Source organism: Fundulus heteroclitus, chromosome 24 (genome assembly GCF_011125445.2).
Source record: "Fundulus heteroclitus isolate FHET01 chromosome 24, MU-UCD_Fhet_4.1, whole genome shotgun sequence".
Classification (NCBI taxonomy): domain Eukaryota; kingdom Metazoa; phylum Chordata; class Actinopteri; order Cyprinodontiformes; family Fundulidae; genus Fundulus; species Fundulus heteroclitus.
Genome location: NC_046384.1, coordinates 23,795,397 through 23,856,344, shown reverse-complemented (window position 1 = coordinate 23,856,344; position 60,948 = coordinate 23,795,397). Strand labels below are relative to the sequence as shown.

The following is a 60,948-nucleotide window of genomic DNA, read 5'->3' as shown; positions in this document are numbered from 1 at the left end:
TGCCTCCCATTCTACTTTTAGAGACTCTAGGAGCCACCATTAGATCTGTTGATCTTCATCAGAACTCTTGCTGCAGCAATTTGGATCAGCTGAAGGCTTTGAACTGAATTCTGTGGACTTCTTAATAGTAAAGAATTACAATAGTTTTTGAAGGCCTACAATAGGCCTTGAAGTAACAAATGCATGGACTAGTTTTTCAGCGTCACTCCTGGACGGAATATTTCAAGACATGACTGCAGTCGAAGTAATTGATTGGATTGATCAGGATTTATGGATAAATATAGCTGAGTGTCAGCAGCAGTGGAAATGAATCTTATGGTGTCTGATAATTTTGCCAATCGGAAGCATACATAGTGAGAGAATTGGTCCAAGGACTGAACCCTTTGGTACTCCACAAGTGACCCTAGAGTTTTAAGATTTATTATTAACATTAACAAACTGGAATCTGTTAAGTCTTTCTAGGAGAATATTTTTATCAACTATATCACAGTTGATCACAATATGATGTATAGCGTGGATGCTAGGCAATTGTACCAGTTCCTTCATCATCCAGGAACTGCCTGCATACTCTTGCCATACTGAAAAGAGCAGGGTGCCAGTTGTGAACTTGCCAAATCTGTTGTTCTCTGGCAAATAGGCTCCACAGTGTCAGGCAGTGAGCAAAGGGCCTATAGGAGGACATCGGGCCCTCTGGCCACCCTCATGATGTGTTTCTAACGGTTTGGTCAGAGACATTCCCACCAATGGCCTGCTGGAGGTCTTGTAGGGCTCTGGCCACCCCATTCCTGTCCCTCCTCGCACAAAGGAGCAGATACCGGTCCTGCTGATGGATTAAGGACCTCCCTCGGCCCTGTCTAGGTCTCCTAGAGAGCCTGTCTCCTGGGATCCCCTCCATGCACTGGAGACTATCGCTGGGAGACTCAACAAACCTTCTGGGAACGGCACATATTGATATACAGGCATTCTACCATCCTGGTAGAGTTGGGCAAACTCTGTAGGGTCCAGGTATCACCTCGTGGTACCAGTAGTGACACTGACCCTGGTCAAATGCTAAACTGAAAAGCAGTCAGGGAGGTGGGAGTGTCTGTGGCCTCCACCTACAGAACCATTCCTGTTTTTGGGTCGTTTCATTGTTGCCCCTTTAGTGCATGTGTTGTTAACTTAACACCAGAACAGTTGACACTGATTAACAAACCCCTCTATTGCTGGACAGACCAGACCAAGATTACAGAAGTTTAACTGACTAGATGTTATATTCTGATTAAAAAGGGCTCCTTTATTTTTTTAGCAGTATATTTTGGGGCTATATGCCTGTCACAGACACTGGACCACTGATCGTCATAGTTGATGAGACTGCTGTTAGCAGCTGCACAGTGAATTCCAGGGTGGAGGGAAAACTGCTTTTATGCCCAAGTTTCAGTAAATGCCTCCAAATTCATTGGATGGGAGATTGAAACCAGATGTATAACCACCCCCAACCCCTTCTCCACCATCGTAGCTGAGTTCATCTAGCTTCCAAGACGTTCCTCCATCCTCAACCCATCAGAGTGTTTTCTCCCTTCAGTCTTCATCACTCCCTATCGCCTGTTATTGGTCCGGCAGAAGACCACCATGTTGGGCCCGGTTCTGCCAGAGGTTTCTTCCCAAAGGGGAGTTTTTCCTCTCCACAGTCGCTTCAAGCTTGCTCATCATGGACTGTTCATGCAACCTGTGTTTATCAAGTTGGACATTTATCTTAAACAGATCACCATATGGACTGAACAAACTTCTTCTATCTCCACTCCACCACCAGTTTCAGACCTGGGGGGGAACATACCTGTTCTCATACATCTACTTATGCATATTAAAGTATAATTCAGCATTAATGTTCCTGCCGAGGTCTGAGCGCCAAAGACTTAAAATATTGTATCAATAAAATCCTTCTAATTGCCATTTCTTTCTCTGTGAGTTTTTCAGATTGAAGTATACAATCGCTGTACAACTTTCTCCAGCACGTGTCCTTTTTAATAAGTATGCAACAATTACCTAAAGCTTTTATCCGTCACTCATTTTTTCTGCTTCAAAAGCGTCAGATGTTCTCACAATTTTAATTGAGCTGTAGTCATCAGCAGTTCTCCCGTGTTTTCTGAAGGTCTTTAATATGATTTCTTTCAGAAGCTTAGGAGAGCCACATTAGCTCTTTAAGTCCATCCATTTATTGTCCTTAAAAAGTTTCACATCACATGGTCATAATGACAAAGCATACTTTAAAAGCCCATTCTTAAGGCGATGGGGAAAATTGGTTTACCAGTCAGTAATAAGAGTCTTCCAATTTGCAGCCACTGTGAACTGAGCTGGTCATGAGAGGGAAACAATTTTTGATTGTCCTATAGCCACCAATAAAAGCACAGCAGTGGGTCTGTCATGCTTTAGGGCTGTAATTCAGCCACATTCATACATTTGTGAAATAACTGCTCAAATACTAACTCATCTATCCTGGCAGTGGAGGTAATATTATCTGGACCTGATTGGCTGCCACATGGATAATCTTAAGAGGAATAATGATTATAAAAAAAGCGGTGAAACAGAAACTTATCCAATTATACCCCCTGATCAAGAAAAACTGGTCAATGAAATTGACAAGACGACATTTTTACCTGGACTAAATGGCAAACCGTATTTTTAACGTGACCTTTTAAAAATCCCACCACTAGGTGGCGTCTGGAACCATTTATAAAACTTGATAATGAATTCATATATATATATATATATATATATATATATATAGATATATATATATATATATATATATATATATATATATATATATATATATATATATATATATATATATATATATATATATATATATATATTACAGCACTTTTTTCAGATAAAAAAAACACACATTTAGTAGTTTCCAAATATATTGAGTTTATTAAGTTTTAGTAAAATGCTTGCAGTTCACAGTAACAAAAACATGTGAAAATTGTGAAAGATGTGCCCTTTTAACAGCGATTAAAAAACACGAGTTAAACATAAACTGGAAGTGCTACATGAATCAAGTGTACAACTGTTAAATCTTAAAAAAAAAGTCATCAATGTAAATCTACCAGACCGAGTCTCAGAGTGCAAACATCAGTAAACAAAAACAGTGGTGGGATTTCTTCAAAGTGCAACAAGATCAGATTCTTTAAGTGTTAGTATGCACAAAGTTTGGTGACATCACGGTGAGACAGTTCTGCAATCACATTCCAGTATATCCATTTTGGTCAAATTACAGTTTTAATATTGCATCAATTAAATCAACAATATAAACACAGTTAAATGTGAACACAAATACATAATATTACTCTAAAAATTAGACCAGATGTGCCCAAACCAACAGGGATTTATTACACTTTAGCAGCAATTCTGGCATCTGTTGCCAAGGCAACTGCACCAGATTAGTCAAACCTGTTTATTTAAAATAAATATTTGGATAAAAACAGTATAAGAGCTTTATTTAGTAAAAACCGGCAGCCCTCTTCGCTGGTTAGTATTAACGGTAACCAACAGCCTACGGTTTATTGCACAAGCAGCCACAGGGAACGTCTCACTTTTGGCACGGATCAACCAAACTCGCAGTCAGACGTTTCACACAAATCCAGAAAACTTACCCGCCTTCTCCAGAGAAATTCTGCATAGAATCTGGGAGACTATTCATGTGAAGACAGCATCTGACTATTCTATGCAGGATCTCAGATTTGATGTCATCTGGGCCCCTTTTTGGTCTCAACTCCAGAACTCTTGGAAGGGGAACTAGACGTTGAGGTGCATCCATGTCGCCCCAGCCAGCAGGGTTTTAATGCACGTCTGAACATCAGTAGCAGCCATCTCTCCAGGTGCTGTCGCGAAGGGCACTGAAGGTGGACAAGCTCTTTGGAGGTGTCAGTAAACTAAAAAGGAAAACATGTTGACAATTTTAAACCAACTGAACATTAAAATACACGAATAAACAGGCTAAAAAGTATGGCAAGCCTTCATGTTGCAGGAACTGCAGACACACTCCAGCCACATGAGGTCTACCATTGTCTTGCATTAGGAGGAACCCAGGGCCAACCGCACCAGCATATGGTCTCACAATCAGTCTGAGGGTCTCATCTCTGTACCTAATGGCAGTCAGACTACCTCTGTTAAGCACATGAAGGGCTGTGCACCCCAAAGATCGTTTGAGCAGACAAATGCACATCTGTGGCCCGCTGGGGGTCATGTTGCAGGGCTCTGGCCTTGCTCCTGTTCCTCCTTGCACAAAGGCGGAGGTACTGGTCCTGCTGCAGGGTTGTTGTCCTCCTACAGCCTCCTCCACGTCTCCTGATGTACTGGCCTGTCTCCTGGTAGCGCCTCCATGCTCTGGACACCACACTGACGGACACAGCAAACCTTCTTGCCACAGCTCACATCCTGGATGAGCTGCACTACCTGAGCCGCTTGTGTAGGTTGTAGACTCCGTCTAATGCGTGAACGCACCACCAGCATTCAAGAGCGACCAAAACATCAGCCAAAAAGCATGGAAGTGAGAAGTGGTCTGTGGTCACCACCTGCAGAACCACTCCTTTATTGCTTTTAGACTATAATTTCCTCTAGTCTCCACCTGTTGTCTATAGCTAGCATTAGCACTAGAGCACAGCTAGCTGTTACCGGACGTTAAAACGTGTTTCAACAGCCATCAATCAGAAATAGAGATGCTAAGGAAAGTTTTAACTGGAGCACTGTTATAGAGTAGGACAATAATAATAATAATAATAAAAAAATCTTCTTCATAAAATTTGCTGTATAAAACATTTAAGGGCAAAAAAAGGCCTTCCAACAATGGAGGATTTATTACCCAGAAGCATTATGGACCCCCAAACATCCCCGCTTCTTGTAAGCAGTTTACCTGTAGCTCATATGTTGAGGCAGATGTTAAAGAACCCTGAATTTTTAAATATTAGCTTTATCAGTTAATTGCAGAAATGTCATATATAATTTACTGCTCTGATTGTGCGCCACTGGAAGAATGATATTCACATTCTATGAATGTCCAGTACGGTTTCTTGCTAATTGTGTACTTGCTCACATTTTGTTGCATTTTCTTTGGTTCTTTATAAAAAGCCATCATTACCTTCGCGATGATACAGCCAACTTGCTACGGGGGCTGGAGCTTGTGGGGCCCACGAAGGAGGCCGGGCGTGGCAGGCTGCTGCGGGGCATGGTCACGGTGGGGGCGGAGCCTCCTGCTGCAGGTTTACTGAGCAGGGGGATCCCTCTGTTATTCCCGCTGCTGCTCAGGGACGTGAGGCTGGTTGAGGTCGAGCCTTTAATAGTGGGGCTGACATAGGCGGTGGCCTTCAGTGGCTGCCGTGACAATGAGGAGAAGTTCCCTAGGCTTTGGACCCGGTTCTGAAGCTGGCCTGGAGAGGGGACTGAGGTGAAAGAGGTGCAATAAACCGACTTGTTTGTAAAGTCACAGGATAACAAAGATACCAAGGTGCTGGAGTCTTACTGGAGGACTGCAGGCGAGTCAAACCGCTGGAAGAATCAAAACTCTGGCTGTTACGAAGCAAAGAAGCAGAAGAAGCAGTGGGAACGGGTACACTAGGCATGCTGGGAGCTCTGACGAGGTTAGGCATGCTCCGCCGGAGCTTATCTGATAAAGACAAACAGAAATAACCCCTTTAAAATGTGCCTTACACCAGATTTTCATCTATAAATAAACCACCTGGAGGAGCTCTGAAACAAAAGGGTTTAAGGACGGAAAACAAAGTCAAACATCAAGCTGTAGATCATCTTTATCTCTTGAGCAGGCAAGAGATCTCCTTCCCTGCCAGCAGCCCCTCAGCTGGACTTAAAGACCCAACTCTAATCCCACCAAACCCTCCAAGTGGAAACACACGGCCGTCTGAGAGCTTAAAGAGTCCCTTTACAAGAAGCTTAGACAAGTTTTAATGAGCAGCGCGGGTCAGGCCCGGACATCGAAGTAGGTGAGAACGGCTCAGACGGAGAAAGGGCAGGGAACTGGATCAGCTCTACAAGGATTTACTGTACAGAGGTCCATGCTTTCCCACAAATCATCATTTCTAAAAGTAAAGTTCTCCAGGGATTTACTGCTGGTGATTCTGCCAAGAGGAGGACGGTTCAGATTAGCAACCTTCAAGCTGTGAGCGTGTAAATGAGAGCTGAAGGTGCCATTTGGGTCTCACCTGATCCTGGGCTGAAGCCCTGCTGCTCGCCGCCACACAGGCTGCCCAGTCCCAGCAGCTGCGTTGGCGGCTGAGCTTGGAAGGCGAAGCCAGCGGAAAGGTACGGCGGCGTGGAGGGCGTGGAAGGAGGGGTGCCCAGGGAGCTGGTGCTTCTTCGCCAGTCGCGGACGCTGGAGAAGGTGTGGGAGTGCGACAGGCGGGTGAGGCGCGGCTGCGGCGGCGGCAGGAGGCCGTAGTCTTCGTCGTCCTCCTCGTCTTCCTCCTCCAGGCCGGGGCCGGCGCTGAGCTGGCTGAGCTGGAAGGTGAAGCTCTGGCTGCGGCGGTTGGCCAGGACAGACGATGTGCTGGCGTAGTCCTGCCTTAGACCTGCGGGGGCAAGATATGAGGAGCGGCAGGCAAAAAAAAAAACCAAGCAAAAAAAAACAAACTCAAAAACACACAAAATTATCACCTCCGGGGGTTAATAAAGCTGAAGTAGCGATGGGCTCTGAGATCTGGATGTTAATTTATTAGAGGGGGGACAAGAGAGAAGATCAGCAGAGATAAAAGAAGGAACCAAGGAAATAAACTGACTGAAGCACAAAGATTACCATTAGCACCAAAGTCTGTTCCTGTCCTGATGCTCGGTCAGCTAAACTTCCCACAAACCCATACAAATGAAGAAGAGTGCTAAAACAACAAGCTCTGTTGGGAATTGTTTGTCATTAACTTTGGACCCTGGGCAAACAAGGTTTAGAAGTGTTGGTGTTGGTACATTTCAGTTATTCTTCCAGAGGAGCATTTCTGAGGTCAGACACTGACGTTCAGACTGGCTGACAGTCACATACACGCTAAAGGTGTCCTATCTAGTCCAAGTCAAGACAAACCAGCCATGTGCTTCCTCAGCAACATCGCTCATCCATGGCTTGATAAACCCTGCTTTGTGCATCACTGCATAATTATGTAGAGAAACGAAGAGAAGAGGAAGGAGCGATTGACAAACTCTTCCCAGAGACAACAGAAATAAAAGTGTCCAAATGTTCTGGTGTGCCTGAGCATTCACGGTTCCCCCAGAAAAGGGGAGAATCACCAAAACAAACAGTGCACTGCTTGTTTCTAACAATGCTGAGCTCAGCTTTGTTAGATTCAATTATTAACCACATTTCTCAGAAGGCTCTTTCTTATATTCACCCCCATATAATTTCATCAATCTCATCGGCTCTGATTAGAATGTAAACTGAGAATTAAGCAGGTGCCTTTACAGAAAAAAAAAAGAATACGCAGTCCTAAATTCTTAAACGGGAAACAGGAAAAGCTTTGAATGTGTAACTCTTGTTTCCAGGCCTCGTTTCAGAGTCCTAGCTTATAGCAGGTTCTAAACCCCTACTGGGTTTGGAAGGAGAAAGTTGAGCTTTGTCAGATTATTAGGCAGTCACCTGATGGAGCTCACAGCTCCGTTTTTCACCCTGCAGAACCCTTTAAACGCGGTCCACTTACTTTCCTCCTGCAGCCGGGCCATGACCTGCACGTCCGTCAGGTCTTGAAGTTTGTATCCGAGGTTGATGGAGTCGTCCTCCGCCTCAGACGTGCCCAGGTCACTGTCCACAGAGGATTGTGGGCTGAGGGTGGAGCGGCGGAGGCTGCGGCCTTTGAACAAAACCCAAACGGGTCAACCAAAAGAAGTTCAGACTGATTTGATTTCAGCATACCAGAGGACAAACCGGAGGAAGGGTTACAATGGCTGAGAATTTAATTCATTTGTGTGGATGGAGAGGTGCAACTCCACAAATGACTCCAACTCTGCATCATGGCAGGGTTTGGCCTTCCCTAATTCTTCATCAGCTGCATTTAGAAAGAGCTTTGGACCAGAACCAGAAGAGCTCTTAAAGAAAACCCAACATTTAGCAGAAAAAAAACTTAATCCTTAGAGGAGTAGGAACATGAAGTCTTCTTAAAACTGAAGGTTGGCATTTTCTCAAAGAACCAGAACATCCTAGAACAAAGCCTAAACATCCTGTGGAGACCACTCCTTTAAGACCACGGCAGTTTCTTTCGCCAGAAAAACCCATTCAGTGCCGTGTTAGGAATAACAGACTTTCTAAACAGTTTGTGCAACTATTATTTTTGAAGGGAGGCTAATTCATTTCCCCTAGCACCAATGATACATGCCTGCAGACTCCAGATCACTCCCCTGCCTGGTGGTCTTTGGTAAGAGCCATATGGGCACTAGCCCAGGGCAGCATTACAAACAAGGATGGATGAACACTAGTTAAAAAAAAAGATACAGCTTTGTGCATGCCAAAAACCCTTAGTGCCTCCAGTTCTTGCATGTAAAATGATTTATAACTCAATATCAGTTGTGTCTGTCTACAGTTTAGGTTATGAACTGATGAATTAGAGAACAGATGAAAACACAGGCCAATTAGACAAGGAGCTGATGGATGGCTAGATTACTGGACAAATGGGTGGAAGGTCTGACAGAAAGACTGACAGAAAGACAGAGAAGGGATGGATGGACCCGGCTCATTCTCAAACTTCATGAGATCTCCAACACAGCATAGCTAAAGACCCGACAAGGAAGCCTTAAACACGGTCTCCATGTCTTCGAACATGATAGAGTCCACAGCTGCAGTCTAGAATTAATCCAAAGTGACTTTATGTTCAACTACAGATCCAAGCAGACAGATAAAAAGAGAGCAGGCCTGCTTGTTCAGCTGCCATGGAAAACCGCCTCCAGGGAGCGCCGGTGGCTGCTGGTTTCTGACGCCCCTCAGGGCTCCCTCCGCCCTCAGCAGGATGACTTTTTCCATCACCGACCCGTCGCTCCCTCCCTCTATAAAGGCATTCATCTAACCAGCAGCACCACATATATTCTAACACTTCTGCGTCTCACATCAGAGGTAAAGCAACGTGCAAAAAGCCCCCGTGTGTGACCCAGTTTCTAGCACTTCTCCGCTGCAGTTTCATAAGGAGGGAGTCTTACTTCGGCTGGCGGGGTGAGGGAAGAAAGTGGGAGTCCTCTCGGCTACAGGGGACAGCTCCTTCCCTATGGGGCTCAGAGAGCGATGGAGGACAGGGTGCAGAGGGGAGGAGAGCAATGGAGCTGCTGAAGGGACGGAAAAACAGGACACAAAGGAGTTTCATTAATGCAAAGGAAAGAATGTCTCAATAAGGACGGGTGGTGCAAATCTGCTGATTCCCCTTCAACTTTTCCACGCCGTTACGTTACAACCTCAAACTTCAACGTAAATCATTGGGATTTTGTGGGATGAACACAATGTCTAGTCTAACCAAGGTGTGCTGCGCATTTCTATTCAGCTCCACCTGCTGCTTCAATGACAGCTGCTAGTCTTTTGAGGCGTGTCTAACCAGCGTTGCATGTTATACAGAACAATGTCACCTGTTCCCCCTCTGCAGAATAAGTCCAGCTCAGTCCGACTGAAAGGAAAGGGTTGCCGTATAACCGTTTGGTGGAGGTGGACTTCCTGGTGAACCATTTAACCCAAATGTGCTCAGGTTTATGGTCTCAAACTGACTACCAGATATTCTCCTAGGGCTAGAATTTAGATTATTTAGATTTAGATTATCATTTATTTTTGGTATTTTCTCCACTGTTGGTTTATTGACAGCATCAATAAATATCAATAACTTTCAAAATATAATTAAATGTAGTTACTGAGTGCAGTTTGGTAATAAAAATCACACTTATTTATCTAACTGGAGTCCTGATGAAACACATTTTCAATTTTGTTTTAACGCATGTTACATTTTTAAATGTTTAAGGTCAGTATTTGTGCTTATTGGGCATGCAGTCACACCCTCGCAGTTACCTGAAGAAGACTTCAAGAAGCTATAGTCTTTTATCATAACTTTTATGGTTATCACATAACAATATGTTGTGATCAAATTTAAAGTCCAGCCCTACATTCTCCAACAGATTTTTCTGCTAAAGAGCACAATTCATGGTTTCATCAATCAGGGTTAGTTGTCTCAGTACCAAGGAACTGAATCATGAACTGAGCCGAGTGGAGCCAGCAGTGCCTTAGATTTTGTTTCTTTTGTGTCCTCCTGGATGAGTCAATGGGCTCTGGGAGGCATTTTGGTAGGACGGCCACTCCTAGGAAGGTTTGCCACTGGGCTTTTCTTTAAAGCCTTAAAAATGTCTTTAGAATTTTTTCCAGCATTCAATGGTAAATACTTCGTTTCTCAGTCTTCATGTCACTCAAGTGTCACTTCTTTGTTTAGCAAAACAGTAGACAAGATATCTCTTATACTAAGTGTTAACAATCTTTATGGAAGTATGTACCGTTGATGCAATTAGTTTATTACAATTGCTTAACTTTAATGTGGCATTTTCTATTTGCATTCATTAGCATTCACTTATATTGTCTGGGGGGGGGGGGGGGGTAGGGGGTTACTATTTCCTTGTTGTAGATACAGAAGCTTTACTAACTTTTTTACGTTGCTTTTAAGCATCATTGTTGTAGCGTTAGCTTGGAGCATTAGTGCGGCTAATGTGGCATTTTTTGTCTGCCTTATAGGGAAAGCACCAAACTACATTTTTGTGTTTGCCTTTGTGGCTTAAGAGTGCTGCATGCTTCTAATTCAGGATGGATTTGACATGTTAACTACCAGCCGCTGCTCATTGCTTTGATCGTGTGTCTCCATTACTGCAGTGCTGCTGCTGGAAGCACTATTGCCAACCCCTCAGCAAGGAAAGTCGCTATTAGAAATACAAATGAACTTTATGAAATAATTTTTAACCTAAATCCACAGTGCAGACAAACATTTTTTTTTATTTTTTTTTACCAAAGGTTATCAGAGGCACACAAAATGAACAAAGAGAATAAGTAACTCAAGCTATGTGTGAATCAAACTCAGGGAATTATTCATACCGAACATGTTTTGAGCATCGGGGGAATCTGGTTTTCATGCAGTCTATGGTGGACGAGCATTTAGGAGTGCCGATGGGTCCTACGGCACGTTTTGGGATTTTCCAACGGCACGAAAGGACTATAAAAAACAGGGAAGTCCACAATGGAAGACAAACTCATTATCGTGTTTGTGCCCATCCTCTTATCTTTAGTCAGTGGCGCTATCACTGCAGAGACAGCAAAGGACCTTGTCTGAAAGAGGATCAGTGAGGGAGTTAGCATATCAGGTAAGTTATCAAAACCTTCAACAGTGAATATTACCCTGCATTTGAGGAAAAGAAGAGGGTCGCTGCTCCTAACACGCATCAGACCGGTCCACACTGTGCTCAGAGCGTCCAAGTTGAGACGCTGCACGCCTTTTTGATGCACAAATCACGTTCGGTCAGAACATATCATTTAAACATCTCCTTTCTGCTCTGACTGCATGGATGAGACGAGACAGATGCAGCTGTCTGTCTGTGGGACAACGCCTGGGAGAGCGGGGAGCGACGCATGGCAGCACTTGCTGCTGCCTCAAGACAGTAACGGCAGATCGACTGGTGCGTTCAGCTGAAGTCGCCATAAAGTCGGCAATCACACAAAAGTCACTAGATTTGTCGCTAGAAGGGGGTCTGAAAGTCGCTAAGTTGGCAACACCAACTGGAAGACGTGCAAAAAACTGGTAAATGATAATCGAACAGTTGATCTTGGTTTTGATGCAAATGAGTATTTGAATGATTTCCTTTTTTAGCATAAATTGTGTCAGGATCTCAATTATTTTGCCAACCCTAGTGCTCATAAATAAGATTTTGCTTTGACTAAACCCACGGCCCTCTGAAGCCATTTGAAAACCGTGTTTTCCTTCCACTTCCAAAGTGCTTTGTTCTGTTCCATCACACAAAATCCCAAATAAAATGCATAACGTAAGACACAACATCCATCAAAGTTGACGGTACAACTGTAAAGGTAACACGTAGTTTGGCTACCGTGTCTTTCTGTTGGCGGCGGGGTGCAGCAAGGTTTGGCCAAGGGGGAAGACATGGCTGTGGCTCGGGTCGGAGGGGGGCCGGGGGAGGTGGTGGGGGTGGACACGGAGCTACGCCACCTGGAGACTGAGGGATGAAAGTAAATAGGCAAAGGTTAATAAGAGTGTGCATTTGATTTAGCAATGTGGAAGAGGGGGGAAAATGTCCACGCCCCCACAGCCAGCTTCAGAACCAGAGCTGCAGTTACCTCACCAGCAGCGTCTGTCACTCTCTGTTCTATTCAGCAGCTCAGCGCTGAGGACAAAGCTGCCTTCAGCGCAGCCGTACCTGCCACTGGCTGCCTCACACACGCGCTCCCACCAAGGCGCCTCTGAGGAGGCTGGGCTTTTTTTAATTCTGCATTGACACAGAGACGATACCAGTCGCTGCGAAAATAAGCCGTGCAGCAGCGAAAAGAAAGGAAAAAAAAGTCCTTTCATGTAACCCGTTTCTATAGAAACAGCAAGCAGGGGAGAGATTACAGGCTGAGCTGGTGGGAGGCTTTCTCTGCAGCTTTAAGACGCGCACAGATGACTGATGCAACGACGCGCATGGCCGCTGCAACTTCAGGTTCTGGGGTCGACTCTGACCCGAATTCTGACGGCAGCAACCTTTGAGGGAGGTCGGCCTGGAAGGACGACTCCATTTAAAAAAAACAACACAAAAAACAACAACTTTCTGATGCACCGTTTGACGTAAGGCCACCGAAATTCACCACATTCACCACTGCTTTAATGCAACACACAAAGAAAGGAGATACGCGTTTGGGAGATTTTTTTGTCCTTGGTCATAACAATGCCCCTTAGCAATAAATCTTATACAGTTTATTTCCCTTTGTACCTTTAACAGCTCCTATAAAACAGGTCCAACTTTTTTGTCCCAACCTAAACTTTAAGCTGATCAGGTACTCTAGAAATGTTAAAGTAGATATTCACAACTTCTTGTTTCCCTGTTGAGAATCTGTGATGTTTCGTGCCCGTTCCTCAACCATAATCCCTCAGAATCTCGTTGTCATGCGTGACTTACGAACCTTGTGAGATTTGAGGACATTTTACAGAAACATCTGGTGGCATCTACCAGAAAGCTGCAATCGGGTGGTCACTGGATCTTTTAGCAGAACATCTATCCAAAACAGATTCCCACGTCATTACAAAGACCTTTGCTAAGTCCATGGACACTTACAGCAATGCAAGATCAACCGAGTCATGTTTCTGCAGAATTCATGTTTCCTGTGTAACTTCCTCAAGTCTGTTTCCTTCTGTTTGTGCTTCTCTGTCAGTTGAGGATTATGTAAGCAGATGCTACGTCAGGTTACCAGGGTCTGATCTGGTTAACGCTCCAGTGCGTGGACAGATTAAAGGCGCTCAGCTCCCTGGTCCTGCAGGGTCTGCTCTCAGATGAACGTGACTGTGCTTCCGGGTGCTTTTATTGGTCAGCTCCCTCTCAGAAGGAAGCAGCAGCTTAAACACCTAATTAATACAAAGCTGCTCCAAGTTTATTTTTAATCACAAATCATTTTCTCCAGATAATGTTTATGATAGATCAGAAGTTTATTATTTCACTGGTTTTTGCAGCACGTCTTCAGATCTGCCATCCACCTACAGTTTGGACCTCTTAAAAAATCTCAATAAATGTGTTTTTTTAAAACTAGATTAATCATTGGTATTTACAGTTTACAAAACAATAATCAAGCTTATTGTAGTGCAACTATAATAGTACAGGTATTACTCTCAGGTTGGGACAAAACTTTTGTTTAAAAAGAAGATGTGCACATGGTTTTATTGCCACAACAGAAAAAAGATCCAACATCTTCCACACCAAGGCAATGCAAGAAGGACAGAATCAGAAGTTTATAACTAATGCCTGCTGTGAGAAGTTAGCATTTTGTTTCAGAGGCACATGAAAACGATAATCTTCTGCTTAAAAATGCTTTCCAAGAATGATGCCAAGGGGCAGAGGCCCAAGACTCAAATCCTGAGGAAACCCACATGAGAATGGAGGATGCTTATGGCAAGCCATTTGTGTATTTTTTGTCCAAATCTTTGACATCAACTGTCTTTTAGTTTGCAGCTTACTGGTGGGACAAGAGCAATTAAAATCACTACGAACAAACTAGTATTCAAGCAGTGTCACAACATGCAAGTGAGTGTTTAACATTTTGCAGCTCGCTTATTTATCATAAAATTAGACCTACATTAATTGAATCTACTCTACCTCGGACAATTTTCTAATAATTGCCATTGGAATATGACAATAAATGGGTAAGATTCGTTTAAAAGTGGATGAATTATTATTCTTTTATTGTGGTTTTGGTTTAACACAGAAGGGCAGAAATCTGAACTGCTTCAAAGTGGGCAGTTACATCAATCAAGTGCAGAGAAAGTCTTTTCTCCAGCCAGTTACAAGGAGCACAATTTACAGATTTAGAAGACTTTTCCTGATATTAGAGGAACATAAAGAAACATGAACAACCATTTTAAAAGACAAGAAACAGTATTCCGTTTTTTTAAATAAAAGTAACAAAGCATAAGTATAAATACCACAGTGAAAGAATACTCAGGATAATTGTGTTTGCTGAACCAGTTCTGTATCGATTCTGACATGGATTCTGGTAATTCAGAGTTCAGGACGTATTGCAGATTAATGTGACTCCCAGGGAATTTGGAGGAGAAACAGACCCACAGCATCACAGATCCTCCTCTTTGCTTCACATTGAATAATGGGAAATCGTTTCCTCCTTATCTTCACGCCAAACACACTTTCTTCACATCAATACCCCACACATCATTACTAAACAGCATCATGTCCACCAGCTCTGAAGCAGCCAGAATGTAGAACAAACTATTTTGGATGCGGCCAAATTTAGTTCCTGGACAGATATTTAAAAAAAATATCGCCAAGTCAGCTTTACAATCAGCCAGAAAATAAATTGCAATAATCTCTAGTTAAGTCCTCTTAAATGTCCCTCACTTTTTCAGAACCCTCGCAGAACTTCCCTGATGCGAAGAAAGAAAACCAATGAGTAAACATGATTTGGAGTCTTTGCCAGTTTTGGAGCAAATCAGGAGGAAAGCACAACGGTCGACGGTTTCGCTGCCATTAAGAATCTCACCTGACATCTTTTAACTCGGCTCACCAGAGGTTCAGCTCATACCTTGTTCTAGTCGCAGTGACAACGACCTCCTGGCGGCCTCCACGTCCGACTTGGGGCTGTCCAGATTCTGCCGGCACCACTGCAGCGGGCTGAGCGACTCGGCTGAGCTCTCTCCTGCTTTGGATGCTGAGTATAACCTGGAAGCAGAGGGAAGGAGACATGTGGGGAGTCTGTGGACATGTTTTTGACAGCGTGTTCTTTATTGGGGTTCTCTTCAGGAGAACGTTAGGGTCACATGCTTGGATGCATTACACCTGTATTAATGTTCCTGCAGCACATTCTGCTCCTCTGCATGCAACGCGTTGAATTCCTTGGAAAGAAAAGTGGAACTCTGTTTTGGTCGGCAAAAGCCAGATTCTAATAAAAACGACCATTTCAATGAATAATTCTAGATAAACCAATGAACAGAAACATCCATGCAGGAGAAGCATCAGGAATTAATTTCCCTTCTTGCTTGGAAAGCTAAGAGTTTAAGACCAAACATAAATGGATGGTGAAGTTGAGCTTCTAATATCTGTCCATAACCTGAGAGAACAAGGCCTTTGATTGGTCGTTTCTTCTAATTCTTCAGACCAAGTTTTGAAAGTGCGCTGATAAATTAGGGAAGCTGCTGTTCAAACTTCCTCTTCCCCTTTTGGACCATTTCCTGTTGCACAAGCAGACCCAAACTTGGTCACAGTTCAATGCTTAAGAATGCAACTGCAGCTCAATGCAGAGCACAGAAAAACTGAAACCGCAAAGATATATCCTTTTGTCCCAGGAGCAATCTGTCCTTCCAAATCATAACCCAGTCTTCATTTAACAGATTTGATTCATTCAGACATTTCTGGAGTTTTCCAGACTCAGCTACCCATTCCTCAGTCGTTCTCCATTAATTTTATTAAAATAGTTCAATATAAAATGCAGATATTTTATTGGGATAGAACACACCAAGTGAAAGGAAAGAGACAATAGAAGGACACAAGGGAGGAATAAAGGAAGGAACAATGAGGAAGCAAAGAGAGAACACAAAGAAGGAAAGAAAGGAAAGAGAAGGAAAGGTAGAACATACAGAAGAAAAGACAGGGCAACTAAAAGAAAGAAAGATGGGTCAGAGACAAAGAACAGAAGGAATGGAAATAGGATGAACGGATACAGGGAGGACAAGGAGGGGAAGAACTAAAAGCACAAGGAAGAATGGAAAGAAGGATGACATGAGGAACTGAGGGAGGAAGCATTAGAATGAACAAAGGAAAAGCTGATGGGAGGAAGGACAAGGATGCTAGAACAAAAGTGAGAGTATGAGGAAAATAGATGGAATGAAAGACCTAAGGAAGAAAGGCAGGACACCAACAAGGAGAGACAGAAGGATGGAACATATTATCATCATCATCATCATCATCATCATCATCATCATCCAGACCTGAAGTCTGATCCCAGTCTTCTGTAGACTGCTTATGAACCCTGAAATCCTGACATCCCCTGAAATCCCCGCTCTGCAGGCAGCACGGGTCTGAATTATAGATTAAAACCTGCTGCTGACATCATCAGGTGAAGAGTCTGACCTGAAGGCGACTAAGCAGGCAAAAACACACCTACGCTTCTATTCCTAGACATGCCAAGAGAGGCTGCAGACTGCATCCTGCACATCCAGAACAAGCGCGGATGTCTTTGTTCAACACACATTTAAACCCAGGAGGCTCCCTTAATCCAACCAATTAAACATCATGAAGAATGAAAACTATAAGCCAATTTCCTAATAGGGCAGCACAACATTAGGAAGACGTGTAATTATAACATTACTGCTGAATATTCGGTTTAATTCACATTTATCCGTCTAATGCTCATAAATCTATAGAAAATGTGTGCAGCACGGCCAACCAGCCCATCATACCAACTAAAGATGTCACACACACTCATGCATGGTACTTGAAACTAAATTTTAATCTGCAACTGCTTTGACTAACATTTTTTTTCTATTTTGCAAAGAGGAAAATGTTTGTTTCCAGTTAAAAAAGGTTTTTTTCTATTGTAACACACACACACACACACACACACACACACACACACACACACACACACACACACACACACACACACACACACACACACACACACACACACACACACACACACACACACTTCAGTAGGTGAGATGGGAAGATTACAAGTATCCAATACAGAAAACGACAAATTAAAAACCTGACCAATGTAGCCAAAGTGTTGACTGCAGTACAGTTACAATTGGGAAAAAATACAGTAATTCTACTCCAATAAGAGAATAGATTTTGCAAATGTAACACTTTTTTTAAAACCATGATTTTGTTGTGAACACAATCATGATGCAAAATGTTCATTTCGTTAACATCCCTACTATTAGATAAGCCTGTGGTGTGTCTCTAACACAATTTTTCCTTCCACTCAACTTTCAATGAATGTGCTTGAAGACTCCGCTCTAAACATCCAGCTTCTTTGTAATTGACATTTTCGGCTAACCCTCCTTGTGGAGCTAAGCCATTTTGATTTACAAAGCAGTATGAAAACAGAAGGCTCCGACCAAAGTGCTGAAGAAAAACAATGATTAAAAAAAAATTATATTGCATTTGAATAAAAGAAAATTCAAATAGAAACAAAATCCAAGTAAATGTAGCAACCAGAAAATACAACGCGGGCAGGACAAAAGGAACAATAAACAAATATATATCGAGCCAAAGCCAAAGAGAAGTGATGGGTTTTAAGAGCAGATTTAAACCAGAGTATTATCTGCGTAACAATGAACAGGAATTCTTACGATTTCCGAAAATGGAGCCAGGGGCAGCAGATACAGGGAATATATGAGAGGCCCAAGAACCACACCATGCGGGACCCCAAACCACAATAGAACAAAGGAGGCTCTGTAATCCTTTGATGCAGCAGAAAAAGTTCTCTCAATAATCTGAACCACTCCAGTGCAGCCTAATCCATGCTCTAAGCAGGTCATCAGAATGTTATGTTCCACTGTGTTAAAGGCAACTCTGAAATCTAAGTGAACCATAATTATACGGTTTCTGGAATCTGTTACTAGGAAAAAGTCATTAAAAACCATCAACATTGCAGATTCTGTGCTTCGAAGACATTTAAAGTTAGACTGGGGGGGGGGGGAGATTTGAAGGCAAATTGGGATTAAGGGATTACATTTTATGATCAGTGGTTCTGCTGATGCCTGTTTAAACTTTTAGGAACCATACCTGAGGGCAGATGGATGTTGATAACAACCAGAACAGATGGAGTAAGAAAGGAAATCACCTCTTTAAACAGTCAAGGTAAAAAAATCAGAGAGATTCAGATGATGAAAAGCCCCATATAGAAAAGACAAAGTCACAGGCTCAAACTGGTGATAAGCAGCAGAGCAAGGGACAGAGACTGAAGAGTGAAAACCGGGGGATGATGTAGGAGCCCTCATATGATTCAGCTTTTCCACAAAGACAATCAGAAATGTCTCAAATGCCTTGGGGGAAGGCTGAGGAACCATTAGAACAGAACCAACAGCTTTAAGTAAACCACATGGTTTTTGACAGTGTGACAATAGGACATTTCATAACTTCTTTTTACTTGTTTCACAGTTGCCTGATAGCGATGCCTGCAGTCCTGCTATATTTGAAATTCCACCTGCAGCCTTTTCTTTATCCACTCAGGTTCAGCTTTTCCACACGTCTAACTATTCTGCCGCTGTGGTCTGGCCGGGCCTCGGCTTCAACTCTATGCTGTCAGGTTTTTGATGGAGCCACCGCATGGAACACAGGTCAGCAGCTCGGGGGAAACCAGGAGGGAAGTCCTTCTGTGTGCAATGACAGAAACTGGGGAATGACACGGTCCTGTGGAGGAAGTCTGCTGGACAACTGTCACATCACCAGGCTTCCCTGTGACTATGTAGACCACATCATAACGGTCCGGGATTAAAAAAAATAAAAATAAAATTTCTCATTCATCTTCAGTTGAGTTCTAAGTTTATAAGAAATAGGATTTTAGGTTTTATTAGGAGTAAGCCATGATCGCTAAACAATGCGACATAGCTTTAGTGAACAAGTATTCAAATCACACGGAACCTGACTGACAACATGAAGCAGGCTAAAGGTTCTCAAACAGCAACGTTAATCACAGCTTTGGTTCATTTTTACCAGCCAGACCTGTTGACTTATAACTTGCAGAGATGGAACCTCTCTGACAACAGGAAGTAGGCCAGAGAAAATCTCAAAAAGCAACCCCTTATCGCCCGATCTAAATAAATTCAAGAACAGATGAGAAAATAATTTGCAATGCTTTGGAACAGCAGTGGGAGCCGAAATCTACACACGGAGAAAACATGCAGCAGGAGAACCTTCCATGGGGCAGCCGACCTAGAAGACAATTACTCCACTGATCAGCCATCATTGAGATCACAGAGGACCCCAGACCACCATCTATAGATGTGCAGACCTCACTTGGTTTTATTAAGTTTGAAAGCAGGTGAAAACGGACATCCATGGCCGGGTTCCAAAGCTACAACCACTGCTGACCTTAAGGCTAAGAGCACTTAAGTTCTGCAGCAGGATAGCGATCAAAGCACATCTCCAAGTCTACCAGTGAAAGGCTTGAAAAGGGAGGCTTCGGAGTTATAGTTTCCTAACTTGTGTTTAACATTAATAATCAGGCACCAGTCGGACAGTCGTTACCGTGCTTCTTTATCTTCTCTCACCCGGGCGTCATCACGTCATCACGCATATATCCATGTTCCCAGGCGCTACAGGAGTCAAGTTGCCTAATCAAAGTATGTGCTTATTATCTGCATGCTGGTCATGCTCAAAAAAACCTCCAGTGTGGTTAACATGACAGCATCCCCAGAGATCCCAAACGTCTAAATCAGCAGGTCTCACAAACGCCGGTTGGCAGTTGTTGCGGCTAGGCTCATGGGCCAACAGAGGACCAGGTCGGTTGGGAGAACCTTTTTTCTCCCTAGACAGCATCCAGACAGCTTTTGATCAATTTGGAAGACATCTTATCTGTGATCCTCTGTGGGATGAAAGGCTATTTTAACCAGATCTAAAGTCGCCAGAGCCGTTTCCATAAGCCTTGGTGGAAGGAAATGTGTGTCAAAGGTCCACAAATGAATTCAGTAAATAGGCTGTTAGATTTTTTTTTGAGGTGCACCTGTAAGAGAGAAGCATTGTTTCAAACCAATTCCTGACCCTTTCAAATTATGCTTTTAAGTGAATTTAGAGTCTAAAGACAGGCCTAATGTAAAGGGATTCCCCTCATGCACAGAGGCAGCTTGCTGATATTGATGACTGGCCATTCCTGTTCGGCTAGTTGCAAAATTCATCTTCCAACATGTGTGGATTTGGGGAAACCAAACGTTGGAACACCTGAAAAGAAAAGCTTAAATGCTGCGAGAAAAGAGCTGCATGTGCTGCAGGATTCAGGACACGAGAAGCAACAAATGGCCGGTTTACTGGAACAAAGACCTGACATTTACCAGGTTTCATCCGATTCCTCTGAGCAGCTCAGAGATTCCAGATCCAGAAGCTCCAAGTCATCCAGAACCGACGGTTCCGATGCCTCATCCTCCTCATCCTCTCTCCCCGCGTGTGGGTGGAAATACTCAAACGGTTCTTCCGGAGGGGAAAAGGAGCCTAAGGACGCCTGGCAGAGCAGGGTGGGCAGCGGGCCGGGGAGGTGCGGGTAGCCCCCGGAGATGCAGCCTCCAGCCCGGCTCCGCAGCTGCTCGTTCTGCCGCTCCAGCTTCCGCACCAGCTCCTGCAGCTTCTTCACCTCCAGCTCGGCGTTCAGGCTGTTGCTGTTGCAGTCCACATCCGTCATGACAGCGTGGCCCAGCACGGCTGCCTCCATCGGACCCGAATCCAGACTGCGCCGGCACCACCTTCCAGACCTCCAGGCTGGCTCGGGGACAGGTGCGGCGCTCGGTCCTCTGTCTGGGGCTGGTTTCCGTCCCGGTTAGCGGTTGGAGACTAATCTGTCTAGTGCGCCTGTCTGGGGGACTTAAAGACTCCACCTCTCCACCCAACACACCCACACATCGCAGCCTCCACCTCCCAGAACAAAGAAGCAGATTACAGGTGAAAGCTGCACCTGTCAGTCCGGACTGAGGGCTAAATGTAAACCTTTATTCTGATTATTCTAATTTTAAAGGCTTACAGCAACAGAAACCAAATTATTTCCACCCATATGAGACCATTATCTTCACTGTAATCTGAAAATCTACTCTTTAGTGGATTTACTTGTAAATCAGTCATTTAATTGTTGACCTAATTGTTAAATCAGGATCCTGTGCTATAATTAGCCGGCGCGCCTCACGCGACATTTGTGGCTATTTGGTGACATCTAGTGGTAAGACGGTGGCATTGCGTTACAACCCCAATCTTCTATTTCACCGAGAACCCAAAGTAGGGTAATTTTAAAGTGAAAAGACTTGGGTTTGATTTTATTTCCAGACAAAGATCTGAAAAGTGCGGCATGCATTTGTATTCACAAGTCCTCCCAGGATCTACCTCCACTCCTGTTCCCTGACTCCCAGCAGCCTCTCCGTCGCAGCTGACGGGAGCCTTCCCACAGCATGAGGCTGCCACCACCGTGTTTCACAGTGCAGACGGTGCAGTCAGGGCGATGGGCAGTGTTCACCTCTAACATGTATGCCAAAATGTAGAACTTCAGTCTCACCTGATGGCAGCACCTTCCTCCATGTTTGCTGCACCTCCAACATGGACCCAACTGTGAACGCCTCTGACTGCTTTCTTCTCATCATTCTTCACTAAAGTCCAGATTTGTGGAGGGCACGGACAGCAGTCATCCTGTCGGCATATTATCCCAGAGAATCTCTGTAGTCCCTCTGAAGCTAAAGGCATTCAGTAACACTTAAAGTCCCAACTTTTCTACTTCCTACCATTTCTTTGGGATTTTTTTAGAACGTGATTAAGACAAACTACAAAAAATTATATCAAAATAACAGATTGAAATGACCTAAATTTAGTTGCTTTTTGCTATTTTTTTTAAGTTTTTAAATCAATAAAGCAAAAAAGAACAGATTTTCTGGAACAACTCCTTTACCATCAGTTTTGCATTATGGGTAATGTAGGCTTCTTTTGGCTTTTCCACAGCAAGTCATCCGCATCTTCTTCTCTCGCATCGTGTGATTTCATGAAAGAGTTGGATAAAATCTACTCTGTCTGGTTCTACCTAATCAATTTCTACCCCATCTCTTTTTTTTTTTTTTTTTAAGTTGACAAACGACTAAAAAGGGATTTTGGTAACATCATATAATTGTTGAACTTGATCAAATTGTTGTTAAATTGTTTTTGCTTAACATTGAAAACATTCTGGTATGTCCAGAGATGCTCATAGAGAGGATAACATAAACAAGCAACTTTAAACCACACATAGGCAGATTTTTTTATATGAAAATCTTTAATTTATTTATAATTGGAACAAGTTAATAGTTCATTTGTTACAATACATCTCCATCTAGTGGCCAAAGGATGTCACTGCAGCCTCAGAGACTGAGATGAACCCCTGATGCTGATCTGGCTCCACAGTTGTTGGGGTGAGTCCCTCGTCCTCAGCGTTTCTTCCAGGTGAACTTGCGTCGGGCTCCCTCCTGACCCGGCTTCTTCCTCTCCCTGACTCGCGGGTCAGGTGTCAACAGGCCAGCTGCAGAGAAAGAACACCAACCTGAAGTGGCAGCCGCTGAGGCGCTAAGGCGTTGAGGTGTTGCACTTCCTGCTCACCCTGCCGCATCGCCTCTCCTTCTCTCTCCGACACGAAGCTGAGCAGCGCCCTGGAGATGGCGAGCCGCAGCGCCCCCGCCTGGCTCGACCTGCCGCCGCCGCTCACCGTGCACTCCAGGTCGAAGCGGCCCAGCATGCCGGCGAACTGAAGCGGGAACATCAGCTGCTCTCTGAGCGAGGAGGAGAAACAAGGAGGAGATAACGGAGCGGGGGGTGAAAGGAGGAAGCGTGGCTATTTAACAGATAGTGGTCTCAACGGTGGAGGCTTAGCTAATTCAAGGTCTGCTTGGCTGACTGTTCAGACGGGCCTTTCCAATCTCAGAGGAAGCTCTGACTCAGCAGGACTGGGAGTGTCTGCGTTCTGGATGGAGCGTCGGCCTGAACGGCCTGAACGGCCTGAACGGCCAGCGGCTGCTGACAAAGTCAATTGTCACCTCTGCGCTCCAATTACAGCCCGTCGCCACACGGCGTGACAGCACCAGCACCGGACACTGGCGCACGCTCACTCAGCTGTGTAATTAACTCACTACAAGGAGATAAATAAATAAATAAGAACGCGTCGCTGTGAAGAGGGGGAAAAGCTGCTTTCCATCAGGGTTTTTTTTTTTAGGGTTGCGTGTGGAGGATAAAAGACGAGCCGTTTTCCATTTTAAAGGGAAACACTATCTGTGAACGGCCGGTGAAAAGGCTCAGCGGGCCGCTCCTACCTGTCTTGTAGCACGGGGAAGTAGTGGAGGTAGTCTTTGCCGTTGACGGTGATGCACCCCGAGCCGCAGTCACGGACGACCACTGATGACTTAGACGTCTTTCTCCTGCCTGAAAGAAAACACGGATGAGTTGAACTCGTCTTCCTAGAAGTCCTATAAACAGCCCCCACCGTGCTGCCGCCCAGAGGCCAGGATGCTCTGCTACCTGGTGTCTAAACGCTGAGCGACGCGCTGTAGCCGCCCTGAACTGACCTGCGATGCTCTGGAGCCGTTTTTAACAACTTCCTGTTACGCTGAACTTGTTTTAATGAAACTCCAGGGCAGCTTTTCCTTGTTGTTGGATCCTTTCACTGTTTCACTGATAGATGTTTAACGTCCTTAGAAATGTCGTACGACTACTCTCAGTATTTTGAGAATCCGGGCCTACAACCTTCTGAAAATGAACAACAAAACAGGCCAGCTAGACGACTGTAGCGACCGGCCGACGCTCTCATTACACAAACCAAAGCTAAGGAAGGCGTAGAAACGTATTCAGACTTTCTAGTTCTAAAATAACCGGTCCGATTGTTTGTTATTGTCTTCTTACAGAGTTAACATGCTGCTGATGGTTTGGCTTTTTTTTGTTTTTAACAGAAAATGTTCTATACACATTAGGTGCAAAATAAATGTGTACAACGTTGTGGTTTCTATCAGACCTTACTTACCGTAGACAGCAGAGGTGGAGATGGCCTCTGATCCACGTGAATCACCAACAACTCATGTAATATATCACTATATTTACAACGGCGCGCTCTCTCCTCTCCAGACATGTTCCTTTAAATCCGTGAGGTGGGCTGTGCTTATACGTCACGTCACGCAAAGGATTGTGGGATTCCTTATGGCTCCTTAGTGAGGATGAGGGACGTTGTGAGGTTCCTACGCTAAAGGAGCTGTGAGAGGAAGCATGAAGGCTCCTTTTCCTACCTCCTTCCTCACTGACTGCACTATTCAGACAGCTCTTATCATGGCGACCGCTGACGCACTTCTGCTTTGGCTAAAGAGTTCTTAGTCAATGCAGCCTTGAACTTTACAGCCGTTTTAACTGTGGAGCTGTTCCTAACAGCTGGTTTTGCTCCCTATTGTCTTGTAGACATCATCAGTCATTTCTGAAATCAGACCTTTTAAGTGTGTTTTACTTTTTGGCATCTTACAACACTTTTGTTAATAATAATGCAGTCAAGTTTTTGAATGCCATAAGTATTTCTGGAACTACCAGTATTTTTCATTTATTATGGCCATTTTTAGTTTAGTTTATGTCTCATTTGGTTGTTTAATATGATCTTTATGAGTTGTGCACCAGCTTTAAGGGTAACAATGCTGAAAGAAATGCTGAATAGGGAAATCTAAAAGTTGAGAAGATTCAGAAGACGAAAGATGGAGTAGAAAGCTTGGGTCTGGGTTTGGCCTCCATTGCTGGTGTAAAGTTTGCCCACCTTCTGCAGCGCTGAAGTCCACCCCTCTGTCGTCCTTCTGAAGCGGCGGCACCACCTGGTGCATGGACTGTGCCTCCAGCTGCTGGCGGTGGCGCAGGATGAACTCCTCCTCCAAGCTGCAGTAGGGCATGGACAGCATGCGCTCCATCAGCTGGATGAAACGCTGGTACTGAGGAGGAGAAAGCACCAACTCAGGCGTCCTTTCGGAACGTGCAAAGACGACCACAGATCACAACGTTTGCTCTTACATCCTGAGTGGAGATGGTCTCCACTAACGACGCTTCCAGCTCCTCCTTGGTCAGCCACCTGCTTGCTCCCAGGGAGCTGATGGGGACAGGAAATGGGTTTATTCTCAACTTATCTCAGACGTCTCTTGTCTTGGAGAAAGAGGGCCGCTCAAACTGACATCTGCTTGGGTTCGGCAGAGAAGAGTCCTTTTGCTCTCAGGCGATCTTGATGCTTTTCGATGTTCAGCACTTTGCCGTACAGCTCCTGAAACGCATCACAAACAGCAACGCGTTCAATCCCAGCGGTACCTCTACCCACATATTCTGCCGTGGCCTCACCTGGGCACCTGAACTGAAAGGCTTGTCACATAAATAAAGCAAAAAATAAAAATAAATAAAGGGAAGAGGACAGTAGCAGCTTTGCTCGCATGGAGGACGGCCTGAGGGGACCCTGTCATGGTGCTGAGCACAGACAGACAGACAGAGGAGGGGGGGGTGGGCATGCTGGTCACGTCCCCGAGGGCAGAGACCCCCCCCCTCCCCACCCCGCGCCTGGGTGAGAACTCATTTCCCCGTCAATTATTCACCAGATGTTTGTTTAATTCCTTCTTGATGGAGTGTGCCTAATCCTCTGCCACTCTGGCCAGCGATAGACGGGGGGAGCAAAACACGGAGCAGAAACCTATTTTCTTTGCAAAAAAAAAAGTGTAATAGGAGATCAGGGGGAAAAAAATGAAAGCAGGCGAAATAAACGTCTGCAAACACAGGCTCCTACATCGATGAGGAGTCACTCACATGGGTTGGTTGGCTGTGACGGAGAGCCTGAGCACCACGCTCTCTTTTCAATAAGTGCTCTTTATATGCACAAGGCCACCTTTAGGTTCATAGCGGGCGCATTAAAGCGCAAAGAAAGCTGCGTGTTTGCAGCTTTTTGTGACGTCTCGTGTGAAAGATGAAGGTTTTACTCCGGGTCTGTGGCCATAAAGAGCTCAGCGGAGCAGCGGGCGGGTTAATGTGGCACGCTGAGCCGAGCAGGAGGGCTGATTTACACGCCGCCGCCCCCTCCTGGCAACACCCCTGAGGATGTGCGTGTGACGGAGGAAGATTGTGGAATGAATTAGGAAACAAAGAAAAGGTGGAAGAGCTGCAAACCGGGCAGGAAAAGGGCCGAATGAGGCTGCAATCAGGCTCTCAGACGTGTCTGACACACCGATTTAGCCCAACAGCGGGGGGTGCAGACTGAGATGGCAGACAATAAGAGGTGTGTGCATAATATCATAATCCCTCAGTGTTTTAGTCACAGAGATTTGTATTTAAAACTTTTTTTTTTTTTTTTTTTTTATCTTTGGACTTTAGCTGCTGCTCTTCACCAAACCAGAAGAACATCCTTGATGGGATTCTGAGTCCAAACAAAAGCAGACATTAATTCCCCCCCCCCGAGCCACCATAAAAACATTTATGGTTTCTTCAATGATGTTTAACACTACTTCATGTTGGCATATAAACTAACATATTAGCAAAACATTCTAGCTAACATCCTGGAAAAAGTAATGTAGCAGCTAGCAACAGCTACCATTTCAATTGAATAAATCTTTTTATATAAAATGACCTAATAAGCTAGAATTAGCTACAATGCAAACATTAGTTTATATGCTAAAAACAATATTAGATTACCAGAACTACCCATAGATAGTTTCAACAAGTAATTTAATGTCCTTTTATTTGCTAAATTTGATTCTGCATAAAATTGTGCTCCACTTATCTGGAACAAACTTCCTGTAAGCGTGCTGAAACCTGAGTTCCTTTAAATCAAGGTTAAAAACCTTTTAGTTTAGAGTTGCCTTTAAATGTTAATGTTGAAGTTTGTAGTCCAATGTGTCTTATATCTTGACCTGCTGCTACAATTCCTCTGCAATGCTTTCTTTTCTAATATTCTGTTCATGCACTTTGAATGTACAAAATGTGCAATACAAATAAACTTGCCATGAACATTTATTTTTGTTGTTGTTAATTTGTCTTAATATACATGCTGGCTTCCCATTTATATGAGGCATATGGGCTACCAGTGTGGGCTTACAAAAGGGTACTTGTTTATTTATGTTTACAGGCAATTGTGCATCAATAAATTTAACATTTAGACATTTTAATTATCTCTTATTTTGTCCATATGTGAAACAGTTTAATAATGGTGAGTGCATTGAAAATGACACCGTGGAAAAGAATAAATGTTTGTAAGTTAAGACATATAAATTGTATATTTATAAATGACATAAACTGGCACTATAGTATTTGAAGTAGCATTCTGTATCTTTGCATATTGTTAGCTATTGCTAACATGCTAGTGAATGCTGTCAGTATACTACTTAAACCTTGCATTCAAATTGATACCAATACATTAGCTAACGTTAGCTTAGCCTATTTACAATGCTAAAATTAGCTATTAGCACATTTTGGGGACGCTAGAAAAAAAACATCACTGGATAGTTTTCCCATTTTGAATGTTCTTGGTGATTTTTAATTTGATATTTTCAGGTAACCTGTATTGTATGGACTGCTGTCTGTTTTGACAATATTAGCAGTTTGTGTAGCAGTTTAAAACATACCTCTGCTCTGAAAGGAGACTAAGCCTAAATGAGAGTTACTAAAATAATTAAAAGCAAAATAAAGCTACTAATACCGGATTTCAGCTACTATATCAGAAGTAAATAGTATAATATAATTAATATGCACATATTAGCTCTTGTATGACAAGTTTTTTTTACGATATGATGAATTTAAAAAAGGCACATCACTGAATGAAATTTTTTTCCCCACACATTATTAAAGTAAAATATACTTATTAAATATATTTAAGTAAGATAAATACAATAAAATATGTGAAACACTTATAATCCTCACAAAAGCCCTCACTATCAACCGGGCTTATTAGCATTTCTTTTTCTATCATACTTTTTTGTGCAAGCCCCTCCCTTTTTCTCTCATATAATCTTGCTTTCTGAGAGCATCAGTAAGTTGTGGTTGAGATGTTGAATCTGCTCCGCCATGCACCACGACTGAACGGCGCTATTTAGGAGACAACTTAACGAGCTTACAGAGTGTTTTAATTTAAAAACAGTCGCATTTTACATCCTTGTCGTCATATAAAAATATTAAATATAAAAATATAAAATATAAAAATATAAAATATAAAAATATTAAATTTTCTCTACACCAGACTCCATTTGGACCGCTTCATGTTCCTGTTTTGTCTGATTATTTCTCTTCAAACTGTCAAGTGTGGCTCCGCTTAATTTACAACTAATTATAATTCAATTGTTTGTATCCCTAACTAAGAGGTCACCCAAGATGGTCACATTAGTTTATAATAGCATGCTAATTAACGCCAATATATAACTACATAAAAAAACAGAATGATAGCTTACATGAGGTTATACATTAGTGCTAATGTTACATTATATCCAAGCAAAAGCACAATAGTTCTGAAGTTATCCTCTGTGTTTTTCTAGCTGTTTTATTCACAGCCTACATTCTAGCATTGCAAGTTAGCAATGCTTGCTAACATGCTTCATATTTTCCTTTACTTATTCATACAATTTAAAACTAGTCTAAATCAATATTTCTTCAGACTTTATAAAGATCTGTCTAAATGGTTTTTTTTTTCTGGACTTTGGCTACATCTATAAAACCTCTTCCAGTCTTGCAGCTGGAATAAGTTTTGTTGCCTTTGATGTAAAATCTGAAACAGTGTGCTGCCTAAAACTATCAGGCTTAAAATTGAAATGGCCACATGAACAGGATGAAGACTGACTCGTGGGTTGCACTTACGTGCATGAAGGAATAGTAGGACTGCTTGCCAGTGTAGAACAGGAAGTGGAAAGGTCGTCTGTCTGGTCCCCACTGCACCGCTATATGCAGAGGAAAACCAAAAAAAAAAAAAAAAAAAAAAATCAGCTGATAGTTGTATCTAAAGATACAAACTGATGCACCGGTGGAAACATCACATACCTTTCTGCTTTGGAAAGATCTCATCAGGATGCTGCAGGTGGAAAAAGACAGTAAAATATGAACCAGTGTGCATTCATCCACAAGAAAAAAACATTAATTTGACCATAACAAGAATCTCAACAAATAGGGCTGTTTGGAGGAAAAAAAAGCTAAATAAAAAAATAAGACAACAACCCTGTTTATGACATATCCGTACCACACCACCTGCCGATGAGTCCCGCTTATTGGCTTCAAGTCAAGCAGTGAAATATTTTTAAGACAACAAGAAGGTAGTAGTGTCTTAGTTTGGCTGTAAACCAAAAGAGCATGTTCATGTGGGCATTAAATCCAATCAGAAGTTCTGTTTAGATCCATCTGTGCAGAAAATCTCATTTAAGAATGCTTACTTCTATACAGAATTAAAATAATACCACCCCTGAGAGTTTAATATCACAAAAACAGACAATAAAAAAAAGAAACGCCATTAACCATTCTGAACAGCAATGCAACAAAAACTTGCACGAGGCTTGTAATAAAAGATAACAGAAATATTGATTTAAATATTTGACCGTATGCATTACAATGCAAATGGTTGTGAGTGACTCCTCAGAGACATTGAATTCAGGCTTTCCAATCCCTTTCATGGTCCCAGGTGGGTAAAATCATGCATAAAAAAAATCCCCCCCTCTACATACTGCTCCTGTTCCTCCGTTTCCCCGCAAAGTGTTTAGTTATATATGGTAGTTTGCTGTCAGTTTGTTTTTTACGAAGCAAATGTCTTAAACCGAAGTCACGTTCCCTGTTTGTACCCACAAACTTGGTGAATAAAGTCAATTCTCATTCTGGCCATGCAGACTGCTTCTACAAGCATTTGTAAAAAAAAATAAGAAGCTCAGTGAATTCCAGCGTGGTAGTGTGATAGGAAGCCACATGGCGCTGCAAGTGCTTTCATCGGAAAAAGCCAGTTGGCCCAGTGCTTTTCATTTTTCCTAAGTCATTTCATTGAGGCCATAAAACTGGATTAGTCCGTCAGTCTTTGTAAGTCAGGAAAGACCAATGAGAATAGAAAAAATCTAAATGTGTAAAAGTTATATACTCCACTAGACTCGCAATTACAAAATGTTCAGCCCCCCCAAAAAGAAAATCCCTACAACAGTATCAATGTTGAGGATAGCAAAGGACAAAACTGGCAAGACAACAACCTAGTCCTTCCCTCCCTATCAGAAGCCCCACCCCCAAAAAGAGGCGGTCCTTCAAACTGTGACAGCTGTGAACAAATTTGCTATTAGTGCTTTTTTGATGTGTTGAACAGAAACAATCAAATACTTTTTATCTTTCATTTGATTAGGGCTGAGCAATACATCGATTTAATCGATTAATTCAAATTTACAATTTACTATGGTTTAAATTTTGGAAAATCTGGATTTTATTTTGCAAATCTTCTTATTGGGCTTCCATGAAGAGAATTGCATGCAATGATGCCGAATCTATGTTTTGTAACATCTATTGTCAAAATATTGTAAAGACGAAAGATTTTTTATTATAAGACGAGATACTTTAATTCATTCATGTACTTCTTTTGAAGTTTGTTTGAAGTTACAGAAATGAAGTGAAGCCTGTTCTTATCTCATTGCATAATACTGCTAGCAGCAAACATTGCCAACGGCGGGACTGCCATCTTGTTTTACAAGCATGTCTCACAGCTTGTATTTAGTAGCACTTTGAATTCAGATCAACTCCCAGAGCAAATGCTTGACATGAAGGCAAGTTTTCAAAAGAATGTCTTTAATTTTTTTTTTGTTAAATGAAAAGGAGGAAAAGAAAATCAATTAATCTGATTTGGTATAATAAAATCTGAGATTTTATTTATAAGCCATATCTGCCAGCCCTACATTTGATGCAGTTTATTATCTTCTTTTTATTGTTGTTGTTCTAAATAAAATTATGTGAACCAAATGTCTATTTTTTACATCATAAAGGTGTTAAAGTGGAAGACAACATGTTTGTTAATGTAATTTAAATGAGCAGAAATATGCAGTTAGATTACAAAAAGCTGACAACTATTTTCTAGACGGTGATTAAAGAAGTCTCTAACCACATTGTTACACAACTCCTCAAATTTGTAGTTTTATCTCTGAGTTCTTGATAAAACAAGATTCAGAGCTGAAGAGACTAAATGATGCAGTTTCTGGGGGGAAACTGAGAAATGTAAACAGAAATAAGTATAAAGATTGACATTATTTTGAGTGCGTAACAAAGAAAACGTTCACATTATTTAATGAAACATGGATTAAAGTGAGATCTCACCTTCATTAGGGGCCGAGCTTTCTTCTCGAACAGGCCAGAGGGGAAAAGGTAGGCGATGCTCCTCTGCGGGGGAGAAAAAGAGAGCAAAAGAAAAAATAATGAATAAATAAACAGTTTGGGCGATGACGACCGACATGTCCGGAGAACGCGGGTCGATGAAAGTGACAGAAGACGAGGCGCGAGCTGCTTGCGGGTTCACGGAGAGGCGAGTGAGATTTGTGTTTGTTACTGTGAAGCTGAAGGAGAAAAGCAGCAGGAAAAGGCTCTCAGAGGACACGCTGGACGTCCAACGGTTCACTCCGAGTTCATCTGTGTGACTGTTATTAGCAGGGCTACAGATGGCGCGGAGAATGAGCGCGTTGGAAGCGCGTTGGCTTCCCCACATTCATCACGACAGCCTGTTCGCCCCTCTCTTCCTCCTCCTGTCGGCTCAATTAGTGAAGCGGCAGGTGCTGCTCGCAGGAAGCAGGTTGCTGCCTTTAAGGTTGTCACAACGACGGAGAGCGGGTAGAAAGGGAGGGAAAAACGAAGGCGTGAGAGGCTGGAAGACAAGGGAGCAAAAGTTAAAGGGTAAAAAAAAAGGAGAGAGAAAAGTGGGGAACAGATGAGGACACACCTGTGCCTCCCAAGAGGTCCGACACAATATGGGAGCGATCCCAAAGGAGCAAAGACGGAGTGACAGAGGGAGAGAGAGGGGAAGCTGTTGGATGCAGATCTGAGCAAAGCAAATCTCAGCCACATGGGGAAAGGATGGAGGTTATAGATGACAGCAAAAAAGCTCCAGAAGGACAGAAGATGTTTTTTAAAAAAGAAAAACAGATAAAAACTCAAACCAGGGAGAAGAAAAGTCTCTTTGGAAAAATGTATTCATTTCTAGTTGTGGCAATGTAGAAAAATGAAGCCTCTGAAATGTGAAAAAGCCTTTGCACAGTCTTACATAGTTTAGAATGAAAAAATGCCTTCTTAGGTTCATTAAACTGCAGCAAACATAGCTTTGAATGCCAGTTTTGCAAAAAGAAAGAAATCCATAACTGCCCATTTAGATTTCTCCTGCAGACCAACAATTATTTTATAAAAAAAAAAAAATCACAAATAGAGGAACAGCTGTGATTAGCTATAAGCAACTTAACCATAAAGCGTTCACAGCCAGAGATAAAAACTAACAACAAAACCAACAAGAAATCCCATTTTAAACCCATAAATGAACTTATTTAAACACGTTTTAGCTGCAAAGACAACGGCTAGCTGCGCTGATGATGACCCTTTACAAGTTTTGCGGGAGCATTCTGTTTGGAAAAACTACAACAACATGAGGAGGATTTTGTTTATCAGCTCTGTATCCAAATAAAGTTCTACCACACGTCCTCAAGAAGACGTCAGTCATCCTTTAATCTGACCGCCATGATGATAATGATGTCTCTGCAGGTAACTGATGCCCTGATGTTTTGGTTTTAATGAGAAATGAATGCTGTGGGGCCTTTCTGTGTCGTGCGGAAAGGTTCCCCCCCCCCCCCCCCATGATTGTGAACATCTTCTTGAATTTTCCTGCTTCGTTGTCTCCGTCACACCTGAGGCGCCTGGACTCCAAACCAGAGCCCCGGGATTCATCAAGAGTCCTCCCTGATTTTCCAGGTTTGGACCGCTGGCTGTCGCTTCGCTTTTCACAGCTCGACGCAGACAGCTCTATTGATTACTTAGGAGGGACGCGGGGGACGGACCAAGAGACAAGTGGAAAATTGGGCTAAATGTTTGCAAGTTTGGCCAAAATCCCAGCCGCAAACAAATGCGTGGAAATGGGCCTGAGGGTGTCACTAATGAGAATGATTCAGTGGATTAGAGGGAGGTGGCCACGCCCGCCTGCTGCCAAACCTGCTTAATAGTCAACAAAAAAATTAAATCCTGCAGCTTGGAAACTGTTCTACAAAAAAACATAAAGTTTAACTTTCACCTTACGTTGGTCCCTTGGATCCAGGTGTTTAAACATCTGTTAAGCTCTGAAAAATATCTGTATTAATAAACAATAAACACACAGAACTAGATGAATTAGTACTAATTCTGCACCTCATGTAGAAATTATAGATTTAAATGAAATAAAATACTAATTATTTCTAAAACACATGAAATTAAAAACTAACAATAGCAAACAGTGACAAGATTCAACGTTTTTCAAAGTTTTTGTTTTTTTTTCCCCATCAGCAGAGCTTTTTTCCCTGCGGCTCTCCCAGCGACGCCATTTTTGGACATTTCTGTCACAGGAACCCGTTTCAGGAACCAGGAAGGCTTTATTGGGGCAATTAGGACCCACCTGAGTCTCCAAATTCAGCCGGAACCAAAACAATCAGCAGCTAGACGTTGATCACAGAAAAAGACCTTGGCTGGGAGGCAGGACTTTCTCATTTCCCAGGAACTTCTAGATGGAGGGTTTCTGGGTTGGAGGGAGATTGCTGAGAAACTCCAACAGGTCAAAAGTTTCTAACACTGTCATTCAGTTCCATCTTACAACAAAAACTAAGAACTAATCCTGTCTGTCAAGCTCTGTTTGTAGCGGTCTGTTGAGAAAGAGGGAGCGTATCTCTCATTTAAAGCAATATTTGGCGTTTATAAAACTATTTTTACTCCAACAACCTCTGTGGATCACTACAACATTCTGGGGAGCAATGTCCTGGTGCAGCTGCCCATGTGATAAAAGCTCAGGCTTTATTTATGACACGTCTGAATTTTACAAACTTCCTCTGACTCGGGACTGATTGTAAGTCATTTTCAGAGCTTAAAGCGTGTAAATCAGTGAAAAAAATCAGAACGAGTTCTCCAAATAAGACAATAGCTGTGTTTCCATCCAATTCTCATTAAAAATTTCAAGCAAACTTTTAAAATATCGCAAAAAAGAAAATGCACAGACATGTTTCCAGCTACTAGTTTATAGCGAATGAACCAGGCGACGCACAGCGTAATGTCGTCATACGTTGACTGTAATAAACAGGAAGTAGCAGTTGCTAATGAGTAAATGTTTATTTTTTTTTTTTGCCATTTCCATCAACCTTTTCTAATGCAATATTTCAAAATGTGTATTAAAGAAAGTTGATGGAAACGTGACTAATAATGGCTTCGTTTCATCAGCCAAGCTGCAGTTTGTCTTATGCTAACACCCAGGGCCGATTCTCAAGATTTAGAACGGATTCTGTTTGACCCCAACTGATTTTAAATTGGATTGCTGGTATTACATTTTTTTTTTAGCTAAATTACACAAGTTATGCAACATATTCATACTAGCATTACATTAAAATTCAACAGCAAATGAAGAAAGGGTGGTTACTGGTGGCAAAGCCTCTCCCTGAAAGTTGAGACAATTACTTTCACAAAGCTGCCGTGTCCAAACAGATTCAGGGTAGAAAACTGAGGACGCCAGAGAAATCTTCAGCTGCTATATGGCATCTAACCTGGTGCATTATTAGAAATAGGACCTCCCAGAGTTTAGTTTGTGCTCCTCTTCCCTCCATTAAGGACATTTCATCTGAGCGCTGCGTGTCCTGAGCCCGTAACATCATCATGGACCCCTCACACCCCCACCATGGACTGTTCTCCCTGCTGCCCTCTGAGAAGAGGTTCTGCAGCATTCGCTGCAGGTCCACCAGGTTCTGAAACAGCTTTTTCCCTGTTGCCATCAGACTGTTGAACTGCTGAAGCTATAAACTGGACTCTGTACCACATTTGTCCTGCATTGTTTACATTTCAATTGCTGTACTGTGAAATCACTGTTACACTTTATCCTGTAACTTTATCCTGTAATTTACTTTATTCTGAAATCTACTGCAATTCACTGAAATTTTAAAGCTGTATGCAAACGAAATTTCATTCTGTACGCACTCTGTGCATACAAAATGACAAATAAAGTTGTCTAAGTCTAAGTCTAAATTCACAGGATGACAAAAAATGTTTAGTTTTTTTTACTTTTATTTATCTTTGGTTACATGAGTCGATCTTTAGGAATTTATACGAGAATTGATTCAGAATGGGAAAAACACAGCCTAACTAAAACCAACGAAAGAACTAAACTCCACGCTGAGGTAGGGGCGGCGCTCAGTTTGGGCTTTGGACATGATGGGTTGCTTTTTGAGAGCTTTTGGCCCATGCTGCCAAACATGCTCTGTTTAGGTGACTCTTAATTCTATCTCTCTGGCTGTAATCAGGCCTGGCAAATTCAACCAGGCCTTTCTATTTTATGTACAGATGTGGAATTTGGAAATTGCTATGAAGATTTCATAAAACCAAAGAAAACCGACCTCTGCTTAAACATGTAATTTAGAGTTTTTTTGTTTTGTTTTTACCATATTACATTTTTTTGTTTTTTTAAAGAATTGAAATACTGAATGCAAACTACTTATTCACTGAATCAGTAAAATCCGCTGTTTCCAGGTGATTAGACTCACGTCTATATCCTCCTGAGTGAAGTTCTCGGGGTCCTCTCCCATCATGTTGGCCAGGTGTCGCTTCCCGATCTCAAACTCCTCTATCTGCTTCTGGATAAACTCGGCGGTGAACTTCTCCGGTCCTAAAGACGCCAGGTTCTTCCTGTGGAGGGCAGGAGTCCCGCATATCTGCGGGGAGACAGCAGCGCTCCCGTTATTCAAGTAGCATTAGCCTCACTGACTTCCCTAAACCACAGAAGAAGCCAATAGCAGCAGCCGAACTGTACCCAAGACCTCCATGAATAAGTCAGAGAAGCCAGAACATCTTTACACTTTGTTTACACTATCTGTGACGTTGGCAGGTTTTAATTTTAAAGATCCGTCAAGCTAGTTTCGGATGAAGACAACATGCTAACACAAGGACGTCCATGTTTTCGCTATTTAAATAAATTCTGATTAATATAAAGAGATTTATTTAGTTGGTTTTTATTCATATTTTACCTGTCGGCATAACTGCAGGGTGAATGGGTTAGTAGTCGAGGCACAATTTACACTTTTCCCCAATAACGATCCTACAAGACGAACACGGCTCGCCGCCATATTTGCTGACGACAAATGCGTCAGCGGAAGTAGGACTTCGTCATACCAACGGAGGAAGGAAGATTTTTTTTTATTTTATTGTTTTAAATTATGTACGTCTTCTTTTTTTTTTAAATCAATTATTTTAAAACTAAATTACAACTGTAGTTATAATCTTTCGGTCGTAGTTCTCCTCGCTGCTGTAGGTGGTGATTGAAAACCACCAAACTCCAGGACGAATAATAGTCTACGAATATATTACAGACAAAAACTTTCAACTATTGAAAAAAATTTCAACAAAGTGTTCCAATAGGTACTTTATTTAGGTTGACGGATAAGGTGAGACAGGAAATCTCAAAAGTGTATGTTAATATGTTAAAATGACATGTTTTGAATTGTAAAATATGTTTAAACCATGATAAATGATTCCAATATCTTTTTCCCCTTTGATGTGAGTCCCCCCATCCACACACACACACACACACACACACACACACACACACACACACACACACACACACACAATAAAAAGAACACCATAACAACAGCGGAGTAAGGTGGCGGCGGCATTATCCTGTGGGTTGGTCTCCATCAGTTGGAATGCAGGGTTTTGACCATATAGTCAGAATTCTAATTATGATTATGAATGGCAACACTTGACACTTTTGATCCAAATCCTTAATGTCTCTGATGAAAAAAAAATGTTTCTCAATATCACAATGAATCTAGGCATGCATCCAAATCTACAAAATTATGACTTCACCAGAAAATTCTCCTTCTAACGTATAAAGCCCTTAATAATCAAGCTCCATCATATATCAGAGCTCTGATTACCCCGTATGTTCCTAACAGAGCACTTCGCTCTCAGACTGCAGGTCTGCTGGTGGTTCCTAGAGTCTCTAAAAGTAGAATGGGAGGCAGATCCTTTAGCTATCAGGCTCCTCTCCTGTGGAACCAACTCCCAGTTTTGGTCTGTGAGGCAGACACCCTATCTATTTTTAAGACTAATCTTAAAACTTTCCTTTTTGACAAAGCTTCTAGTCAGAGTGGCTCATGTTACCCTGAGCTATCTCTATAGTTGTGCTGTGATAGGCCTAGGCTGCTGGAGGACATCAGGGTCTAATTTTCTCACTCTACTGATTTCTACTGTTCTTCAGTCTACTGTTCTCCAGTTTTGCATTGTATTACATTGAAATGACTGTCGTCATTTCAGCTTTTAACTTTTTGCTCTCTCTCTTTCTTCATAGTAGGTACACCTGGTCTGGCGTTCTGTTAACTGTGACATCATCCAGAGAAGACGGCTCACCCGCTACTACCATCTAATGTAGAACAGATTACTAGATCAATGTGTGCTTCTGTGCTTTTTTGTCTCTCTTGTTGTGTCTCTGCTCTGTCTTCCGTAACCCCAGTCGGTCGAGGCAGATGACCGTTCATACTGAGCCCGGTTCTGCCGGAGGTTTTCCTTCCCGTTAATGGGGAGTTTTTCTTCCCACTGTCGCTTCATGCTTGCTCAGTATGAGGGATTGCAGCAAAGCCATGTACAATGCAGACGACTCTCCCTGTGGCTCTACGGTTCCCCAGGAGTGAATGCTGCTTGTCGGGACTTTGATGCAATCAACTGGTTCCCTTATATAGGACATTTTTGACCAATCTGTATAATCTGACCCAATCTGTATAATATGATTGAACTTGATTTTGTAAAGTGCCTTGAGATGACATGTTTCATGATTTGGCGCTATATAAATAAAATTGAATTGAATTGAATTGAATTGAAAAAAAATCTAGTTTTGCAAAAGCCTTCTGGGTTCTGGGTTTAGTCCAGAAAGAAATCTGGCTGTGATGGTTTGGTACTGCAGAAGAGGAGCACCAATTTGTTCATGCTTGAGCTGTTTCTGATGTGAGTAGCTCAACACATGCAAGTACTTTGTTGGTTTCTGCAACTTTAAAGAAAAGAATGGGTGACATGAAAAAGGTTTAGACAAAAGAAAGATTACCATCATAATCCGAACCACATGCCCGAGGACCAAAAAATCTGCCTGCAATGACAAAAACATGACAAATAAAAACGGGATTTGTTGAGTCAAAGTCGGCGTAGTTGTTCCCAAATACAGCTGCCACTTCTTAAATGTGAAAGGCAACACTCCACATCACATTGCAAAATGAAAAACATGCAGACCACATGGTGTAGCTGAATGCTAGGAAACAAAGGAGTCGAAAATCCTCCTGTGTGCTGGTCATAAAGGCTGGAAAAGAAAGCCGTCATTGCATCAAATTAATGTGACTTTGTTTGCAACCACCAGGTAAATGTGCAACTTTAGAGGGAGACGTGTAAAATACAAAAAGATTACGACACAAGAACGTAGTGTATGGACATCATAGTGACTGGGGAAAAGAAAACATTGCCGTCCACTGGTGAATACCATCCGTCTTCAAAGTGAAGCCATGTAATAAAAGAAAGAAAAGAGAATGTATTGTAAGTGTCACCACAAAAGGATTTAAAAGGAAGTGATCAGCCTGACTTATCAGAAATGACACAAAGAAAAGACTCAGGCAGTGTCTGCCAAACACATTGGCAAGGCTAAAAATAAACAGATTGTTTTGCATATGTGGTGTTGTTCATGGAGAGATGGATTAACACATTTTCTGCAGATTTCTTAGAGGGAGACAAACTGCCACTTCACTAAAACTTTGTGGGCTAAAATGATTAGAAACTTATTCCATCCAGTTCTTCCCTTGGTTTGTTGGTGTCAGTACAAACAAGTTCAGCGTTATAGGGCGACACATTCCTCTCTTATTTTATTATTGGCTCTGACATTGTTGGTCAAATACAATCCAGTAGAGTCTATAGATTCCAATTCAATTACACAAATAATAAATTAACAATCAACATCATTCATTGCAAAACATACAGTGTCAGTTTCCTTGAAGGTAAATACTAGATTGTATCACACCTTCAATTTGATTTGAATGCGGCGCAAGCTTGAGACGGCAAAAACTCCCTTTGAACAGTTCTGTTTTAAACGGATAAAATCCAACAGTATCCTTGCAGAGTGAGAACAAACTAATGTTATCCATTTGTACCTCATTAGCTTGGAGCTATTATTATAGCATTTAGGTTGTGTAGCTGTGATTTGCCTGCAATTTTTAGATGAAAACAGGTGTTGAAACACAACATTTACAGTTTTAAAACCGAATTGGAACGCAGGGTTTGAGGGGGTGTGTGTGTGTGTGCGTGACGTGTCTCGTTTGAGACCACACCAAAATGAATTGCTCTCAGGCACACCTCAGAACGGCGACAAAAGATAGGATGTGCGGCAACAATAATGAGGAATTCAGACCAAAACATTTCTGCTTTATAGAGACCACAACTGAATGATTTAAATCTAAAATGGAAGGAATTAAAAAGCATGATGTGTCCTCTTTAGAGGTACGTTCACATCGAACGCGAAGAAGGCGAATTATTCGCCTACCTCCTGTGTTCAACTCACTGTGGTGGACATAAATTTTACCCAGCGAGTCACGGTACTGTATTCAATTCAATTTTATTTATATAGTGCCAAATCATGAAACATGTCATCTCAAGGCACTTTACAAAGTCAAGTTCAATCATATTATACAGATTTGGTCAGATTATACAGATTGGTCAAAAATGTCCTATATAAGGAAACCAGTTGATTGCATCAAAGTCACGACAAGCAGCATTCACTCCTGGGGAAGCGTAGAGCTACAGGGAGAGTCGTCTGCATTGTCCATGGCTTTGCTGCAATCCCTCATACTGAGCAAGCATGAAGCGACAGTGGGAAGAAAAACCACCCATTAACGGGAAAAAAAACCTCCGGCAGAACCGGGCTCAGTATGAACGGTCATCTGCCTCGACCGACTGGGGTTACAGAAGACAGAACAGGGACACAACAACGAAAACAGCCGACCCTTATCTGTGTTCCATTGGAGCCTTTGAATGTTTACCACGCGACGTACGTAAGAAACGGATGGGCGTTAATGTGGAAAGCCAAAAAAAATGGCGTTGGCGCCCCTGGTGCCAACAGATCCTCCAGAGAGGCACCCGATTCGGCGTCTACCTCCACCTGTAGCTTCGTCTGGATGACGGTCGTTTCCACCGGTACTTCCATCTGTCCAGGTCCCAGTATGAGGAACTGCTGCCTCATGTCAAGGGATGGATCATCCTCTGGGACATGAACTACTAACATCTCTAAATCCATCATCATAATCAGTAGAAATAAAGCCTTCGCATTGCGGATCATTAATTCACTCCTGTATACGACTTTATATAGAGATAACATGTAAATCACTTGCTCCATTTGCCCTGTTCTCGTTAACTGTGAATGTACTTTAAGTTGGAATTCCAAGTAAGAAAATCAGACCACGTCAAGATACCCGTAACCTTGCCTGCAAGATGAAATCTTGTGGTATTGGTGCTTCACAAACACACAAAAATCCATCTTGTACCGCTTCAACCGTTTGGGTCCGAACCAAAGACAGTTGCTGTTCATCTTTGAAAGATGAACAGCAAGAAGTGCCTTGACTATCTTATCTTGTTGGGGTTTGTTGCTGCTTACGTCTCAATTTGATACTGTGATTGGCTAAAGCCAATCACAGATAGGCGGGCACTAGGGCTGCATTCACACTGCAGGGAAATGCAACCCAGATCCGATCTTTTTTCCCCATGTGTGACCCATGTCCGTCTTTTTTATGTGGGAACGGCCCAAAAAAAAATCTGATTTGTGCCACTTCCATATGTAGTACTAATACGGATACAAATTGGATACTTTTCAAAGAGTCCGCAGTCTGAACGGTCATGTTGCATTTTATCCGTTTTTCGCTTAATTTTCTTGTCTCTCACTACACATCCACACACAGCAAAAAACAAAAATCTGATTTATGCAAAATATTGGAATTCAGCATCAAGACCTGCAGTGTGAATGTAGCCTATGTCACTTTATCCAATCAACTTGGAGACTTCTGCTCCTTTACCCAAACGGATTTGATGGGAGTAGTCCCAGATTGATAATGTGCAGAACGGAGAGACTGGTACACATTACCGGTCTGGCTGGCCAGGTTAAGATACCCTGAGTTTGGAGTCTGATATGGCCCTGTGCATTTAGACTGGAGTGAAGATTAACACTTTATTAACACTTTTATTTTAGTTTTCACCCAGTTTAACCAGTGGCGTACATAATGCTGCTAAAATACTTACTTTATTTACATGCATCTTTGTGTTTCATCAGTTAAAATGCAGAGAAATATCCTGTTATTGACATGTATTGAAAGAAGTAGTTAGCACCAAAACAAATAGCAAATCCCACTGTTTTCCAGCTTGCAACGGAATGCACTCAACTTGGGTGTGTGATATGACAGTAGCAGTTATCTGAAACTGTTGTCACCATTGTTGCCAGATTGGGCAGGTTTCCACTCATTAAGGCTTCTTTTTTTAAATTTGGGCTGGTTTATTTACATATTTGTGAGGCGAAGTGTAAGGTCCGGGGTGGGAATACTTCTAATCTGACTAACTTTTTTTGCTGCTGTTATGACAACGTGAACGGAAAGTGATCAGGTGATTTGGTTGCCTGATTGCACATTTTGTGCAGCTTTTAACAGGAGCTCAAGAGTTGATATTTGGGCAGTTTTTTTAATTTTTTACTTACGTTGTGTTTGGCCTGGAAAACTGTTAGTCAGATCTGGCAACCCTCATCGTCACTAAGGCTACTGTCAGCTTGATTAGCAGTTAAGACATGTACTTGTTGCTTAGGTGGCTGCTCTGTTGATTTGCTATTTGCCAGGGCAGCTTTTGCCTATCAGCTTGATTCGCAATTTACTGGTTTTACCACCAGTTTGACAAATTATTAGTTTAAGCAGTTGTGGCTTAAGTAGCTGTTAGCTTGATATGCTGTTAACCTTAGAAGCTGTTACATTCAATAGTAAGGTGATCAGTTGTTTTGGATGAACTATCCACGGTTAAAGATGTCCCCAGATATGTCCTCAAATAACAGCAATTGATGAATGAGAAAAAAGTTACCCAAGGTCGGGGTTCAAACCCAGGACCTTCTTGCTGCCATGCAACAGTGCTTAACTTGAGTCCCTCATGAGTATTATTCTCTTAAATATGATTAGCGTGACTGTTGTCTGGCCATTAAGGGGAAAGCATTTGGCTGGTTTAAATCTTATCTATCGGACAGATTCCAGTTTGTTCATGTTAATAATAAATATTCTTCAAACTCTAGGGTCACTTGTGGAGTACCACAGGGTTCAGTCCTTGGACCAATTCTCTTTACTATATATATGCTTCCGATTGGCAAAATTATCAGACAGCATGGGATTAATTTCCACTGTTATGCTGATGATACTCAGCTATATTTATCCATAAATCCTGATGAATCCAATCAATTACTTCAACTGCAGTCATGCCTTGATGACATCAAACGCTGGATGACTTTAAATGTCCTGTTATTAAATTCTGACAGGACAGAAGTTGTAATCTTTGGACCAGAGTCCTCAAAAAATAAACTTCTTAATCAATCACTTAATCTGGATGGCATTAACTTGGCCTCTGGTAATAAAGTAAAAAATCTTGGTGTTATTTTTGACCAAGACATGTAATTTAAATCCCATATTAAACAGGTTTCCAGAGTTTCCTTTTTTCACCTCAGGAATATCGCCAACATTAGAAACATTCTGTCCAGGGGTGATGCTGAAAAACTAGTCCATGCATTTGTTACTTCAAGGCTGGACTATCGTAATTCTTTACTATCAGGAAGTCCACAAAATGCAGTTCAAAGCCTTCAGCTGATCCAAAATGCTGCAGCAAGAGTTCTGATGAAAATCAACAAGAGGGATCATATTTCTCCAATTTTAGCTTCCCTTCATTGGCTTCCTGTTAAATCAAGAATAGAATTTAAAATTCTCCTTCTAACGTATAAAGCCCTTAATAATCAAACTCCATCATATATCAGAGCTCTGATTACCCCGTATGTTCCTAACAGAGCACTTCGCTCTCAGACTGCAGGTCTGATGGTGGTTCCTAGAGTCTCTAAAAGTAGAATGGGAGGCAGATCCTTTAGCTATCAGGCTCCTCTCCTGTGGAACCAACTCCCAGTTTTAGTCCGTGAGGCATGACACCCCGTCTACTTTTAAGACTAATCTTAAAACTTTCCTTTGTGACAAAGCTTATAGTTAGAGTGGCTTAGGTTATCATGCAGCATAAATATTTCTATAGTTGTGCTGCTATAGGCTTAGGCTGCTGGAGGACATCAGGGTCTATTTTTCTCACCCTGCTGAGTTCTCCTACTGTTCCCCAATTTGCGTTGCGTGATTGTTATTTCATCTTTTACCTTTTTTATTCTCTCACATTTTTTTACTTCATAGTAGGTACACCTGGTCTGGCATTCTGTTATCATGATATCATCTGACATCATCCGGGGAAGACAGATCACCCGCTATTACCATATAATGTAGAACAGATTCCTGGATCAACGTGTGCCTCTGTGCTTTCTGTGTCTCTGCTCTGTCTTTCTGTAACCCCCAGTTCGGTCGGGGCAGACGACCATTCATACTGAGCCCGGTTCTGCTGGAGGTTTTCCTTCCCGTTAATGGGGAGTTTTCCTCTCCACTGTCACTTCATGCATGCTCAGTATGAGGGATTGCTGCAAAGCCATGTACAATGCAGACGACTCTCCCTGTGGCTCTACGCTTCTCCAGGAGTGACTGCTGCTTGTCAAGACTTGATGTAATCTACTTGGTTTCCTTAGAGAGGAAACTTTTTGACCAATCTGTATAATCTGATTGAATTTGACTTTGTAAAGTGCCTTGAGATGACATGTATCATGAATTGGCGCTATATAAATAAAATTGAATTGAATTGCATTGAGTTTATAACTGCACCATACCCACTTTGCAAACCCTAAATATCAAATCATGTAACCCCCCGCCCCCCCGATATGATTCCTATATATTGTGTGTGTATGTGTTTTGAGTACAGTACGCTATGTTTAGAGATCAATGTTGTGTGTCTTCACTTAGATTACTTTGATAGAGTTGGAGCAGGAACACAGGGAGATTAATCAAAGTGAAGGGGCACCGACTCCCGGCCCGTGCCAGTCGATACGGCCGCATGGTTAATTTGCCCCGAGGAGGGCTGTCGTCAGGCTGATGATAAACAGTGTTTGCCCCATTTTTTCGCCACAAGCGTGCTCCTGCTCGCCAAGAAAAATAGTTTCGACCCGTGGTCTCTAATTCACAGTGGGGGGTGAGAGGTGGGACATTAATCATCCTTCTGCTGTGGCCCTTCCCTGACAGGGGAGCCTCCGTGGGTGAATTGGGTGGAGATGTTTTGTTTGAGCTTACTGTGGACACAGGTAAACCCTGCAACAGGAGCATTTATCTGTTTGACTTTGTAAATATGTCAACCGTGCACCATTAAAGGGAAACAAACAAGCTCCAAACCAGGGAAAGTAAACAGGTACAATATGAATCCCCATGTGTAATTTTATTCTTGTGTGAGTGATGTTTCATATTGCAGCAATGGCTCCCATCCAGCCATTTCAACAGTTTTCCATATGAACAGCAGAGATTCCAGTACTAAAGAAACACAACAATAGGTGACATTGACCTCCCCTCAATATGCACGATTCCCAGATTGAGAGACATCCTCTAAATTGTAAGTCTGAAACAGCGATGGAGCAAGTAATAATGGAGGATATCACACTGTGGAGCTTTGCCAAGTCTGTTCCTTCCCCTCTCTCTTTCCCAAGTGCTGGAGAATTGAAAGCTTCTAATATCAGTGAGTTGAGGCTTTGCTCCAGTCATCATTTCCATGCTGCTTCACGCTGATTCCCTAATATCCTTAGCGCCGTGCGTAGGGATAAGCCCATCGTGCCGAAACATGGCTGTCATGCCTATAAACCGTTCACGGCTCTAAAGAATCCATTATGGCTGCTCCACAAACATGGGGACTTAAAGGGCCACTTTTCTCAAGCTCATTTACTCTTTTAAACATATTTATTTACACTCAGAGCTGTGGTGGAAGAGAGCTACAATACCGTACAACACACCAAACTGGATTTAAGTTTAAGTGGTCATTTGGATGATAAATTAGACATTGAACCATCTTAATGTTATCCCTTTTTGTTCCGCACATGTTGATCCTTTGGTTCTGTTGCTCAACAAGCACTGATCAGTAGGAGGTTGTATGATAGTTCACATGGTTTTCTACCTCTGCAAGGTCTTGGAGAATACAGTTTGTATTAAAAAGTCACTGCTATTCAGCTTAAATTGATTCATCTCCAGGTATAATGAAACCCATAGTGGACCACCAAAAGCAGTGGTGGTGCTAGGATTTTCTTAATTTGAAGGCAACGTTTAAAAGAGATGGGGGGACACGTTCAGGTCCACTGAAAGCTCCAGTTCTATAAAAACCTTAAATAGGATTCTTACTACAAATGCTATTTTCTTACAATTTTAATCAACAGGAATGATTCCTGTTTCCAGATTAAGTCTCACCTGTACTGGTGCTCAAAATATCCCACTTCTCTTCAACTTTAGTAAATCCATTTTTTTTCTTGTATAAATGAAGCTTTCTTCTAAACAATCATTAACACCAGGCCCAATGCATTATTCTGCCACCACCATTTAATAGTTGATACAGTGTTTTTATGTTTGAAAGCCTTACCTTGACTTGTAATTAGTGATAATTCACAATATACACACATTTCCGGCTTTTAAAAGTCATTGTAATTGTATTTTTATCACCATTTCACTTGGAAAAAAAAAATCTATTCAGTTATCAAAAACCTAAAACAATGTGTCAAGGTTTCAAACCTTTGCTCTGTGGAAGCAGGTTTCATCCATTCATTCATCCATCCATCCATTTTCCTACACGCTTTATCCCTGTGGGGTAGCGAGGGGTGCTGCTGCCTGTCTCCAGCTCTCAATGGGCGAGAAGCAGGGTACACCCTGGACATGTCGCCAGTCTGTCGTAGAAGCAGATTTCAAATCGGTTGAAGTCATTTTCATGGCTGCTTCGTCTGGACCCCACCCCATGCGACCAGACCAAGAAGCTTGTAAGTCACAGCCGAACCCGTCTTCATGTGGACAGGGCCTGTGTCTACTGTGGATCACTTGTGATGGGCTTCACACATTGACACTGTTTGGAAGAAAGTGCAACAGACACTATACTGTCTCTTACAAGTCAAGAAGTACAAGCTTCCACAGGTGCGGCCGGTCATTTTCTATACTGCCAGAAGGTCTGAATGCAATGAACAGAGAAGATAAATGGGCTGACGTTCCCTCCGTCCAGGACCCGTATGGGTCTGGGTACAGGAAAAAGGCTGTCAACATCTCTGCAGACCCCTCACATGCTGCACAAAAACTGTCTAGGCTTTTACCCTCAGGTCGCTATTTTATACAGAGCGCTATTTGTGAAAACCAACTGCCACAGAGAGTTTCTCCCCCCAATCTGTCACTCCGATGAACACAATGTGCACCTTACAGGCTGATTAGTCCAAAGATTAGGCTGATTGGGGGAGGGGGAGGTTACGTGTGTGTGAGTGTGTGTGTGTGTGTGTGTGTGTGGGGGGGGGTCATAGATTAATTAAAATGTCCAGTTTTAATTGTTTTTCAGTAAGTATATATTCATGGAACACAACAGCCTTTCCTTCGCATGATGTCATCCCTAAGTTGCTGACTTGTGGGTGGTCCATTCTGCTCACAGACGGAACAGCGGGGCAGCGCTGGTACTGCTGCTGTTGCATTTTCCAAGATGTCAAAGAGCAAGTGTAGCTTTACAGACGTACCGCAAAAGAAACTTCCCTCATACCGTCCTGGTGGGGCCAAATGGGTGGTATAGTGGACCGTGTCCAAAGCTGGCATATGTGTTGCTGTGTATGACTAAGCCGCCAAAGATCTATTTATTGATTTATTCATTGCTTTATATTCCACATATAAAAACAAAAAAAATAAGAATGGGATACTGCACATTAAGGGCATATTTTCAACATAAGAAAAATAATTCATACAGTAATCAGTTGTTAAAAAGCATATCCAAAAAATAAAGCAACTCTGCAGGGTGTCATCAAGAAATGTGCCAGATGTATATTTATGCACAAATAACACCAAAGGATTACAAGATTGAAAAAGAAAAAAAACAGTTCTACAGCAAAATGTGGATGAAGAGAGAAGGATGAAGAAAAAAATTAGGATGAGGATAAGGAAAACTAAAGACTTACATATATACACATTTGTGTTTGTTAAATACATGTCTTTGTGAGTCTGCTACTTATTATTTGTATTATTAGTTAGAAAAGAATGGAATACTTTTATTTCTTCTTCTTCTTCTTCTTCTTATTATTATTATTATTTTAGATCAAGAATCAATTGTATTGCAAATAGTCATTATCAGAAATTAAATGTTCAAGGTAATTGATGTTCAAGTCAAAAAGGCAGGGAGCAGTTTACAGGATGATGCAGCTTTTTGATTTATTTTTTTGTCTGGGAGGAGTGGTCAGGTTACTGCTCGAAGGTGGACTGTCTGCTGTGTTTAGATCCCCTGTAACGCCTAACATCCAAATCCATGCTGCGTTGTTGTCGTCTCATGTCTTCCGGTATTCTACTGGACCAATACAATGAGCCGGGTTATGTATTGTCATACTTGAGTGTGAGGGAGCTGACAGCTCAGTGGTCACAGAGCAGGTTATGGCTGGGAATCAATTTGCTGTAATATTTAATATAACACACCCCATCATTTATTAATTCCAAAGAAGATTCTTACTTCGCTCTAAACACGGGACGATTCCTTTTTTCAAGGGACGGTTGGTAATGCTACCCACAGCCAACGGTGTCAACAACAACTCTTTGAGGAAACCAGCATAATGGGAGTTACAAACACATGAAATATACTGTGGTTTACTGTATTTTTCGGAATATAAGTCACACTTTTTTATAGTTTGGCCAATCTTGCGTCTTATATAACATTTAAATGGTATTCATACTGACCAGCAGGAACCAAGGAATAAACATTACCCTCTATAGCCTCAAGAGGGCAGTCTAGGCTTGTGAAAACTACATTATCCTCCTGTACCACTTAGAAATGAATTGAAACATTAACTTATTGACAACAAAGACTGAACACATGTTAGTTCGCTGTTTCAGTCTGCATTAACACAGCGGAGCGTTGCGTGTTGCAGCTTGAAGCGCCCAGACCGCGACAGAACCCTGTTATCGGGCTGTCTGTGAAGCTAATAACAGCTAGTCCTAGCTTAAAGGTCTGTTGTCCAGGCGGGTTACAACTTCACTATATAATTTGTGTCATACTGTTAGCTTAGCACGTAGCACCGTTACGCTCACGGTCTAATTTCAGCGTAAATTGTCAAACTTACGATGAAATGTGCTAGATAAAACCTTGCTGGTTAGAGTTGCTAATTTACCCCATTCATTCTCCCAGGCATGTTACATGTTATTCAGCCAGTTGTGAATGCAGCTGTGTAATTTTATAAACTAGTTCACCAGATTAAATGTCAGTTTCTAGTCTTGGATTGTGTGAAATAAATGTCTAAATAAATGCGTATAGTCCAGTGCCATTTATAGTCCGGTGCGACTCGTGTTTTTTCCTCTTTACGACGCATTTTTTGACTGATGCGATTTATATTGTGGAATGACTTATAGTCTGAAAAATGCGGTCATAACATAATAAATTGAATTAAATTAGTATATGTTAGTTTTAGCAGTATTTAGTTGTAGTAGATATCAACGTGATCAACAGCTGCTGCGGTTTTGCAGACTGCAAGAAGCAGTTAGGATTATTGGCTATTAGCTTGTTAAGCTACTGGCTTAAGTATGTTATTTTGAGTTGCTGTTGCTTTGAATAGGTGTTAGCATAAGTAGTTTGATTGTGTAGCTCTCAACTAGATTAGTTGTTAACTTGACTAGCTGTTAATCTAATAAGCAGTTAGCATAAGTAGGCATTCTCTTAAATAGATGCTTAACAGTGAGTTTGCGTAGCTGTTAGCTTGATTAGGCGATTGATTATACCTGTTGCTTGTTTCATATATGTTAGCTTGGGAAGCTTTTAGCTAGACTAGCATTGAACTTGATTAGTAGCTGCTGCAGTCTTGCAGATTGCCCGAATTTCTGTTCAGTCAATCTGCAGTGACAGTGAAGACCAAGCAGCAGTGTGTTTCTTCAAATCACCATCTGCAGTGGTCTTAGATTGAAGTAAAGCAAGTTAAAAGCCACGGTTCACAGCTCTATCAGCAATAACAACCCCCACACACACCTTATTTACACACACCCGTCACACATGCACATGAACCCGTCGATTACCAACAAGTATGGTCATTGAGTGGAAATTAATTTGCCACTGGTAATGAATAGAGACGTTTTGCTGAGATGCGTAAAAACAGCTGAGCTGCCAGTGATTACCTGCTGGAATCAGCCTTCATCAATATCAGGATAATTACAAAGCACTCCTGGCATGGCGTGAAATGAATGGAGCATGCAACAGATTGGGCGGTGACCATGGATGTCTGCACATATTAGGCTTCCTCTTCCCCTCAGGATTTCTTATAGAGCAATATGCAGCAAAAAGTGCGTGAAGAATTTCTAATATTTAAAAAGACTTGAGGAAAACAATGTGTTTAGACAAAAACTAATGGACAAACCAGCTCAAACACAATCTATACGAAGCTTATTGCCATTTTAACAAGGCAAATACAGGAAAAACTGCATGAAAAATTTAAGAGAAAAGCCAAATATGCCTCAGACAACAACAAACCTTTGTAAACTAGAAGCACAGCAGTAAGCTGGGCAAATATGGTCACAAGTTCAAATAACTGTGCTTTTCTTAGGATTAAATGACTTCTAAACAGATACAAATAGATACATTTGCATTGCTTTAATAGAATATCATCAGTCAGTTCATCAGAATCACCTGTTTATTATGAAATACAAAACTTGGTCAGAAAATGGCTTTTTGTCCAGTTTAATTGTCCTAAGCAAAGCAGTGAACCATAGAGGTTGGTATAAGGTAAGATCTGGGTGTTGATTCTCATCTTTCCCACACTTTTTTTCCCAACATCTCTCACATGGAACCACTTTGGTTGTCCCCCCTCACTCCTCCCATTTTCCTTTCTGTCCCCTCAGACAGGGAGCAGGAGGCAGGATTGGGTTTCTTCTCAGACTGGAGGGTTTCTTCAGTCCATCTCTGGGATGAAAAGATGACTATTCTCCTCTTTTTTTCATGCGACTCTTTTTTCAGGTGAGAGGCTCAGAAAGGAAGGAAACTATTACTATTAGAGGGGTGAGCCGGGGCCTGGAGACGCAGCTGCCGCCCCGTCGGGGGAGGAAGACGATCTAGGTCCGAGACTAGACGAGGGGGAGGAACACGAGATCTCTGGAAATGACCTTGGACAAACTTCCGAAATCTTCACCTCCTCAGCCTGTTTTGTACCAACGTGTTTCCCATAAAGCTTTATGTGTGAAAGCACAAACCACCCATGGGAACAGACTGGAGGACAGCTGTAATCAAGAGCTGAGGTCACACCACAAATAAGCTCGTAAATTAAAGGCTTACGCAGAGAGCCGCGGAATTCGTCTCATTTGTTGTTTTTCATTCGTCCAGCAGCATCTGACGCGGCCTCAAATTCATCGACCGAGCTGCACCGACACCTACAGGTTTGAAAAGACCGACCCGGGCCAGGCCCAGCGGGGCAGCTCTTCGCGGTTTTCATGTTTGGGAACATTTCTTTGATGCCGCAATGGATCTGAAGCTTCAGGGAGAAATTTGATCCCTCACAAAAAGTTTCATAAGGATGGTGTCGTGGCAAAGAGGGAAAAAAAATCTAAAAAAGGGTCACATAAGTGTGCACAACCTCAAATAAATACTTTGTTGAAGCAGATTTTAATTCAACACGAGAATGCAATATTTCTAAGGTCATATGTGCCAAAAATTCTATAAAATTTAATTGACCATATAGTCAATGAACTGTTTGTACTGTTAAAGTAGGATTTTGTAATATTTATGCATTTGCATCTTTTAGCTAAAGCTATAGTTTGCAAGGAGGCTACAGAGGATTATATTGATCATAATACTGTGCGGTTCCCTTTCTAAATATGCAAATGACTGTTTGCAGAAATGGAGAAATAGTTCATTCTAAAGAGCAGTCAATTTTGATTCAGTTTTTCCCGGATTTGCAGCGGATCCTTAAATTTAAAAAGATTTATTGAAACGATTCAGTGATGGAACAGTACCATGCCCTGACACACCCTTGATCCCATTACACAGCTGCTATTTATAGCAGGAGCACATCATCAGCAACACATACTTTTAGTCCGGTCACTGAAATCCCATTCATTTCCTCACATTTAGACTTGTCTAACGTCTCTTTTCAATGCTTTGGGGATTTTAGGAAACAGTATGATAGCAGCCTAAACACACAAAAAGCCAGGCTGGATTTTATGTTGTCTAGACTGGTGGTACTGAACTCAGGTACCTGACGGCTGATGTTTTAGGTGTGTCCCTGCTCCAACATACAGTTTCTGGTTCAAATGCTGGAATTCCTTCTGGCCACCACACACCCTCAGCATATCATGAACTTCCACAAAGGCCTTGTGATGTTTCAATAATTTTAACCAGGAACACTAAAGCACAGGTTCTGGTACCCAAGGAAGTGAAACAGACAACAGTGGTACGGGTGAAAGGTAACATTGTTATTTTTTTTTCTACTTCTTTTCAACAAGATTTTACACAGAGATAGAGCGCTAGATAGATATATGGGTTTGGGTCTCAGCTACAATAATTCAGCCGCTGCTCTGTACCGTTGAAGAAAAGTAAGAGCTGAACCGAAAGGTAAGCGCCTTGATTTACTTGTCCATGTACCGTTACTTACAGTCACAAAATATGAGCCAGAACAGAAAGAACAAGATTCTCAAAGAATCCCAGTGGGCACGTTTGGTCAAAACAGAACGTTTGGTCACCCTACTTTATGTGTTAGAAAATGAAGAAAAAAAAGAATTTCCAAACTGAAAAAAGGCCACAGAGAGAAAGAGTCGGGGTCCCGAGGACCTCTCCACAAGTCACAAAATTCTACTCTTTGTTCAGATACAGCTAAAAACATGCCTCTTTAGTAATGGCCCCATGCTCTTGACTGATTGTAAGGCGGCTATTTTGTTCATATTTTAAGTTGACACAACACGTGAAATTTCACAGTGTAGTTTTTCAGGCTTGGGTTTCCTGGAGTTCTCTGTTGGCTGCTGCGGCCTTCTCTCTGGAAAGTTAACCGGAGATCTCAAATCAACCGGTTGGTAATTTTGACAGTTAGTTGTCAAGAGAAAGATAATTGGCTCAAACTTTTGCAAAACTTAAATTATACCTAGATTACTTGATTCTGCCCATGCAAAACGGCTTAAGAGTACCTCTAGTGGATGTGTTGCACCTCACCAGCTGACAAATTGCAGGAGCGATTGAACTGAAGGGCTGATTGCTATGTTAATATCTGCCATTGATCTCCTCATTGATCATTTGTCCCCCCCCACCACCACCCCAATAATGACCATGACTGGGCCGATTTGAAATAACTCGTATCATCAGAAGGAGGGGATAAGGATCGGTGGAAGGGAAAACCGCTGCGCAAAATCAGCTTGAAAAGGCCAGAGGAAATTGAGACAATATTAAAGAGAAAAAGCTCCAATCTGCTGATCAGAAGGGCTGTGGACTACCGCTGGGCTCTTTAACATCTGGTTGGGCAATTTACCCCGCTCTGACGACTGGAAAGGTTAAACCACTAAAATCTAATATTTGCCTAGAGGGGGTCAAGGCACTGCAATTACAAGGTACAATCGGCAGGGCTAATCAGCTAGTAGCGCGTACCGGGGTTAGCCTGGGCAAATAAGCCCTGATCAGAAGCACTGTTCTCTGCTTCTCCTGTTTACTTATTAAACCCTGTTCTCATGTTTAAGGGCCCCTCTGCAACCCCCACCCCCGCCACCAGCCTCTCTCAAAGCGCAGGGGAGTAAATTTAGCTCCTTTTTAAACGGGACCGGGAGAGTAGCGGCCGCGTTAATCAGTATCTGCGGCCCTTTTTGTTGCGAAATGATCTCAAATTACTTTCCTCCAAATCTGGCAGGCATTAACACCTCAGGAAGGGAAAGGGACCGGGGGATAGGTGGGGATTTGTACCCCCGAGGAAGGCCAACGGAGCGGTGTGTGCTGTTTACACGGCTGCTCTTTGACACACATCTTCTAAGTGACTGAGTATCAAGTGCGGGATTAGCGGATAATATATCAGAACTGTCTGGGCGCGCAATGCTTTCCAACAAGGCTTGGGGAACAATTACTGGTAATTAAATATGTGCCAGTTGCTAGAAAAGATAATTATGTCCTTCGTGTATAACACCAATTAATTACTTTTATTTCGGCAAGCAAAGCTTTTAAACCGAGAAGCATGAATGATGTCAGAGAGCAAGCAGCCTCTGTGTTTTCCAATGCTGCTGTTTGCCTATTATCCACAAGCGTTAAACAATGACTTGATAGTCGTGTGTTTGTATTTAACTGCCCTCTACTGCAACATGTAGAGCTGTAACACTGCGGCGGGTCAGCTTCAGCACACTGTTGACGAGTGATGGCGGCAGCATCGTGCTGTGGGATGGTTTTCTTGATCGGTGAGAGAGGTGGTCAGAGTTGATGGGTAGATGGATGGGCCTGAAGACAAGAAGGCAACAGCCGTGTTGCATTCCCTTCCAACAGTGTGCCTTTGTGTTGTTCCGTTACACAATATAGCAATACGATGCAATCTATGGGCTTCCACCTTCCATCTTTCTGTCCTCTGTTGTCACCTTCCTTCCTTCCTTCCTTCCTTCCTTCCTTCCTTCCTTCCTTCCTTCCTTCCTTCCTTCCTTCCTTCCTTCCTTCCTTCCTTCCTTCCTTCCTTCAGTTTTTCATCATCTTATGCCCTCCTTTCTGTTTCACAACTCTTCTGCCCTTGATTCCTTGCTGTCTTGCAGATTCTGGTCAATGTTCCATATTTAAAACCTGCTTACTGCAGTTATATCAACCAAAATCTATAAAATGAGTATAAAGGAACGGAAACTCTGGAAAGTTTTCATGAACATTTCCATGAACCTTGTCGGACCTCTGATCAATTTGCTTTTGTCCACTATTGGACAATGTCTTGGGAATCGACCCAATCACACAGAACCGACTTGTTTGACTGTTGTCATTTAACTTGTTGATCCTCTATGCGAAGGTGCCGCTTATAAGTCTGAGTTCACCTGTAACTCCTCAGACTAACCGCTTTTTCTGCCTGGATTATTGAGATGCATCAGGACACAGAGCCAACTTGTTATAATTTTTTTAAATTCTAATGTGCACTAAAGAAAATATAATTTCTGACTCCACACACAAAACAATGCATGTTTAGGGGGCAGCCCTATGTGTCCTAAAATGGATCATAAGTTACATGGTTTTATTCAAATATTACATAAAGAGAAACAAAATTCAGCTTTTTTTTAAATGTCGGATTAAAGCTGTGGTTTATGGTAAAATTAATCCCATTTTAACCCAGGGAAAAGAATTAATAAAATGTCTTATAAGAATATTGTCTTTTGGAAGGTCAAATTAACCCTAAATTAAACTTTATGGTTTACACACAAATTGCTATACATGGCAAAAACAAATGTATATTCCAAGCACAGTGTCCTCATGATGAAGCGTATTAGTGGCAGCATCATGGTGTGTGGAATGCATTTTTTTTTTTCAAAAGACGAACGGACAAAAATGTCCGTCTGTAGATTTGAAAAGCCAAAAGACTTGCAGCTGTAAAGTATTGTCGCGTGGATAAAAATCATATTGAAAACCATCCTTTGATTCCACTTTGTAATTATGTGCTACCTTGTGTTGTTCTGTCATATAAAATCCCACCAGAATACGCCAAAGCTTGAGGTTCTGCTGTAATGTGATAAGATCAGCTGCAAACCTTTACCTTACAATCAGTTGCACAGCTTAACTCTGTATCCAAAACGCCTGAAAAATGCACAAATTAGCCTCCGCCACCAATGTCTAACTCAAAAATACCTGCGGCCTATCATCAGTAACGTATTAAATCCACAGCCTAGAAATGGTTACACTGCGAGCTCCTCTGAGCCGTTCTTGGCCGACTCTGTGTTTCTGCTTCTTGGTTAATGAGAGACAGAGTCAGATGGCCCGGGCGTGCTTTCTCCTTCTTCTTTCCTTGTTTGTCGCCTCTCCAGCCCTGCTACACACAGCAGGGTTTTATTCATTTCTCCATCCGACCATACACAACTCCCTACGTCCGGGTTTACAGAAGAAGGTGTCATTATTCTTTAAATGCCTCAATGAGAATTTATGGTCACATGTCACACTATTTTTTGGAGAATCGTCATTGCAAAGAGCTAAATTAGATCAAAAGGGTTATTAAAGCCCCACTTTTGCTGTATTTCTGTCCAAAATGATGAGCTAATTCATTCCAGTATAGCCAGACTACAAACACTGGTGATATTAAAAGCATCCACCTGAAATCACTCTAATTAGCAAGCTTATTTCTATTAAAGAAGGGCTGATGTATTAGAAATAATTTTTTTCTTGTATTAGGAGTGGATACCAGGAGCCATCCTCCCTTCTGGGTGAAAATGGCCCCACATGCAGGACCCAGCTACTATGGTTACTACAGCCAAAAGAAGAGTTTTCTGGATCATCAAGAGCTCCAAGGTGAGATGTTCCGCAGGCATGGAGAAAAGAAACACTCAAGATAAGCAGAGAATCAAGTCATATTAAGAGAAGTGATTATTTGCTAATATTCACCAATGTATTACGTTTCATATGCATTTGAATCCACTTTCAGACTTCTCCCGGCCAGCATCTACATATGGGGCCCCTTTACTGTAGATGGGTAAAGGAATGGAAAAGCGGGCCCCGCATAGGATTGTCTGGAGGTAAATGTAGGCCGATGTGATAATTGGCTACGTGTTTTATAGTGGGATGCATATGTTCCCTACATGTGTTGCCGATTGTTAACTGATTTATTCATCAGCAATTTGAGGTTCAGTTAAGACCCACAACGGATACTCTAAATAGATCTGCCAAAGAAAAGGCTTCTATTTAGTTAACCCATAAGGGTTCCATAACAGAAGCTTGTTGTAAGCCCAGGCTTTCTTAGTACAAGTCCAGCCTGAGCAAAATGGACCTGCATTTCATCCCCATGATATAAAGTGACCTCATATTACGTACCTGTATAGGTTTGATTAGGGCTGGACAATAATTCAATAACAATATATATAGATCAATATATGGATGATAGAAAAAAAGGGTCAACAAAAAGTTCAATAGAACAGTTTTCCTTCCTTTTGTATTATATCTTATCCTGTAGGTTAATATTACATTCTCCCAACCGATCAAAGGTGTAGACCCAGGAACGCTCCGCCCCCTTCAAAGAGTTCAGAGAGCACGTGTTCTTTTTCTTTTTTTTTTTAAAATACTTGCAGTTTTGGTAAAAAGTTGGTTGAATAAAGGGTTCAGTTTGAATTCAGTGTCTGTGTGTTCTCTATCTAAAAATAGATCGTTAAGCAACTGCATAAAATGGCCAGAGCTGCACTTAAAATATATACTGCTCAAAAAATAATGAAGGGAACATTTAAACAACACAATATAACTCCAATTGTTCCCTTTATTGTTTTCAACAGTGCATGTTTTGAATTTGTTGATAATTATCGATATCAATCAATATGATTTGTTTTTTTATCAATATGCTTTTTTTCTATATCGTCCAGCCCAAGGTTTGATAAAGGGTAAGAAGTGGGTTAATAAACCCAAGTGGGTCCCAAAGATGAAATGCTTCGGGTGCCAAGGCCCAGTAGGTACCCAGCCAGAAAGGGCAAAATCCCCATAGGGTGCATAGGGAAGGAAATCCTGCACCCGTATGGGACCCTCCATGGGTTGGATAATAGGCCTGAGGTTGCCTACAAACGTTTGACACAGAACAGTTCTATGTAAGATGTGGAACGCATATAGATGTTTTGTGCATTTTACCAAATGAATTATTACCAGTTTGAGACCCAGGTAAGACCAACACTGGGTAGGCTTGTTCACCATAAGTGGGGCCTATACCAGAAGCTCATTCATGTTACATTATTACTGGTTTGTCTTGGTAACAACATTACAACAATTAGTCAATCTTGCTGGTTTTCAGATTTCCAAAACTATCATCTGTTTGATATCATTCCTAGATCCTAGCTCTTACTTCCGAGACAAATCGAATGCACCCTTAGTACCTTAGGGCCTTAGCTGGTAGATAATGTACCTCAAAACTGCCCACTAGATGGAATTGCCCACAAGTTACACAGTGGCCCAGTGTTAGCTATCTATGTAGGTTTGATAAAGGGAAACTCTGGCTAAGCAGTGGGACCCAAATGATTCCTAGACTCAACGTCCCTTTTTACCAATTTATACAATACCTAAATGAGACCCAGCTAAGATTTCCATTGTCTGCCTAACTGGATTATGCAAAATGTACACAATTAAGCCAACCCACGTGGGCACTGTATAAGGTGACCACTTTGAGCCTTGGCCCACTTAGTATCCATCCAGCCTGGGAAAAATTCATATGGGGCCCACATACACCAGCTCATATTTACATATGGGTCCCACACAAGTAGGAAATATGTCCCAGATATGATTGTCCACAGGTTACATAGTGGCCAAACCTTAATTATCCTTGTAGATGTGATACATAAGGGGGCCCCACATAGGTTTGACGTATTCTACCTGATGTCCTTATTTGAGAGCCAGCTAAGACCCACAGTACATAGGCCACTCACCTGGGTTTGATGAACTTAAGTCTAGAGATGTTTCTTGAGTCCCCTTTTGGAGAAAAAGGGCTCTGACAAAATCAGAAAAAGATGCTCATTGGTGGGGAATTAAAAGCTTAAATGACCATCACCATTTCTACAACCTTGTTTCATCAGAGTAAAGGAATTAAGTACTGCAAATTAGCACCACACACACATAGATGAAGTTTACCAGCTCCAGTTTATGCAGATTTCTCTCGCTGTACGTGGCGGTTTGCTTTGTTTAATCGAACGTGGTTGAACGTTTCCATCATCTTCATGAACAGCCGCAGCTGCTGACGTACCAGTTTTTATTTGAAGTGCTCTCAATTGCTTCTTTCTGGCAGAAGCAGATGTTTTTTTTTTGCTCTTTAAACAAAATCAGATGAAAATTAAATGTATATTTACACCAGTATTAAAGTGAGAAAATCCCCAAGTTCTTTGGAAGGAGTTTGCACAAATATGTATAAAGGCTGTGAGTGTCGTTTCTGTACTGTTACAGTGCATATGTGGACATGCTTCACTTTTACAGGAGACTTCTTGATTGACATGTGTGGTGCCGCCCAGGTTGCCTGCAGAGCGTGCTTTCTGCTGTGTAAGGTTGAGGGTTTGCCTTGTAGCCGGCATACTGCAGGAAATGAATCCAGGTCAATACGCTGTATAAAAATGCAGATTGCACCAACAGTTTGGATGATTTTGTGTGTGTTTGCGCTCTGAGGGGGCTGGGTGTGTGTCACGGTGGGCCTCGGCTCCCCTCGGATCTAAGCGGTATCGACAAACCCATCAGAGCTGGTGATGAATCGGGCCCCCCCCTTCCTTTTGGTCCCCCACCCCGCCGCCGTCTCACCCTCACCGGCGTTGCGGGGCCGAGCTGACATGCTGTCACCTTGGCAACTGCTGCCTGCTGGGACGGATGGCGTCTGGCCGAGGAGAAGATGTCACTGTCGGACCCCTACACCCCCCACCCCATAGGACTGAGTGACCCCTGTCTCTGTCCTCCGCCATCGATCCGTCTGCTATGCAGATCCGTCACCACTCAGGACACACAGAGAGAGGATAAAATATTCACAGATCAGACTTTCCTGAAGAAAAAAAAAATATATATACTAAAGTTCTAGTGGTGTTTTTACACAGAAAAACTTTTCTGCACCTCGGCAGAGAAGTCAGGGTCAGTGAGTCATTTCTTGGCAGCTCCTGAATCCCCCTCTCTGGGTTTTTGGGGAATGTTGGCTCCGGTATCCGACTTTCTCCGACATGAGGCCTCGGAAGCAGCCGGGCTCTGACCATCCGGGGGATACTGGGGTCGACTTCCCTGATCAATAAAATCTTTAAACGATGAATTTAAAGCATTTTTTAGGGATCTTCTTTCATGTTTGCGACCTTATCGGGACACCTTTGCAGAGTTTCGTGGATCCCGTGGACTTTAATCTGGACGAGTCAATCAGACGACGGCATAGAAATAAATATGTAAACTCAGCTGAACATGTTTAGCTCCAAGTATAAAGGGAACCTGGAACTTTCCTGCCTTTTTGTCACGTTATAACCACACACTTTACAGTATTTTATTAGGATTTTATGTGATCGAACAACACAAGTAAAAAAAAAATCTGGCCCTTTGACACCCCTAACTAAATGACCACTACATCCAACCCCCTTCAGAAATCATCTAATTACTAGAAAGTGTGCAATTTAGTCCTAAAGAAAATCACAATGTCCTGTTTGCAGTTTACCAAAACTAGACAAAGCTAAAAAGTAGATTTTTTTTTTTCAGTACTGTACATCACCCTGAACACTGTTACAGGAAGACATAGTAGCGGTGGTATCATGCTGAGGGGATTGCCTTTTTTCAGCAGGAACAGGGGAGCTGCTCAGAGTTGATGGTACGACGCTTTGAGCTAATACTGGAAGAAAACCTGATAGAGGCTGAAAAAGAGCTGAGGAGGTGAAGGTTTAAGGCTCAGGTAGAAATAAAAAGGTGCTTCTGTGGACTGAATCAAAATAAATCCCAATGAAATAGCAAGGTTCACGCCTTTACAGGGCGTCACACGTTTTTTTTAATCAACTAAAACAGAAGCCAACTGAAAAACCTTCTGAAAGGTTTCAGGCGGATGCAGAAATGCATTGTCAGATTTTATCTAAGGGGCGCTGAGGGGAACAATGCTTCTTCACAGGCTAAAATGTGGGTCATTTTTATGCAATTAACAATCAAAAATCATCCATTTGCTCCTGCATATGAACTTTACAGCAAATTATGTGAGCTCACTCACATACAGTAACAGTAGACCCGTCTCATAGTAGAGTCTTACTGTTGAATGAAACATCACACACTGGTAAAAGTGACTGCTCTGTGTCATGTTTCACAACTTTAATGCCACTTACTGCAGGTATCAGTACGGATAAATGAAAGAATGACAAT

General features: G+C 42.1%; 2 protein-coding genes across 5 annotated transcripts; both read right to left on the bottom strand.

The window, feature by feature from the left end:
- Nucleotides 1-3,079: 3,079 nt before the first annotated feature.
- On the bottom strand, nt 3,080-21,380 carry LOC105931069 (SLAIN motif-containing protein 1). Of its 4 annotated transcripts, none has more exons than XM_012869580.3 (9): nt 20,742-21,380; nt 15,272-15,408; nt 12,079-12,204; nt 9,163-9,282; nt 7,677-7,826; nt 6,201-6,566; nt 5,504-5,647; nt 5,123-5,423; nt 3,080-3,917 (listed from the first exon to the last, which is right to left on the bottom strand). In XM_012869580.3, the coding sequence occupies exons 1-9, from the start codon at nt 21,113-21,115 to the stop codon at nt 3,842-3,844; spliced, it is 1,794 nt and encodes a 597-aa protein (XP_012725034.2). In that variant the 5' UTR covers nt 21,116-21,380; the 3' UTR covers nt 3,080-3,841. The 4 variants fall into 4 exon arrangements, with proteins under 4 accessions (XP_012725034.2, XP_012725033.2, XP_035983877.1 ...); XM_012869579.3 differs by having other exon boundaries at nt 9,163-9,285; nt 20,742-21,379; XM_036127984.1 differs by lacking the exon at nt 12,079-12,204 and having other exon boundaries at nt 9,163-9,285; nt 20,742-21,379.
- Nucleotides 21,381-22,667: 1,287 nt separating this feature from the next.
- mrps9 (mitochondrial ribosomal protein S9) lies at nt 22,668-36,757 on the bottom strand. Its single transcript, XM_012869583.3, has 11 exons — nt 36,612-36,757; nt 36,132-36,299; nt 31,705-31,767; nt 29,419-29,449; nt 29,239-29,318; nt 25,593-25,678; nt 25,435-25,510; nt 25,187-25,355; nt 23,715-23,823; nt 23,008-23,177; nt 22,668-22,930 (listed from the first exon to the last, which is right to left on the bottom strand). The coding sequence occupies exons 1-11, from the start codon at nt 36,708-36,710 to the stop codon at nt 22,839-22,841; spliced, it is 1,143 nt and encodes a 380-aa protein (XP_012725037.2). The 5' UTR covers nt 36,711-36,757; the 3' UTR covers nt 22,668-22,838.
- Between the last annotated feature and the right edge of the window lie 24,191 nt (nt 36,758-60,948).

Coding starts and splice junctions, on each gene's coding strand:
- mrps9 (XM_012869583.3), bottom strand. CDS start 36,710: ATGGCGGCGAGCCGTGTTCGTCTTGTAGGATCGTTATTGGGGAAAAGT. Junction 36,300..36,611: donor CCCTGCAGTTATGCCGACAG/GTAAAATATGAA, acceptor GTCTCCCCGCAG/ATATGCGGGACTCCTGCCCT. Junction 25,356..25,434: donor AGACCATCTCCACTCAGGAT/GTAAGAGCAAAC, acceptor TCTCCTCCTCAG/TACCAGCGTTTCATCCAGCT.
- LOC105931069 (XM_012869579.3), bottom strand. CDS start 21,115: ATGGAGGCAGCCGTGCTGGGCCACGCTGTCATGACGGATGTGGACTGC. Junction 7,827..9,162: donor CCCTCACCCCGCCAGCCGAA/GTAAGACTCCCT, acceptor TTTTGTTCAAAG/GCCGCAGCCTCCGCCGCTCC. Junction 3,918..5,122: donor TTGGCTGTATCATCGCGAAG/GTAATGATGGCT, acceptor TTTCCTTTTTAG/TTTACTGACACCTCCAAAGA.